Here is a 72,089-nt window from a genome sequence, read left to right on the forward strand (position 1 = left end):
AGAGGCCACCCCGGCCTTAGCCTGATCGGTAAGGTAAGTAACGGTGGAGTCGTCAATCTGGAACATAGCTTTGGTTGTAACTCAACACTATTTAATGGAATTCAATGGAAAACTATAATAGGAAAAGGCTAATTCATTTAAAACACTTTAAATTATTTACAAGAACCATTTGAGAACTATTTGCATTTAAACTCTCTCTCTCAGGGTCTATCCGGGAGAATCGTTGCTAAGTGGACAAACTTCCCACACTTGCTTCGCGAATTCAATTCAGACACAATTAGAGATGGAGAAAAGAGATTTGTGTGCTAATAATTACGCTCTAACAAAATTCATAATTTAAATCACTGGTTAGATTTATTTTAATATTTACATGGAGGAATGAGAATGGTTAAGGATTGAAGGGTTGGCACTTTACATCACCTGGTGGCGGCGACCAATCACTTTCGGACAGGAACACTTCTCGACCTCTGGGACGTTCGTTCTCTCGTCTGATGCTGGTCGACGTACTTGAGGTGACCCAGGATGGCTTCGGGAAGACACGGGTACACGATGTAACGGTGTGTATCACTTCGCGTCGGTGTAGGCCCTTAGGGTTTACACACAAGGTTGTCTCATTTCCGTCGATTGGATTAGCAGCACAAAGCGATCTGTAACAACTATTGGGCAACGGTTCACTTCAGCACGGTAACACAAGGCACTTGGTGCACCGCGAAGAAATGACAAGTGCACCGCAGCACATCAGGAAAGTCTTGCATATTTAAATTTAAATTCATTACACATTTCATAAAAAATAATTCGAGTTAATTGGAACTAATATTTCTGTGGCTTTGCTTAATACCAGAGAAGGAATCTATCGAAATCAGTTAACTAGGAATTCTACTGTTAACGTGCTTATGATTTTCATAGAAATTGAAATGACAAGAGTGCCTAAAAAGAATTGATCAAAAATATTTTTTTATTTATTTATTTATTCATTCATTTATTTATTTATTTATTTATTTATTTATTTATTTATTTATTATAATCCATCTGACTACATAGTCTTAATAAATAAAATCCTAAGATTCACACAACAAAAACAAGTTATAAAATAGAAGAACGACTTATCTTATTTTTAAAACGCACAAATGTCACTCCGAAGTCAAAAATGCTCTCTACCAACGTAAACGTTCGAACCATTGATGTCATCGGTTCATTAGAACCGTACGTAGTTTGGTGAAACCTGCACTGCAATGCCCAGTTCCGTAGAGATCGTTGTGGAGCACGAATATCTAGCATTGAAAACAAACGAGGGGAATCAATGTCATTCACCAGCAGTTTTAGCTACAAACATCGCTTGTTATATTTTCCGCATTTTCGCAAGGGTGTCCATGCTAAACAGTCTGCATCTATCTGGATATGCTGGAAGGTTAAGTGGATCACGCCAAGGTAAATGTCGTAGAGCCAATCGGATGAATCTACGCTGAACTCGTTCATGTCAATATATGAAAATAACTGAAAATAAACCTTCCAAGTGTCTTGCTAGATATATTTAACAAATTCAGTAAAAGTCTTGAAAAAACGTCCATCATAAAACCACACTAGTAGTAACACAGTAGTTTTCGAAGAACTTCACCGAGGTTCTTGAAAACAATATAGCACTAATTCGGCTCAAGATTTCATTCAGCATTTATAAAGATCTTGTCTGAAAGTTTCCAGAAACATTCTGAGAAAGAAATATTCCGAGTCGAATACCTATGTCACTTAAACATGCTCCGATAGTGAAGGAAAAACGTAAATAGTGGTGGAAAAAATAATGACGAGTGTATGCACCTTGGAATTGCTATGAAAAATATAACAGTTTTTTTACGAATTTGAAATTGTTTTTTTCTCTAACAATAATGAACATGTGCACCGTGGAGCGATTTATTTCCAAAAAGTTCACCGCGAGTTGAAATGTCTGAAAACCCCTGCTATAAGGAATATGGAAACCTTGATTTAAAACGCGAACCACTTTAAAGCTTGGATTTCTGTTACCCAAAAGAGGCCGAAACCTTCTCCAACATTGGCTTTTATAGCATCACATGACTAGGCATGATCCTCCTGGCTGGAACATTTCCCGGGAGCTATTTGTTTCGGTAGGGGAGATTAGGGAGACTTGATCCCTTTTTCTTAATTTGCCTGTAACTTTAAGAAAAACCACAAAACATGATCCATTTTTCGTACAGAATGGCAGGTAAACATCTATTGCAAGCTTATACACAACAGAAGGACTGACTGACTGACACGTTTTATCATTGAATATACTAGAATTCCGAATAAATAGAGGCTTCCAAATAGAATTTTATTTTTCACATGTATAATGTGTGTGTAATCCTCGAGGGATAAAGTCTCCCCATGTCACTGTTGTATCCACTAAGCTACATTAATTGAAATATTTATATAACAGCCTTATTTGGACAAATACGTTTGATAGTATGTTATTTACACTATGTACAGGGGATGGCCAAAATGTTTGGGATAGGCAACTTTTTTTTCTCTCACAAAAAAGTTCAACAAGCTATAACTTTTCATAGGACGCATCAAAAAATCTCAAATTTTGACTGTTTGTCAACCTATTATGTGTGCATCATTGGTACAAATTTGGGCTCGATTGAATAATATTTCGCAAAGTTAGAACCGTTCGGATAAAACGCTATTTTTCAGACATCTCATTTTTGAGGTGTCATATCTCGGAAACCAGTGAACCGAATTGAATGAAATTTTGAACGTACACTAACAATATGTAAATGCTTCACTAACTATTAAAACATAGGTACTTTTTTAACGTTGAAAAAAATTATGGATTGACACTTTTTGGATTTTTCTCGAAAAAATGTATTTTTTTACATCAATGTCAATACATTTTAGTGTTGATATCCTAAGATTTTCCTCTTCTGTTCTCAAGTTATCTCTAATCAGATATATTAGAGCCTATTTAGATTGAAGGAAGAACACATTTAGTAATTTTTGTGTGGTTTTGTAAATTTGACTTATTTTCCTCTATATGGATAAAAATTTCAACCCGGTATAACTTAATTTGCCGTAAGAAAATATTACATTTTATAACGTCGTATCAAGTATCAATATATTGTTGATAATCGTTAAAAAATTCATTCAATTTGGTTCATTGGTTTCCGAGATATGACAGTTCAAAAACTAGTTGTCTGAAAAATAGTGTTTTACCCGAATGGTTCTAACTTCGCGAAAAATCAATCGATCGAGCCCAAATTTGTACCAATGATACACACATAATAGGTTGACAAACAGTCAAAATTTGAGATTTTTTGATGCACTCTTTGAAAAGTTACAGCATGTTGAATTTTTTTGTGGGAGAAAAAAAGTTGCCTATCCCAAACATTTTGGCCATCCCCTGTACTTTGAAATTTTGACACGATTTGGTTCAATTTTCACAAAGTTATTGAGATTTTTCGGAATCGCCTAAAAGATTTCTGAAGGACTGAAAACAAACCATCAGCCATTAAAAAATAATGCAATACACAATTAAAATCAATTGTAGCCAAAACATTGTCGTCTGTCCAGATGTTGCTTTGAAAAAAATATGCTGTTTTTGATTCCGAGAAAATATGGGGGAACATGTCTCCCCAGGGATCAAGTCTCCTCAGTCTCCCCTACACGGAGAAATCAAACTACCTAATTTTTGGGTCGATTTTACTCAAAGCTGAGTATATCGAATAAACTAGTTACCCAAAATTAGGTTGTTTTCCCTCTTTCCCTCACCGATGTTGTCAAAAACAAACAGAGATGCATCTACCCAACGGGGGTCCTTGAGCCCAATAAGCCAATTTTGGGTAAATGCAGGTTTACTCAAATTTGGGTTGAATGAGGGGGGGGGGGGTCTTGGGTTGAATTTACCTACTCTTAAGTAAATGTTTTTGCTGGAGGTGAAGGCAATTTACCTAGTGTGAGTTTAATCGATTTACTCAAATTTGGCTTATTGGGCCGAACTATGGGATTGTGTCAAAAGAACTCAATTTTGGGTAGTTTGGTGGCTCCGTGTATAGTTGGTACCGTGCGCCATAATTGAAGTGCATTTATTTTGGAGGGAATAGATTTATTGATGGAATAACGACCGTTTGGATGGTAATTAGCAATTACAGGCGCGTTTTCGGTCATCGGGTTACTTATAAAACAACGGTTTTAATTATAGCCGACGTTTCGAGCGTTTATTCACTCATCTTCAGGGCAAACTACAATTTACATACAAAGTTTGAGTAGTCAAGTCATTTGTTACATAAAACATAAAATTACTCACATTAAAGGTTGTTTTTAGGTCAAGTGGGTTTGAACATGGACAATTTGAACGGCTGACAACATTACACTGAAATTATAATTACACATATAAATTTCGAACTTAATGACTTGATTCATTTTTAATTAACAAAACTTTGAACGGAGCACAAACTTACACAGCTTTCACCTATGCAAAATAGATTTAGGCGATATCAGGGGGAATGGGATTATTTGAATTCAAATTAATTTATTTTTATTGGATAGCTATTTTAAATTTTTCTTTGTAGGTGATTTTATTTATTCATGCAATTCAGTGTCATAATTTCTATTTTATACTATTCATTTCAGTATCATAATGGCCAACTTTTCCGTACCGGTTAATAATGCTACTGAAATGAGTTGCATAATGAAAAATAGTTGCATAATGTTCATAGTGCAACTCATTTGAGTTGCATTATAAACATTATGCAACTCAAATGAGTGGCATTATGAAAAAAATCATTGCATAAAATTTTGTATGGAACTCGTTGCAAAACTCGACTTTTTCAGCACTCTTCGTATTTATCCAACTCAGCCTCGTTGGATAAATGTACGACTCGTGCTGAAAAAATCAACTTTTTGCAACTCGTCACATAAATAACTATTACAAGGTAGATTAGGGTAGGTGATAGGAAAAAGTATATACATATTTAGAATTTGTGTAGTTTTATCTTATTATTAGAGCATAGTTATTTACACAATTTTTAGAAAAGTGAAACAAACAAAAAAAGGAAAAGAATACAGCAAAGAAAAGCAGGTATTGTGAGCTATTTTATAGGTAACATGGTCCTCACAAGTTCCTACCTCTTGTTTCCTCGGGTTAATCGATGACAAACACCGCCAGCTAAGAACTGTGTGCTCTGTAAGTAGTAAAGCATTGGCACTGTTGTCCTTCTGACTTTAGCTCAGGGGACTGCTATGGTCTTCTTGTTTTCTTACCCAGCATTAAAATTATGATGCTGTGTTGAAAGATAAGTTGTCAGCTTGAGCCCTACGCTTGAGCCGCTGTTATGCTGGCTACGAAAACATTGCATTTGTGGGATAGGGATGCCAATTCCTTGCTTTAGCTAGATTGAGGTGGTACGACCCGAGCCTCTGTTCAGCAAGAAGCGGCTCAAACAGTGGTCAGGGACTGAAGAGTGCTGCTCCAGCGGAAGCTGGAGGTGGCTGGTGGCAGCCCCACCAAGGTGGATAGAGGGCCTTAGGCCAACAACCTTCTGTTCCCGGAACCCAAAAACCGTTACAGAAACCGAAAATGAAAGATTACGAACAGATTCAACGGCAACGACTTTTAGCGCGAAACAACGGACAAGACTTGAAACTTGGCATGTACTAACTCTAGCCCAGCAGGGCAGGGTAAACTGGTACAACTAGCAAATGAGGCATGCAGTATGAAGCCTGAGATCCTAGGACTGAGCGAAGTCCGTTGGCCGAACTTTGGAGAGTATAGATTGGCGTCGGGTCAAATTCTGCTATACTCTGGCCTACGAGGTGAACACGCTCCTCGCCACCGTGGAGTTGGCGCTCATGAAGTGAGAACCTATTAATGAGAGGATAATTGTAGCCAGATTTAGAACACGGGTTCGAAGCCTTTCCATGATCCAATGTTACGCGCCAACCGATGCTGCCGAATTGCAAGACAAAGAGAACTTTTTCAGTCAACTGAAAGCTGTCGTGGACAAGATTCCGAAAGGTGATATCAAGATCCTCATGGGCTACTTCAACGTGAAGGTTCCCAAGTAACACAACTAGTATTATAAAAGTTTAAAATTCACGTTTCATACATAGTCGGTAGTTCATTTCTTGTATTATGAACTCATTATTGAACACTTATATAAGCAAAACAGCGCAAAAAATGGCGGCTTATAAAACATCTTACGGGTTATTTAAGATGTATCCTAATACACTAATAATACTCCAAGGATACATTCGAACCAACTCTCTAATATTGATTAGGTGAAAATGAGTTATTTGGCAGTTATAGAACTTGCATATAACACATATAACACAATTTCATGTAAGAGTTGAAATTAAGATATTTTCAAGTAATACAAATCTAGAAAAAGCTGTTATCGTGCGTATTATTTCAATTGTTGTAATTAAGCTATTTGAAAGTTATATAACTTGAAAGTGTCATATATGTACCATATTTCCAGTCTCATAGGAAATCTGACTGTATGCAAAGCGCGAAAGAACAAAAAAAAAACAAATAAATATAATTATTTTTTTCTGAATAAATTCAATAAGTTTCTTCAACATGAACTGCTTCTCGAGAGATGGAGTCCATGATGTCTGATTTTTTGGGTAATAAATTAAAAAAATGGGATAGACTCAGTAGTATAAGCGCTACTTTACTTGCGCTTCAAGATTTATGGTGAAACTTATAATTACACTCACTCATAATTCATGCGCCATTGTATTGAATTGAAAAACGTAACATTAATTAGCCATACGGTTCTGTTTTGCTGTTTTTTTTTTTTTTAAATCCAGACCAAAAAAGCCATATGGCAGATTGTTCATGAAGTTAACAGTGCTGTTCAAAAATACTGTTAATGCTATTGGAAATTTCAATCATAAATGAAACTGAACCCTTGAACCGGAATAGATTTAAAATGGGTCATAGTCAAGATTTATTAAACTATAAAGCGGTTTTGTTCAGCGATGAATGAAAATCAAGGAAAACAAAAGTGTCATTTCGTTTCATATTGTTGTTTATGTACTCATATTTTCATTCAGTACTGTAATTTGAATCATTTTTCTATTAAAATGAAGAGGAGCAGTACACGCAAATCTTTTGTTTTGATTTAGAACAAGCTCAAATTCCTTCAAAATAACATCTGGCGAACTACTCTACAACAAGAGCTTGTTATTGCACTTAAAATACGTTTAAATAACGTATTTTCAACATTCTCACTTGTTTGTTTGTTTTGTGATAATCATTACAACTTCAATACAACTATATTACAGCTACTTGGTTGATCTGTCATTCTGTCTCAAAATAAAATAATACAAATCAGGCCAAACATTTCAATAGGTCCTATCTGCATTTGAGAGGCTCTCTTTGTTCACTTTCTCTTTCAATTATTGCAATGTAATGGTACACTTTTCAACTATATTTGTAGTACAAATCAAAAGACGATTGTTTTGACCATCGTTCAATGCAAGGAGACAATGATAATACAAATAAACAGCTGAGATATGAACGAAAGAGAGGGAAACCAAAGAGAGCCTCTCTTCTGCAGATAGGACCTTTAGACATGTTTGGCCTGAAATGACGAGCCATTACTGGATGCTCATAGTTGTTTTGAATTCTGTAAAATGTTATGTGTACAGTTACAATTCACGATAACGCAGCCGATTAGCCCATGTTAGGAACAGCCCGTGAGCTTGGAGAATTGGCCAGCAGCCCGGAAACACAGCATATCAGATCGGGACGGAAATTTGGTGAACATAGTTGCTCGTGGACTGAAACGCCTAGCGCTCTGGCCGGATGCTTCCCAGATTTGTGTATGTGAACCCTGTTTGGACAGGGATGGCAATCACGGCCACTGACTGCTTTCAGAACAACTTGGTGAGGTGGATGCTAGCTTTTCCTGGGAGCTCAGCTGTTTAGCGAGTTTTTGATCTCATTGAAGCTTGATTGATACCCGGTTCGGCTTAAGATCAGTTTTTTATATCTTGCTGAATTAGTTAATTTGGTTAATTGATTAATTATTACTCAGGATTCATTATTTTCTGCAGGCAGAGTAACTGCAGTATGACAGCAGCATAGCTCATCAAGAAACTGCGAATTAAAACGTAAACATTGGTTACTTTCAATATGATGGTGATTGGTGTTGCATATATGTATATTTCACATATTTTTTCAAGCTTTACAGCCAAATATATTAATTTGCCAGAAGTCAGTAGCTAACATAAATTAAGCCTAAAAATAACACTTGTTGTTCTGCAATCCTCTTATAATACGTTTATAAAACATTTTTTGGATTTTTTTTATTACTAAAGATGTTTTCTGTGTTACTTGGGTTGGTTCCGACAACTCGGACTATGAGCACGTCATGGGACGCCATGGTCTCGGAGAAATGAGCGAAAACGGAGAGCTGTTTGCAGAGTTTTGTGGCAACAATGACATGGTGGTTGGGAGTCGCTCTTTCCTCATCGACCAGCGCACAAAGTGACGTGGGTTTCCCGCGATGGCGTCACGAAAAATCAAATCGACCACATCTTACTTACCTTACCGATCAGGCTTAGGCCGGGGTGGCCTCTGCTGTACATAGTAGGCGTCTCCATTCCACTCGGTCCATGGCTGTTTGTCTCCAGTTCCGCACTCTGCGTAGGGTCCGCAGATCGTCCTCCACTTGGTCGACCCACCTAGCTTGCTGCGCTCCACGTCTTCTTGTACCGGTCGAATGGTTCTCGAGAACCATTTTAGTCGGGTTGCTATCCAACATCCTGATGACGTGACCCGTCCACCGTAGCCTCCCGATTTCCGCGGTATGGACGATGGTTGGTTCTCTCAGCAGCTGATGCAGTTCGTGGTTATTCGCCTTCTCCAAGTCCCGTCTTCCATCTGCACTCCGCCGTAGATGGTGCGCAACACCTTCCGTTCGAAAACTCCAAGGGCGCCTCCAAGGGCCTCCAAGGGTCCTCTGCACGTAGGGTCCATGTTTCGTGCCCATAGAGGACGACCGGTCTAATCAGCGTTTTGTAGATAGTTAACTTCGTGTTACGACGAACTTTATTCGATTGTAGAGTTCTGCGGAGTCCAAAGTAAGCACGATTTCCTGCCACAATGCGCCTTTGAATTTCTCTGCTGGTGTCGGTGTCGGCGGTCACCAGTGAGCCCAAATACACGAATTCTTCAACCGCCTCGATTTTATCACCGTCGATATAAATTCGAGGTGGCGGGCGCGGAGACTCCTCCCTGGAGCCCTTTGCCATCATGTACTTTGTCTTCGACACATTAATGACTAATCCGATTCGCCTGGCGTACGTTTCCGCCATCGTCTCAAATATACAAGCTATAATATCAATATCATCAGCGAAACCAAGCAGCTGAACGGAATTCATGAAAATCGTACCACTCGTGTTTATCCCCGCTCTCCGAATTACACCCTATAAAGCAATGTTGAACAGCAAGCACGAAAGACCATCAATTTGCCGCAACCCTCTGCGAGATTCGAAGCGACTCGAGAGTGTCCCTGATACTCGAACTACGCACATCACTCGATCCATCGTCGCCTTGACCAATCGTATCAGTTTATCTGGGAATCCGTATTCGTGCATAATCTGCCATAGCTGTTCTCGATCGATTGTATCATACGCCGATTTGAAATCAATGAACAAGTGATGTGTGAGCACGTTGTATTCGTGGCATTTGACCACAACTGCATCAGCCGAAAATGGAGACGGAGCCTACTTGATGGGCGGAACAAACGTAGCGCCGACATTGCATCCGATCATCATCTCCAAATTGGCGAGATCCGACTGCGCATTGCGCATTGGAGAAAATCGGGTACCGGTTCAAGACGCCGCGGTGAAAAGGTCCTTCGTCGAGGAGCTAGAGAACCGTGCTGCGGATATTCCAGCAGGCGGAAGCGAAGAAGATCAATGGAGCGCCATCAAGAACGCGTTCATCGCCACCGGCGAGAATAATTTGGGTGAGCTACGCACCCGGAGAAAGCAGTGGATCACAGATGGTACCTGGAGGAAGATATAGGAGCGAAGAAACGCCAAAGCTGCGATATAGCGAGCGAAAACACGAGGAGCCAAAGCCGTAGCCCGACAGCGCTATTCGGCTCTCGAGAAGGAAGTGAAACGCTCATGTAGACAGGACAAAAGAGCATGGGCGGACTCCCTAGCCAACGAAGGCGAGAAACTCGCAAACACCGGCGACATCAGTCTCCTCAACATGGGACTGAGATGAATGCTACGATGCCCTGAAAGACACGTCTGGACCTGAGTTACGCGGACTCAACCCCTTTTTGTTTTCGAGCAAATCTTGAAATACGTTTCATGTGTTAAATTGCTTTAGTCGCATCTGTCATTCCAGTTTCTCTTTTTTCCGGATTTTATTCTCTACGCTCTCTCAAAAGAGGTAAACCTTGTTCAACTTTTCTGGTCCAAAATCATAAGATCACGAACTTGGGGCTTTGGAAACAGTGTGTACCTCAAGGATTATCGGCATTACTCTGAAACGAGGTGGATTTTTTTTCCAAACAATACATTTTATTAAAATATAATTATTTTTCAGTTCTCTGTTCTCAAAAAAAAAAAAATAGACAAATAAAATCATTTTTTGGGGTTGAAAACATACTTAGCCCTTAGAGAGGTTATAAGAAATCATTTCTGACCTTAACGTGGATAATTATGGCTATTTATAATCCCAAATGCATCCTTTAATATCAAAATTCACAATTTTATCGCTATTACCTACATAATACACAATTAAAACGTGTTAAAACTTTTTGAACTTGAAATGGACCCTGTTACTATAGTGTGATAGTGTTAATGAATTCGACGTGATATTGACCCTAAATAATGATATCGATTCACAAAATCAATAATTAAAAGCATGAATTTTCACGAAAAAGTGTTTTTATTTTCTTTGCTTCGAAGAAACAAGGCTAACGCAAAACATTAATTTGAGTGATTTTGTAGTTCATCTGGGGGTTAATAGTGGAAAAATTTTTTTTTTCAATTCTGTACGTTATATCGAAGCAAAATATACGTTATATCGAATTCGCTATATCGAGAACACGTTATATCCCTTTCGTGACTCCAGAACTCTCAGACTTTTTTCTTTGGCATTTGCTAATACTACTCCTTGTCTTTCGATTCCTAGCCTTGTCCACCTAGATAAATCGAAAATTAAAAATTTGCGACAGATAAAACTTTTTCATGTTTTACCATTTTTGCTCACTTTTTGTTTAACTTGTTTTGGTAAATTTTACACAGAACAAAAGTTTGTTTGCACACATGCAAGTATAAGTTATGGCTCAATCATCAAAATAATTTACATCAGGAAAACCAAAGACTAAACAGTTGAAAAAGTTACACAAAACAGTTGTTGCTCAACAGCACAATTGTGCTGGTTCGTCACGAAAGGGATATTGAAGAACACCTTTATACAAAAACATGCCGAACATGCTATTGTTCCTTCTACTCTATATTCGGTGATATGGGTCATTTTCTGTAAAGGACCCCTAAACATCAGGTTTTTATTGTTACTTAATTAAGAATTTTCAAATATTCTGAAATCCTTAAAAATGTATGGAAAAAATACAACAAATAAATCGTTTCTAAGGGGTCATTCACATATAATGGCTTATATCTTCAAAAATTGTGCAGATAGAACACAAGCTTGCTTGACAAGTTTTCTCATAATGACATCTTCTACAACTTTGCTCAAGACACAAACACGATATAAATAATGAATTTCACTCGCACTTCTAGGTGGATTAGTCACATTAGTGTTACTTCCAAAAAAAAGGACCTTGATATACAAATCATTTTTTTTTTTTCGTAGACACTACCTCTCAGAAATCGATTTTTCTGTTTTATTTGGGATGTTTTGCCAAGAGAAAGAAGGGTACTGCTTACCAGAACGTACAGGATAGTATGCGAACGTTTATAGTCAATTTTTGTATAAGCAAATAAAGACTACACATAATTGCTTCAATTGTCAAATGCTCTTATTTCCCTGCGGGAAACTAGCGATTCAAACTAGAAAAAGGCAGAAAAGGTCATCAAAACAGAGCAAGATCAGCAATAGTAAGTTGTACAGATAAGTCAAACTGGTTTTTACGGTTCCACCTCGTGTTCAACAATATAGACGTTGGCAAGGCCACTGACGGCTCACTATGTCAGCAACATATATAAAACTAGACAACCATCAAATACTCGCGCTTGTTATCATCTTACCACAAAAATGAAAAATAGTTCGGGAATAGGTCGAAAGAAGAGAACAGATTTTCTACTGGTTAGTTTAATTGACATGCCGGAAGAGAACCAACTATTTATGAGTGAAGATTCGCGCGCAACTCCGGAGTGGATCAACGCGGAATACTTCAAAACGGTACTGCAAAAGTGTAAAAACGATCTGACGATCGAAGTTCAGGCTGTGCGAGTGAGGTATGCTTTGCCAAAAGGAGAAAACTTTGCCAGTGTCATCTACAGGGCTCAGGTGGTGTATCGTAGATCGGGCGAACCGGTGATAACTTCTAGTTATATTCTCAAAGGCGTTGCGGAATCTCCTGTTGCTAGACAAAAGCTAGGCGAGTACGATGTCCACGGCAAAGAAATGGACGTCTATCAGTTGGTGATTCCTGAATTGATGCGGTTGATGAAATCCGTTGGCGAACTGTCGGAGCTCTACCCAGATGCACTGTGTGTGGATCGAAGTCACGAAATGATTATTCTAAACGATGTTCTACAGGAAGGATTTGTAATGGTAGACAGAACCAAAGGACTGGACGCAACGCATACCAAAATGTCGCTCAAAGCAATGGCCAAGCTGCATGCTGGTTCTTTGAAACTGGTTGAAAGATATCCAACAATCTTCGATCGCTACACTACAGGGATGATGAACCGCAAAACGGACGCATTCCACCTGTTCTTCCAGTCAACGTACGATGCACTGATGGATGAAATCTACTCGTGGAATCCGGAATGGCACTATTATGCGAATAAATTGGCGAAACTTCGTCCACATTACCTCGAACAGGGAATGACCGTATTTGATAATGATAGCGCGGATGATCTGCGGGTTTTTGTTCATGGTGACTTCTGGGTGAACAATCTTATGTTCAAATATGACGCTAGAGGCGTTCCAATCGATATGTTGGTTCTAGACTTTCAATATTGCTGCTACGGAAGTCCTGCAATCGATTTATGCTATTTCTTTTTTACTTCGTCCTGTGATGAGATACGTCAAAACAGCTTCGATGAATACATGCAGTACTATTACTACCAGTTGGCAAAATACGTCAAAAAGTTGAACTGCTCGATACGATTTCCTACGTTGCACCAGTTCCAACAGCAAATTATGAAGAAGATGTTTTACTGTAAGTAGTTTTTTTTGTTAATTTTATGTTAAACGTCATATTGATTGGTCAAAATTTCCACAGCGGTCCATTCTAGCATAGTGGCTCTTCCGTTGCATTTGAACGAGTTGGCTGAGGATGCTGATCTGGAAACTCTTCTGGCAGGAGACGAGCGATCGAGACGATTCAAGAGGGCCATTATGACTAACGTAAATTACCAAAAGATTATCAAGGGCCTGCTGCCGACTTTCGACCGGAAGGGTTTACTTGATAAGCTAGATTGATGATACCTTAACTATTTCGGTATATATTACTGAAACAGGATTATACTTTGAATTAAGCTTAGTTTAATTTAAACAAGTCAAGTCATCTGAACTAATTATATGTTATAAATAAAGCTGTATGATTAATTCAATACATAAAAAACTTAAATGAAATACTGTCTATTGCAATATCACTTTACAAATTTAAGTGATACGCCTATATATAGTATATATACTCCTACAAAGACGCATTTTACGCGCAGCTCGAACTCGAGTACGACCGCTGCCCAAGCCACGACGTCAAGATCATCATATGATATCTGAACGCTCAGGTAAGCCAGGAGTAGGAATCCACACCGACGATTGGAAAGTTCAGCGCCAACCAGCAGACGAACGAAAACGGCCTACGACTCATTGATCTCGCCGCCTCCAAAAATATGGCCATACGTAGCACCTTTTTTCAACACAGCCTCCCTTATCGTTAGACCTGAAGATCACAACAGCAGACGGAATCTCAAATCGACCCCGTTCTGATTGGCGGAAGGCACTTCTCCGGCATTATTGAAGTCAAGACCTGAGCTGCTAGTACACAGGGTCAAACATTTGTCCAAAAAGAAACCAATGCTCAAACATCTTGTTTGACTCGATCGAATTTTCATTAGTGTCAAACTGATGTTGTTTCTTGAGTTCTTTCCTTGTCAAATATTTGACCCTGTGTACTACTGGCCCTATAATGTACGGTACAGGCGACCGCCACGGTACAACCTAGAATGACTAAAACAACCGGATGTCACCTCAGCATACGCGCAGAATCTCGAGGCAGCGTTGCCAGACGAAGGCGAGTTCGATGAGGCCCCTATAGATGACTGTTGGAGTACAGTGAAAGCAACCATCGACGAGGCAGCCGAGAGCACCATCGGGTACGTGGAACGGAATCGACGGAACGAATGGTTCGACGAAGAGTGCAGAACGGTTTTGGAGGAGAAGAACACAGCGAGGGCGGTAATGCTGTAGCAAGGCACCCGACAGAATGTGGAGCGCTACGAGACAGAAGCGGAAGCAGCAAACCCGCCTCTTCCGGGAAAAAAATCGTCGCCTGGAAGAAACAGAGTTCGAGGAAATGGAAGTGCTGTTCACAAGAAATACGAAAGTTCTACAAGAAGTTCAACGCATCCCGCAAAGGCTTCATGCCGCGAGCCGAAATTGCAGGGATAAGAACGGCGGCCTCTTGACGGACGGACGTGCGGTGATCGAAAGGTGGAAGCAGCACTTCGATCAGTACCTGAATGGCGTGGAGAACGTAGGCACGGGAGACCACAGCAACGGAGGAGACGACGAAGCCAGTGCAGCGGAGGACGGAAATGAACCAACTCCCACGCTGAGGGAAGTTAAGGATGCCATTCATCACCTCAAAACCAACAAGCAGCTGGTAAAGATGGTATCGTGGCTGAACTCATCTATATGGGCCTAGACAAGTTGGCCACCTGTATGCACCGGCTGATAGTCACGATCTGGGAAACCGAACAGCTACCGGAGGAGTGGAAAGAAGGGGTAATCTGCCCCATTCACAAGAAAGGCGACCATTTCAAATGTGAGAACTTCCGAATGATCCCCATTTGGAATGCTGCCTACAAAGTGCTATCCCAGATCATCTTCCACCGTCTGCCACCTAAAACAAATTAATTCATGGAAAGTTATTAAGCCGGCTTCATCGATGGCCGGTCGACAACGGACCAGATCTTACTTGTAGAGAAAATCCTCCAGAAATGCCGTGAATACCAGGTCCCAACGCATCACCTGTTCATCGACTTTAAAGCGGCATACGAAAGTATCGACCGCGCAGAGCTATAGAAAATCATGGACAACAACGGCTTTCCTGGGAAGTTGACTAGACTAGACTAGACTAAAGAAACGATGGACGGTGTTCAAAACTGCGTAAGGGTTTCGGGTGAACTATCGGGTTTATTCGAATCTCGCAGAGGACTGCGACTAGGTGACGGACTCTCATATCTACTCTTCGACATCGCTCTAGAAGGTGTGATGCGACGAGTCGGGCCCAACAGCCGGGGAACTATTTTCACAAAATCCGGTCAATTTGTGTGCTTTGCGGACGACATGGACATTTTCGCCAGAATATTTGGAACGGTGGCAGAGCTGTCAAAAAAGATTCACCCACGCACTATTTTTTTTTTGAAAATTTCTTCATAATGTCTTCCATGACTAACTGGAGTTCTTTCAGTAATTACCCGAGCAGAGGAAAATATCAAAATAATAACAACGGAATCACAAAACCTGTTTTTATATCTCGGTTTGTTATTATTAACTTATTAAGTCATCACCGTTCCATAACATGTTCTGTTGAGCAATCTTATTTTGTTATGATCATGCTCTTGGTATATTTTCTTTAAATTACATTTCAATAACATGTTTTGTTGTAGCACAAGTTCAGTTATTATTGTGTCATTGAGACTGTACAAATATTTGATCATTAATATTACAACATAACTAGCTTTGCAATCAAAAGTACACCATTCGAGATTTTCGTTGTTCACAGCATTCCGTGAGGAACTGTAAGAGAAAATATTATTTTGTCATCAGTTCCTCTTCTTTCCACGATGGTCCAAATTTGATAAAAGCTGGCAGAAACTCAGTTTTCGAACATTTCTTTAATGGATTACAGTATATCGAGCATTCATCTATACTATCAGGAGCAATGATTAGCTTTCAAAGATGTTGGAAATATTGAATTTGTACTTAATTTTGTTAGAGCACTAAGTAGTTGCTGATGAAAAAAATCATGAATTTTTGTTAAAAACACAAACGAGTTCAACCACTTCAAAAGTATGTTAATATAATAAATTCAATTGCTTTCAAAAGCTTATTCGCAAGTTCTTGAGTATGTCTAACATCTGCAATGGGACAAGAGATCAAAATAACGCTTTTGGCTTCAAAATTTACATTATATGTCATTAGTACGAGAAATTCTTACACATTTACTTCAAATTGTCTTACGAATCGCTCCCCACTACTCCCCGCGGAGATATTCCGTTCAAATGCTTGTTCAAGTACGTAGAATTGATTAAAAAGATATGCAGCTGCCAAGAGCTGCCAAAACATTAACGCCATGATGATGTGTATATAGCCAAAATGTATGAAAAACAGCCATTTTGTTCGGATGTCGTTCAAAGAAACCGACAAATAATGAAATTGAGAGCTAAATAATGTTCCAATACATTCATATAGGCTATAACTATCAGACTACTATAGTTTGGAAATTTTTGCCAGGTATTTTCAAATCTGGACCACTGTGTGACATTACGTTTTAACTGTGACAGAGCCAACTTATCAGCCTTTTGTTTTATATAAGCACTTTGAAAAGTGTACCAGTTTCAGTTAGATATGAATACAAATATACAGAGTGTAATAGAGTGTTAGCCATTTTATGAAACATTCTGCATCAACTGGTGGAATTCAACGACAAACAACACATTTTCGACAAAAATGTAAAAAATAAATCATCAAGAAGAAGAACTACATTGATTATTTTTAGACATTTTATTTTTATTGATTTCACTGCATCGAGCCCACTTAAATTCACTTGGATAAATGTGTCAAACAATGGGGTAATAATGTAAATTAATCATATAAACAATGAACCACCTAATAAAGGGTTTCAAAACGTCGGTAGATTTTCATCTTAAGTTGTTTGGAAAATAAACGAAAACTATTGTTTCTCTCTGTTTTTGATAATAAATCGCTTGCGACAACAATAGCGCCCTAATTATGAATGAAACATTTAACAATAGATCCTATTGTTGCGTATTCCATTGAATTCATATGGGACTTTGGAGGAGTTCCTATCCGCAACAGAAAAAAAAACAAATTTTGTTTTCAGATGGTTATCAATAACTTATTAATATCAATATTTGTTATTGAAATAATTCAAAAATTCGCTGTTATTAAGTTGTTGTTGAAACTAACAAAACATGTTATTATACAGGTCTTCCAGAAACATTTTTTTGTTATAATTATTGTTATTTTGCCGCTTATGACAGACAAGTTTATAACAGGATATGTTATGTAAATAACATGAAAATAACTCTTTCCGTTACTTAGTTATTTTTCCAAAATAACACATTTTATTATGCTGTTGCTATTCCCTTCTGCTCGGGTAATCATCCTGTCCCGAGCAGAGGAGAATATCAAATTGATAACAACAGAATCACATAGCTTGTTTTTATATCATAATTTGTTATTGTTAACTTAGCAAAATATATCTTTTTATTAACACGTTTTGTTGGGCAATCTTTTAATAATATAACTTGTTGTAAAACAAGTTTAGTTATTATTCTACTATAGTTAGTTAGTTTTTATTTTTAACCAAAATTTAGAAAGAGGGAAAAGCCCCTTTGAGTGATTTCTTTTAATTATTCTACTCTAGAGAATGTACAAATATGTAATGAACAATAACACAACAATAACAAGTTCACAAATTAGCTGTTATTAAGTTTTAATTGATCTTACAAAACATGTTATTAAATTAGTCTTCCAGGAACAATTTTTTGTAATGATATTTGTTATTTTGCCGCTTACGAAAGACAAGTTTATAGCATAATATTTTATGCTAATAACATAAAAAAATACTGATTCCATTATTTAGTTATTAAGCCAAAATAACATATTTTATTATGATGTTGATATTTTCTTCTACTCAGGGTGTGTCTTTGCTTAGGTATTAGCAATCTTTGAATGTCTTGGACCTCTATTCTTCTAAAAATAAACCCTCAGTTGTATTGTTCCGAATACGACCTTGTTAGAATGTCCCTGAATACAGTTTCTATACTTATATATTGCATATACTCATCTCAGAGCATAATCGTATGGAAATGTCTATTGATGTATTTTCGGAAGGATCCTTGGAAGAATTCTTGAAAATATTCTCGCGAAAGTCTATATACTACAGTGATAGACATTCGTTTAGCCGAGGCTAAAAAATTTCAAAAAAGGGCCAGGAAACTCATACAAAAGATTTTATGATAAATCTTTTTTATCGTAGTGATAGTATATCTAGTACTGTTTTATAAAAATATGATACATCACACTTACATATACACTGAAACAAAAACGAGGGTAAAAACCCTTCAAATGTCATTTTTTGCCTAGACATTCGTTTAGCTGAATTGTACAATTTTTAGAATTCCATAATAAAAAACTATCAAATTTCGAAAAATATCCAACAAAGTCATTTTGTATGGTGATCTGCATTATAGATCGACTTGTAAATCATGAATTAGATCGTTTTTGGAAGTGTTGCCATATTAATTTTGCATGCATCTCATATACATATGTCATAATATTTTAAATGTTTCTCAATTGAGATTTGATGTAGTTATTTTTATCGGAAGTGTTTCAAAGGAATCTAATGAGAGTTTCATGACCAAAGCAGGTTGAAATTTTGCGAAAAACAACGTTTTTAACAGAAAAAAATAACACAAACCATCAAAAAATCACGTATTTAAATATTGTTTTGATGAAATATGATGGTTTCACTTGCATAAATCACAGCGTTTACTACTATTACGTCTTCTAATAGCTCCCAATATCTTCTAGACTGTATTCTGGCTGAATAATATACATTGGACGGCTCATATTTCGAGAAATGGCACCGACAGTATTCAAATTTCTAGCATGAACTACTTGTTTCATAATTTAGACATTCTTTTCAAATAAATCATGTGAAAAATGAATGTGGTTCACAACTAAGACTCATTTATAATATATTTCTTCAGATTGAATGAAATAAGCCAATAATTTAACCAAATCTTGCATTTTTGTATGAGCATCTGCTTTTGAATAAACAGGGTACACAAAATCTGACACTTCTTGCAGTTCTTTCACTTTGCAGTCTTCTAACTCATTTAGTAATGGTAGTATCAAACAGGTATACTCCACAGGCATTAGGGCACGTATTTATTTTAATGCAGAACTATTTATTTTAGCTTTCATCAATCCCATTTTAAAGTTTAACCAACCAAAAACCAATATACTTATTTTTTTTCATGACATTTTATGCAATAATTTGAACATTTCTGACAATAATTCTGTGCCATATTTTCAAAACTGCTAGTCTAGCTTACGTTTGAGTGTTTACAGAAATCAGTTTTCTTAAATAAATTTGTTTATCGTCGCTTCTCCTTATCGCGACATTTTTCTATAATATTTCTCTGAATTTCACAAATAAATAAACTTTCAAGGCCAAATATCTTGCTAACACGTCATAAACTAAATGCCTTGGAGTATATTCTCGAAATATATTTACGAAATTGCAAAAAATCTATTGAATACCAATTTTTCATTTATCTCGGCTAAACGAATGTCTAGGCAAAAAATGAAAATTGAAGGGTTTTTACCCTCGGTTTTGTTTCAGTGTATATGTAAGTTTAATGTATCACATTTTTTTAAAACTGTACTAGATATACTATTACTACGATAAAAAAGATTTATCATAAAATCTTTTGTATGAGTTTCCTGACACTTTTTTTGTTCTCGGCTAAACGAATGTCTATCACTGTATCACTGGAGGAATCTCTCGAGGTATCCCAGTAAGGGACTGTCCATCAACTACGCGGACTTTTATGAGGGAAGGGGGTGTCATGGCCGAAGTCTATGCTCCATGCAAATTTCGAAAATTTTGTATGGACAATAGTCTACGAGGGGGAGGGGTGGGAAGTTCTGAGATGGCTTAAAATGAGTCTACATAGTTTATGGACAGCGCCTAAGAAACCCTGGAGAAAATCTTGCATAATATTCTGGAGGAATTTCCAGGCAAAAGAATCCCTGGAGGACTTGTTGTAATAATTTCTGATATAATCTCTGAATATTTGTTTGAAAGATTCCCTGAAGGGCCTTCTAAAGGAACACCTTCAAAACATCCCTGGAAAAACACCTAGAGGAATCTGGGGAGGAGTTCACGAAAAAATCAATGGATAACTTCTTGAAGCGTTTCTTGAAGAAAAAAATATCAGGATATATTCCTGAAAGAATCACGGCACGAATTTCTGAAGGAATGCCTTTGTAGGAGCTGCAAGTGGTCCTCGCTGGAAGTGATCCTCGAAATCTTCAGGTAATCCATGAGAAATTATTAAGGGCATAGCTGGAAAAGATGATGGAAAAATTTCTCAAATCTGGAATTTTTAAAAGAAATCACCAGAGGATTCCCCGGAGCCTGGAAAAATTCTTTGAGATCCCAGGAATTCTTGGATGAATCCCAGGGGAAATTCGTGGATGAACTCCTGAAGTAATCGCTGGAAGAATTCCTGGAGAAATACCTAGAAAATTTTTTTGAGGAATTCCCTAAAAGAATCCTTGGAGGAATTCCAGGAGGAATTCCCGGAAGAATTTATGGAGGAATCCCTGAGGAATTTCTGCATGTAAACCTGGAGGAATTCTCGAAACGCCCTAAAGAAATTGCTGGAAGATTCGCGAGAGAAATTCCGCATCCCTGGAGTAAAGAGTAAATCTTTCGATAAATTCCTGGAGATTTTTTTAAAGGAATCCTTTGAGCAATTTCTACAGGGATCTCTGGAGACATTCTAAAAAACTATCCCCGAAGGAATCCCTGAAGCAAGAAGGAAATCTTGCAAATCCCTAATGAAGTTCCTGGATGAATTTCAGGAATAAATTCTTTAGGAACCCCTTGATAAATTTCTGGAGGAGTTCCTGGAAAATTCCTTAGAGAAATTTTTGGGAAGAGAAATTTCTAAAGGAATTTTTGGAGGGATCCCTGGAGAGATTTCTGAAGGAATACTTTAAAAAAATCCGTGGAAGAATACCTGAAACAATTCCTGGAGAATCTCTCGAGAAAATCCTGGTTAAACTTCTGGTTAAATTCCTGACGGAATCCTTTGACGAATTGGAAGAGGAGGGATTTCTGGAGATATCCCTAGAGGAATTCTTGGAGGAATTTTCTGGAAGAATTCCAGGAGGAATCCCTGAAGCAATTCTTAGAGGTATCTCTGGAAGAATCCTTGGAGGAGTTCCTGAAGTAATCCCTGAAGAAAATCCTGGAGCATTTCCTGAAGAAACTCCTGGAGGAATTCCTGAGGAAATTTCTGAGGTAATTTCTGGAGGAATTCTGGAAGGAACTCCCAGAGGAGTCTCTGGAGAAACTCCAGGATGAAATCTTGAAAGACCGCCTAGCGAAATCTCTAGCGGAATTTTTGGGGGAACTCCTAGAGGAACTCTTGGAGGAAGTTCTGGTAGAATGCCTGTAGGATTATCTAGAGGAATGTCCTGATGAAATACCGGAGGAACTCCTGGAGGAATCTCTGTAGGAGATCTTGGAGATCTTATTCCCTGGAAGAATTCTTGAGAGAGTTTCTGGAGAAATTCCGGGAGGAATTCCTGGGGACATTTATTGGAGAATTTACTGGGGTAATTTCTTGAAAAATTGCTGTAGGAATTTCTGGAGGAATTCCTGGAATAATTTCATGATAAACTCCTGGAGGGATTTCTGAAGGAATCCCTGGAGGAATTCTGGGGTAATTCCTCGATGAATTCTCTGAGAAATTATTGGGGGAGTAACTGAAGGAATTCCTAGAGGATTTCCAGGTGGAATGCCTGGAGGCAAGCCTAGAGAAATCCCTGGAGAAATTCATGTAGAAATCCCAATAGAAATTCCTGGCAGAACTCTTGGAGAAACTTCTGGAGGAATCCTTAGCACAATCTCTAAAGGATTCCCTAGAGGAATTCCTGGAGACATGTCTGTAGGAATTCCTGAAGGAATCTGAAGAGAAATTACTAAAAGAATCTCTATAGGAATTCCTGGAGGAATCCTGCATAAATTCTCGGAGGAATTCCTGGAAAAATCCCTGGAGAAATTTCGAGCGGAATCAGTAGAAATATCTCTAAAGGAATTTCTTGAAGATTCACTGGAGCAATTCTCAGGGGAATCCCTGGAGAAATTCTTTGGGCCCTGCAGATATTTCTGGAGGAATGCCTGTAGAAATTTCCGGAGGAATCTCTAGAAGTACTTGTGGAGGAATCTCTATTGGAATTCCTGGAGGGATTTTGAGATGATTCCCTGCAAGAATTCTCAGAGGAATTCCTGGAAGAATTCCTGAATTCGCGGAGGAATTCCTAGAGATATTCTTTAAGGAATCCAGGAAGAATTGATGAGGGAATCCCTGGAGAAATTTCTGAAGAATTCCTAAGAGGAGGAACTCAAGAAACCTCAGACGGAGTTCATGGAGAAATCCTGAAGGAATCCTAAGAAGAGTTCGCGAATGAACTCCTGTAGGCATCCCTATAGCAGTTGCTTAAGGAATCCCTGAAGGAATTCCTGGAGAATCTCCAAGAGGTATCCCGGAAGCAATTCCTAAGCGAACCCCGGAACAATTCCTGGAGAAAGTCCTGGAATAATTCCTGGTGGAGTTCTTGAAAAAGTTCCAGGTGGAAATCCTGAAGAAATCCCAAGAAGAGTTCCTAAGGGAATCCTTGAAGGAAAACCTTGGATTGGGATTACCTGTTTGGTGGATTTTTACACCCGGAACAGGTGGTCCGTAGTGCTATTTCAAGCCGGCAGCTACACGGGCAGACCTGTTGTCATACTGAGGAATTACATTTAAATACTCAAAACGTCAAAACTGAATGTTAAAGAGGATGTTGACCATCAAAAGAAAACGTAAAAAAAATACAATTCAAACAAGTCTTCTAACACTAATATATTATAAACTATTAGGGAATGTATCGTTTTGGCTTTTTTGTCAGAAATACGCGGAACAAACTTCCTTTCATTTGGTAAATCAATCCAATAATCCTTTGTACATCAACGATGGCATCTCAGCGCGAACAACTTCCAAGTATGATTCATTCCCGAAGCCAGGATTTTCACCACGACCTTTGCTCAGATCGTCGAATGTATTTTCGGTCAACTGAACATGTTTGAACTGCTCAAACACAACCACATGGAACACCTCTGCAAACAAATGAAATCAATTAGTGTTTGAAATGTATGGAACAAAACACTCGATTACCCAAGTACCCCTTCTTCAACAATTCCATGTGCAAATCAGCCAGCGTCGGAACACAGCCCAAGAACCCGAGCTTGTTCAAAATCAGGACAAAGTGTTGGTAATACTCGTAGATGATTTCCTTGCGGTAGGTTTTCTTCGTTTCGTGATCCACTACCAAATCCACCAAACTGATAACGTCGATGGCCGGCGATCCCCAGTGACAGCATTGGTAATCGATCAGCATCGAGTCCTTGATTCGGCCGTTCGGCGATTTCTTGTGCAGCAAGTTCTTCCAGTGCAAATCGGCATGGTTGAGAACGTTGTATCCGGAGTCTTTGGCGTTCGCTGTGTAAACCTGTTGGATCTTTTTCTGTGTAGTTCCTTTGAGATTTTGAAACTTTGCAGCAAACTTTTCGCAATCGGCCCATCCCTGGACAGCGTCACAGAAGGCATCAAAACTCTTGTAGAATATGGAGAAGGCGCCGCCATCTGCTTTTGTGAACATATCGATGCAGTTTTTCGATAGATCCATCGACTGGAAACATAAATAAGGTTTAGTAATTTATTTAATGGGATTACAACATTCTATCAGTTTACCGATTGGTTCAGAAAGTATGACGCCGCATGGAATTTCGCTACGTTTCTGATTGTGGGTAGTGCTTCCTCATAGCTGGTGATGAGCTCCCGGCCAGTGAGCCAAGCCTTTGGTGATACGTCTTCGAGGATAATAATCGTATGAGGTTTGTGAGACGCGTGGATCAATCTATTTAAATAAAGATATCGTTTGAGAAATTGTTTCAATCCTCCGAACTGTGTGCGTAAAATACACTCCCGATCAAATGTTAACAGTCTCGTGTAAGCATGGTACTCTTGACCGTTTGGTGCCGGAGGGATATTATATTATTCGAAGTCGTATGTTCCACGATACTCCCCGAGCACAAGGGAATAACAACAGCATAAGGAGCTGTGTTATTTGGGCAAAATAACTGAATAATAAAATCGATTATTTTTAAGTTATTACCATAATATATTGTGTTATAAACTTGTCTGTCATAAGCGGCAAAATAACAAATTCCATAACAAAAAAATGTTCCTGGAAAACCATTTCAATAACTTGTTTTGTTAGTTTCAATAACAACTTAATAACAGTGAATTCGGAAAATATTTCAATAACAAATTTTGATATTAATATGTTATTGATAATAATCGGAGAGCAGAATTTGCTATGATACCAAACTCGTTACTAAATAAGTTATAATACTTATTATAACAAGTGATAACAAGTTTCTGAAGGGATGTACACTTTAGCATAAAAGTGAAAGTGGTTCCAGTTTTAGCTGATTATTTGCTGTTCCCATTACACCTTAAATCACCCAGTGTGCATAATTCGATGGCTCAACAAGTGGATTAAACAATCAACCGAGAAATCGCCGCTACTTAATGCGAAATTGAGCGTTAAGTTATTATTTTTTTTGGCGCTATCCACGTTATTGTTCTACGATATAAGCCCTTCAGAATATTCATCAATCGCTGATCATCGCCATCCACCAACAAAAGCTATTGTGATGAGCCAAAACAAATCGACCAAAACAAATCAACCGATTACTCGGTCGGTTTCTACATCGTCTGTGTACGGCGATGGGAATAACAACAAGCGACCAAGAGATGATATGCAAATCGATGACGATCCTAACTGCGATTTGCTAAGCAAAATTCAGCAGATGTTCTCGATCTCGAACGCAAAAATTGAAGCTAAGATCGATGCAAGCAATGCCAAGCTAGAGGATAAGATCGTTGAAGTGGAGAACATGCTGTTCGCTTTAAAAGCCGAGTGTACGTCGAGCATCAGTAGTATTTCTTCGGCGGTAACGGAGGTTCGAGATGAGCTCATTTCGACTGTTCGACGATTGGATCGATTGGAGAAGGCTAGTGATCTCATTATCTCCGGCATTCCCTATGCGACGAATGAGAACCTGATGGATTCATTCTTCAAGTTCGCTGCGGTCCTTGGTTACAACGAAGTGGATCGACCCATAGTGGACCTGAAACGGTTGCAGAGATTTCCAATTCCAGTCGGAACAACCCCACCAATTGTCTGCCAGTTTGCAATGAAAAACGCGAGGGATTCATTCTACGGCCGCTATCTGCGAACGAGAAATTTGTCGCTACGTCATCTAGGTTTCGACAATGATCGGAGGGTTTTCTTTAACGAAAACCTTACTCAACATGATAGGGACATCAGAACAACTGCGATCAAATTAAAGAAAAACGGAGCTCTCAAGAACGTTTTTACTCGTGATGGGATCGTTTTTGTTCAGCGCTTAAATGGATCCAATGCTGAGCCGGTCGTAGACATCAAACAACTTGCTGTTCACAAATCTTCAAACCTTTCCAAATAGTTTTTCTCTTCCTTCCCTCAGTTCTCCATGTCTCCCATCATTTGCACTCCATGTATCCACCCACTCCTGAAAGTCATCATACTTTGAAGTAACCTTTATCCAAGAAGCTTGTCTTTTCCTTCATATGCAGTTTCCATGCTTCCATCCTCAAGTTATTCCCGTGAATCCTTCCAGTCCTGAAAGTCAAAGTCTATGCTGTCGTCCGAAACTGTTGCTGCTGCTGTTGGTGCAAGGTGCTGTTGCTGAACCGTTGCTGCTGCTGATTGGAGATGTTGCTGTTGCTATACGGAGGGTGTTGCTGCTGTTGGGAGGACTGAAACTATGTTTATTTTTTTTTTCTTGTACACTGCTGGTGGTGTTTACACTGTTAATCAATACCTTGGGATATATAAACAATCCATTTTGCTTTTAGAACTAAAACTGAACTTCAAGACTAAATGAAATATTGATGATTGTAGATTGTAGTTTTAATTTTTCTTTGTTCATTATTGCATGCGGGATGGTTTCTTTTGGCAGACTTTCTTCAAAGCTTAGTTTGATCACATTTTTTGACTATGGCTAATGTTCTAGATGTTAATGCTTCTCTGAGCACTGCGATTCCAAGAATTGTTCTAAATGCTGCGTTACAAAATGATCATTTGAATGTCGTTCACATCAACGTTCAGAGCCTTGTAGCTCGTAACTTCACGAAATTGGATGAGCTGCGAATGGTTTTTTGTAAAAGTAAAGTCGATGTAATATGTTTCACCGAAACATGGCTCAATAATACAATCAGTGATGTTATGATCGAAATTGACGGATATAACATTATTCGGAATGATCGGAATCGTCATGGTGGTGGTATTTGCATATATATAAGAAAGAATTTTGGTTATCGTGTCGTTGCAAAGTCACAATTTATCATTGACAATTACGGTGAAACTGAATATCTAGCAGTGGAAATCAAAAGTCGTAACGAAAAATTACTGCTAGGTGTTATTTATAACCCACCTACTGTTGATTGCTCTGAGACTATCAATGATTTACTGAAAAATTTCACTGTTCGATATGATAGTACTTTTTTCATTGGTGATTTTAATACCGATTTATTAAATTCTTCATTTCGTTCAAGGACCTTTAAAGAAACGCTCGAAAGTTTATCATATGTTTGTGTTAATGCTGAACCTACTTTTTTCCATCGAACAGGTTGTTCTCTACTAGATCTAATTCTAACTGATTCTCCAGAAATTGTCACGAAACAAGATCAGCTTTCCATGTCAGGGGTTTCTAACCATGACATGGTTTTTTGTTCAATACGCGTTTTTCAAGAAAATAGGAATTCTATTGTAACTTATCGCGATTATCTTAATTTTGACTCAACTCTGTTGCAGGAAGCATTTCTGAGTATTGATTGGAACTTTTTCTTCGCTCAAACTGATCCCAATGAATTGCTTCACTTTATGAATTACCATTTACTTCTTCTCCATGACAATCATATACCTATAAGACGCAAAAGAAATAATGCTAATCCATGGTTTAGTAATGCCATTTGCTGCGCGATTATCGATCGTGACTTCGCTTATAGAACTTGGAAACATTCCAAATCTGAAATTGATAGAAATACCTATAAACGGCTAAGGAATAGAGTGAATACTATGATATCTCAAGCTAAAATCGAATGTGACAGACTTAAATTTAATGCTGATTTGCCAAGTAAGCAACTATGGCGCAATATCAAAAAGTTAGGAGTTACTAAGGAATGTAGTTTTGCCAACGAAGATTTTGCTGCAAATGAAATAAATGACTATTTTACATCAAACTTTACCGTTGATCCTTCATCAGAGCCTGTGCCATCGACTGTGCAAGGCTTTAACTTCGTCCAAGTTGTGGAACACGACATTGTTAACTGTGTTTTTTCAATCAAATCAAATGCAGTGGGCATTGACAATATACCTATTCAATTTATCAAAATACTATTACCCTTGGCTTTGCCCATGTTTAAGCATCTCTTCAACTCTATAATCAAAACCTCAATATTTCCAAAACCCTGGAAAAGTGCGAAAATCATCCCAATCAAGAAAAAAGGTAATTGTTCTTCCATTAGTAATTTGCGTCCTATTAGTATCCTTAGCGCACTTTCTAAAGTTTTTGAAAAATTAATTAAAGCTCAAATTTCTAAGCATGTCATTGACAATAATTTGCTACACCCACTTCAATCTGGATTCAGAAGTAATTTTAGCACAAATACAGCTTTAATTAAGGTTCATGATGATCTGGCTCAGGCAATAGATAAAAGAGGTGTGGCCATACTTTTGCTAATAGATTTCGCCAAAGCATTCGATCGAGTGTCACATTGTAGATTAGTGAATAAACTAATAAATAATTTTAGTTTCTCTCAGTCTGCTGCTAATTTGATAACATCATATTTGAGTGATAGATGTCAAGCCGTGTTTTTCAATGTTTTATCTTCTTTTAGTTCGATTAAGTCAGGGGTTCCACAAGGATCTGTCCTGGGACCCTTATTATTCTCTCTTTTTATTAACGATCTTCCTAATTCCTTGCGTTATTGTTCAATTCATCTGTTTGCGGATGATGTACAAATTTATTTCACCGTTACTGGTGAATTCATTATAGATGATGTTGCTAGGAAAATTAATAATGACTTAAGAAGCATCTTTGCATGGTCCATAAATAACTTACTTGCTGTAAACACATCTAAAACTAAAGCTATTATGATATCGAGACTCAGAAACCCTCCTCAAACACCTGTGCTTGTTTTTGATGGACAAATAATTGAATTCTTTGAAAAAGTTGATAATCTTGGAATTGTTTTTACATCTAATTTATCTTGGGATGCCTTTGTTAATACTCAATGTGGAAAAATCTATGGTGCACTCAAAAGGTTACAAATGGTGAGCAGACATTTCGAAACTAGTATGAAAATCAAACTTTTCAAATCTCTTATTCTTCCTCATTTCATGTATGGCGAATTTGTTTATGGTAATGCTTCTGTGGCATCTTTAAACAAACTAAGAGTGGCACTCAACTCGTGCATTAGGTATGTTTTTAATTTATCTCGATATTCTAGTGTTTCACAGTTCCATAAAACATTGATAGGCTGTAACTTTGGCAACTTCCATGATTTCAGAATTTGTGTACAACTGTTCAAAATCATTAAGACTAAGGAACCACCGTATTTGTATAGTAATTTGCAATTCTTAAGGAATACTAGAACGCGTAGCTTGCTTATCCCTCAGCATTCAACGACGTATTATGGTAATTCAATGCTCATGAGAGGCATTTCTCTTTGGAACCGTTTGACACCTAATCTTAAAATGTCCATAAGTTTGAAAAGCTTTAAAGAGGGTTTGCTAGAGGAGCTTGAACGTATGCAATAAATGAATTTTATTATAGTCAGTTCAGAAACTTGAAATTAGATAATAAGTAATTTGTTAGTATGCTATATCCCACCAGTGTGTAACATTCAAATAAGGAGTTTTCCTTACGTTACATGAGTATATCAATAAATAAATAAATAAAATTGTTCGCTTTGTCTCACAAACCCGCCAATCACATGAGGTTCATCACCCTGACGTAAGAAATATTTTCAAATGATCAAAAAATACTATATTCAGCTTTTAATTCATTCTAAGAGATTTGAAGTCACAAGATAATCGAACTTTTGTAATTTCTATATTATCAAATACGAGGGCTTCGATTTCCCCCTGTAATTTATAAACTTTTATACTTTAATTCTTTTCAAAGCACGTGTGACCTTTGTTTTTTTTATCAGCATAGAAACTGAAGAATTTTTAGAATGCTCAACAGTTTTGCAGAATTTTTTTTGGGATATTGGAAATATTGTACAGATTATTACAATTTTTCTGGAAAGATTGTTTTAATTCTTCCGATTTTTCCCTGGATTCGAGAATTAAATTCTTATATTCTTCGAATATTCCTCCTAAAATCTACAAGAATTCCTTCAAAAATTTTGCTATAATTTCTCCTGAACTTCCTCTGATGATTCCTACAGGACTTTCACCAGAAATTTTTGCAATATTTTTTTCTAAAATTCCTCTATTTATTTCTCTTTAGGATTCCGTCAAAAACTCCTTTTATGTTTATCAAATGACTTTGTCATTAAATTCTTCTAAAAATTTGTCAGCTGATTTAATCATAAACTTTTCCATAAATGATTCCAAAAATCTTCCAGAAATTTCTCCGAGAGTTCTTTGACGGAATCTTTCATGGATTTTCAAAGACTCCTCTAGAAATTCCTCCAGAATCCTGCATAGAATCCCTTCAAGAGTTACTTCAGAATTTCCTGTGATCATTAGTCCTGAAGTTCATCTTAAGATTTTCTGAAAATTTGTTTGAGGATTTCACCATGAGTTTTTCTGAAGGATTCTCCAGGAGTTTTTCAAAAAGTTCTGTTAAGAATCCTAATAATTGCTCAGAAGAATTAACTTCGGAATTTCTAAGAAAATTGCGCCAGTAGTTCTCTTGAAGACTTCTCCAGGGATTTATCGAAAGATTCCTCCAGAATTTCCAAGTGCTTATCCGAAAATTATTTAAGGAATTCTTAAAAGGATTCGTTCAGGAATTTGCTTTTTAACTGTATAAAAATGGAACAACACAAAGGGACAGGTCATAATTGTCGAATTGTTGCTGTGATTTCAAAACTTGTTACTGTTGTGCTATTGTTAATAAGTTGATCAATAGTACAACAATAACTAAACTTGTGCTTCAACAAAACATGTTATTTTAATGTAATTTAGTTAATGTATATCAATAGCTTGATTATAACAAAATGAGATTGTATAACAAAATTTGTTATGGAAAAGCTATGCCTTGATAATTTAATAATAACAAAACAAGATATAAAAACAGGTTATGTGATTTCGTAGTTATTAACTTGCTATTCTCCTCTGCTCGGGTCGGTGTATCTTAAATCTTGATGGTAACACGATTAGATATGCTGAAGAAATGTGTTTACCAAGGTTGCGACCATTCATTTGCAAAGATTTACATTCATTTGCTATTATCTCAGTTCAGAAGCATGCTATCGAAAAACAATGTATGGATGAATTTAACCTTGTAGTTTTATCTGAAAGTTTGCCAAATAACATTGGGATCGCAAACGTATACCAAAGTCGTGAGCGAGCTGTGAAGGCAACTCCTCACGCGGTGAATGTAAATTTCATTCACGCTCCACAGTTATTAACTGAGAGCTTCCTCTGCCAATGACCATTTTACATGTGTAAAGCATTGTCCAGTTAGAATCCGGACGCAGATAATCACTTATATCTCAGAGGTGGAATAACAAACAGAAAAGGTGAAGCCCTCAAAACAAAGATCATTTACTGTAGTTTCATGGAAAAATATCATTAAAATTATTTAATTTAATTTTTAATACATTTTCTCATTTTTTCCGTGATTACTTCCTTAAAAATCTGCACAATGGTAGTAAATTTTAACATCAACCCTTTCGGCGGATTTGTTTCACAATCAGGCCATCTCTGTAGTGTCCTGAGACCCTATACCAATCTGATTAGGATTCCAAAGAAACTTTGCCAAATATTTCTCTTCTTGCAAAATTAAGGGCTATTCAGTGAATTCCAAAGAAGCGAAATTTGAGTGTTTTTTCGTTAATAAACACTATCCAACAGTGATGACACCCCTACCACATCTCAGGCTGTCGTGATACCTCACCAAATTAGCTCAAACCTCTACAGATCCCTTGTGTGCATTTTTGAAAAGCAGCACGCGATTCTTGAGGTTATCATCTTTGTACACATTTGGTGTCAAAATCGTGATGTGAGAAAACGATGTCCTGAGCTCGAACTTCCTGGCAAATCTTGGAATTTCAAGCAGATTTATCCATGAACATAAACTTCAATCTTCCTTGGGCACTTCCTCATGACATGGTTAACAACATCTGTGCACATCACACATAATGGTTATGGAGACATTAACATTTTTCGCGACTGTCGTACCTGACCACGCTTAATTTTCAGCGTGTTTGTGCAAGATTTTTTTCCTTCACTTGTCTTCAATCTGAAATAACTTTTCACTCGTAGCAAGAAAATCGATGAAATTTTCATCATCAATAGAGGACTTGTTTATGATCAGACTGCTGTAAAAAGAATATGATTATGATCATTGAGAGCGTCACAATAAATTATCCTTTGCGTCCGGATTCTAACTGGACAATGCTTTATATCGTGTGGCAGGCACGAAGATACTCTATGCCCAAGGAAGTCAAGGAAATTTCCTTTACGAAAAGATCCTGGACCGACCGGGAATCGAACCCGTCACCCTCAGCATGGTCATGCTGAATACCCGTGCGTTTACCGCCTCGACTATATGGGCCCTAACAGTCCAGTGTCTTCGCCTGAATATTCTTGTGTTCATTGCCGAACAGGGTCTCAGGGGGGTTTCGAGGAATTCAGCGAGTTTCCTCAAGGTGTTACAGGTGTTACATTTACTAACAAATCTTTTTAGTATTATTTTTCTACTAGTCATATTTAAAAAGATTTCATTCAATCAGTGCACCTATTAAATGAGAAGCGAATCCTTGCCAACTGAATAAATTGTCATTCAAATGACTAGCTGGGCACGAAACACGAAAAACCCTGCGGGCCACTGTTGGACCAACATCGCACAACTGTTGGGTCTACGTTGGGTTTGGTGGCCAAAATAAAAACAGGTCAATGATATGTTTTTGTCGGTTTTGACGTCATAAATGATGGTAAAAGCTTTAAACCTACAGCACCACAAATTATACTTCCTAAGTAGCTTGGGCTCAATCAAATGATATGTGTTTTAACTGAGGAAGCAGGGGGTGAGGAGGGGAATGCCTCAACACTGAACCACGCCCCTCCCCTTTCTTTCCCGTAAACCAACCTTGTACCTAATCTTAAGTACTCCAACTGTTCTGAACTCAATTAAATTCCATTTAGGTAACATTACCTAAATGGAGGGACCCAAATAGATTTCACCTAAATAGATTCTTCCTAAATGGAGGTTTGAGTGTATCGGGCTGCAAAACGGTGAGTCGATAAGGAGAGCGTCCAATATAGCTCTGGTCCTCACAAGTTCCTACCTCATGCTTCCACGGGTCAAGCGATGACAAAGACCGCCAGCTAAGAGTTGTGTGCTTAGCTGGTAGTGCAGCCTGGGCACTGTTGTCCTTCTGACTTCAGCTAGATTGAGGAGGTACGTCTCGAGCGTCTGTTCACCAAGGAGGTGCGGCTCAAACAGCGTCTGTTCTGGCATCCAGCGGCTGAGTAAGAAACGCTGCACCACGCCTAGCTAGATCCAAGGTGGTAGCCCCATCAGCGTGGTCGTCCCAGTGTTGGTTGGGACGCTAAACAGAACTGGCACGATGGCCCTCCGGCGAGACAGGAGTGTTGGCGTAGGCCCAATAAGCCTCCCGTAAAAATCCCCATTGCGAATAACATAGGAGAAAATACGACTCGATACAATCGGCAAAGACCCACGCGACGAAATAAGGACTACGATTGGAAACTTGGAACATGGAATTGCAAGTCACTAGGTTTCGCAGGATGTGACAGGATAATCTACGACGAACTACATCCCCGCAACTTCGACATCGTGGCGTTGCAGGAACTTTGTTGGACTGGACAGAAAGTGTGGAAAAGCGGGCATCGAGCGGCTACCTTCTACCAAAGCTGTGGCACCACCAATGAACTGAGAACAGGATTTATAGTGTTGGGCAAGATGCGACAACGTGTGATCGGGTGGCAGTCGATCAACGCAAGGATGTGCATGTTGAGAGTTAAGGGCCGTTTCTTCAACTACAGCATCATTAACGTCCACTGCCCACACGAAGGGAGACCCGGTGACGAGAAAGAAGCGTTCTACGCGCAGTTAGAGCAAACATACGATGGTTGCTCGCCACGTGACGTGAAAATCGTTGTCGGCGACATGAACGCGCAGGTAGGAAGGGAGGAAATGTACAGACCGGTAATCGGGCGCAACAGCCTGCACGCCGTATCGAATGATAACGGCCAGCGATGCGTAAACTTTGCAGCCTCCCGTGGTATGGTAGTCCGAAGCACCTTCTTCCCCCGTAAAGATATCCACAAAGCCACCTGGAGATCACCCGAGCAACAAACAGAAAACCAAATCGACCACGTTCTAATCGACGTTAAATTCTTCTCAGATATAACCAACGTCCGCACATACCGCAGTGCGAATATAGATTCCGATCACTACTTAGTCGCTGTATGCATGCGCTCAAAACTTTCGACAGTTATCACCACGCGTCGAAGTCGAACGCCGCGGCTCAACATCGAGCAACTTCGTAACGTAGAAGTGGCTCAAGACTACGCGCAGCAGTTAGCAGTGGCCCTACCAAGGGAAGAGCAGCTTGGCGCAGCTACACTTGAAGATGGCTGGAGGGACATCCGATCCGCCATTGGTAGTACCTCGGCTAGGCTTCGCGACTCCGAATCACAGAAACGACTGGTACGACGGCGAATGTGAACAGTTGAAAAACGAGAAGAATGCAGCATGGGCGAGAATGCTGCAACACCGTACGAGAGCGAATGAGGCACGTTACAAACAGGCGCGGAACAGGCAGAACTCAGTCTTCCGGATGAAGAAGCGCCAGCAGGAAGAACGAGATCGCGAAGCGATGGAAGAGCTGTACCGCGCTAAGGACACACGAAAGTTCTACGAGAAGCTGAACCGCTCGCGCAGAGGCTTTGTGCCACAAGCCGACATGTGCCGAGATAATCACGGGAATATTCTCACGAGCGAGCGTGAGGTGGTCGAGAGGTGGCGGCAGCATTACGATGAGCACCTCAATGGCGACGTTGCAAGTACCGAAGGTGGCGTGGTAACAGATCTAGGAGTATGTGCACAGGACGAAAGACTTCCGGCCCCTGACCTTCAAGAGATTGAGGAGGAGGTTGGCCGGTTGAAAAACAACAAGGCCGCTGGAGCAGATCAACTACCAAGCGAGCTTCTAAAATACGGTGGAGAAGCACTGGTGAGAGCACTACACTGGGTCATTACCAAGATTTGGGAGGAAGAAGTATTACCGGAGGAATGGATGGAAGGTATCGTGTGTCCCATCTACAAAAAGGGCGACAAGTTGGATTGCGGGAACTACCGCGCGATCACACTACTGAGCGCTGCCTACAAGATACTCTCTCAAATTTTATGCCGCCGTCTATCACCGATTGCAAGAGAGTTCGTGGGGCAATATCAGGCTGGATTTATGGGTGAACGCTACAACGGACCAGATGTTCGCCATCCGCCAGGTGTTGCAGAATGCCGCGAATACAACGTGCCCACACATCACTTGTTCATCGATTTCAAATCGGCGTATGATACAATCGATCGAGAACAGCTATGGCAGATTATGCACGAATACGGATTCCCGGATAAACTGATACGGTTGATCAAGGCGACGATGGATCGAGTGATGTGCGTAGTTCGAGTATCAGGGACACTCTCGAGTCCCTTCGAATCTCGCAGAGGGCTACGGCAAGGTGATGGTCTTTCGTGCTTGCTGTTCAACATTGCTTTGGAGGGTGTAATAAGAAGAGCGGGGATAAACACGAGTGGGACGATTTTCACGAAGTCCGTTCAGCTGCTTGGTTTCGCCGATGATATTGATATTATAGCTCGTAAATTTGAGACGATGGTGGAAACGTACATCCGACTAAAGAGTGAAGCCAGGCGAATCGGATTAGTCATTAATGTGTCGAAGACTAAGTACATGATGGCAAAGGGCTCCAGGGAGGAATCACCGCGCCCGCCACCCCGAATTCGTATCGACGGTGATGAAATCGAGGCGGTTGAAGAATTCGTGTACTTGGGCTCACTGGTGACCGCCAACAACGACACCAGCAGAGAAATTCAGAGGCGCATTGTGGCAGGAAATCGTGCTTACTTTGGACTCCCCAGAACTCTATAATCGAATAAAGTTCGCCGTAACATGAAGTTAACTATCTACAAAACGCTGATTAGACCGGTAGTCCTCTATGGGCACGAGACATGGACCCTACGTGCAGAGGACCAACGCGCCCTTGGAGTTTTCGAACGGAAGGTGTTGCGTACCATCTACGGCGGAGTGCAGATGGAAGACGGGACTTGGAGAAGGCGAATGAACCACGAGCTGCATCAGCTGCTAAGAGAACCAACCATCGTCCATACCGCGAAAATCGGGAGGCTACGGTGGGCGGGTCACGTCATCAGGATGTCGGATAGCAACCCGACTAAAATGGTTCTCGAGAGTCATCCGACCGGTACAAGAAGACGTGGAGCGCAGCGAGCTAGGTGGTTCGACCAAGTGGAGGACGATCTGCGGACCCTACGCAGAGTGCGGAACTGGAGACAAACAGCCATGGACCGAGTGGAATGGAGGCGGCTACTATGTACAGCAGAGGCCACCCCGGCCTTAGCCTGACCGGTAAGGTAAGGTAAGTGTATCGGCAAACCAGCTACACCCACATTGAAATAACTGCTTGGGACCAACAGGCATCTTCAGTGTGTGAGTATTGACGATCTTCTATTTTCAGGCGACAATGGCGCCTGCTACGTCAGGTTGCAGGTCATTGGTGAATTGGGAGCAGGGCTTGACTGAATGAATCAATGAACATGAATATACTATTATCGCTCCCCAAAACGTTCATGAAGGTTCAAACCTCACGCTCACGCTGCATCACATGCGAATATTGAATGCGAACTATACAGAACAGCAGCGAGTAACCCAAACGAAGAACGAAAGAGATCACATAAAGGAGTTGAAGATTGCCTCTCTCATGGTACAATGCTGCTGAGCGGCGCTCTTTTGCAGAGAAGGCAGGAAACGACGACGTCGAATATTCTGGTATAGATTAGTTTATTCCCCGAGGAGCAACAGGAGCGTTCTCGGACTTGTGGGGCATGGATACACCTGTCTCTGTTGTTGGTAGTCAGTGTGTGCGCCATCGATTCGTTCATTTTGCAACAAGCGATGGGGAGACGAACTGGTGAAATTCGCTTCAGCCAGCCCCGATGAGTGATGAATATTCACCTCTCGGACTGGTCATGAATATACTTAAGCAAGAGACACTTATCCGCCAAAGAATGTGAATATTATTTACTTGCTTATTTCGTTCTTCGTGGGGCACGCTATGTGCACACCAAAATTTTTGAAACGCTTCCAGCACGCCAAAAATCAGCAAAAGAAATTGCTGAATTTCAGCAACATTTTTGCTGAATTTCAGCATAACTTTGCTGATCAACTGTCAAAATTGCTGGATGGTTCAGCAAGTTGAAAAATAATTGCTGATACTCAGTAATTTGTATTGCTGAATGCAATCAGCACGCCAAAAATCAGCAAAGTTTGCTGATTACCAGCATAAATATTTTGCAGTGTGTGATGGTGCGCCACCGCGGACAGGCAACGAAAAACGTGCTTCACAGCAGCGTGAAAACAGCTTATTCTGTCGTTTTCGAATGAATCCAAGCTTTGATGGGGAGGGAAATAATGGAACCCATTGCCAATGGGTTGTCCCACTTTTAACAAAAACTGAGTAAGAAAACAAAGGAATTTTCGATTTCTGAGTAAGACCAACTAAGCCACTGAGTAGATTTTTTAAAAGATTTTTTGTGAAAGAAGCAAGCTTTGTTACCTTCAAAAAGGTCCCATTATTTTTGTAAATATCTACTTGTATATATTTTTTTTCTATTTTGTCTTTTTCCTAGTTAATTTCATTATTATTATTATTATTATTACTTATTATTGGCTTATATCTTAATCTTTGATAGAATCGGAGTTACATCCACAAAAAATGTTGGAAATTGAAGCGAAAAGAAAAATAATGAAATTAAGGAATGATCGAATTTTCCAAAACGCCCTGCCCATCCCTAAACCCTTTTGCATAACGCACCACCACCACCACGTTCGGCGCCAATGAGTTGTCGACGACGCCGACGCTGACGGCGAGACGATCGCCGAACGAGGCAACAAAACTGCTTCGCACCATGAAGCAGAGAGGAATAGGTGACCGACAATCGTCACTAAAGGTTGTGCGCGTTTTTAAACGTTTTTCTTCTCTTTTTTTGCACTATCCAGTGACCAGTTCAGAGGCCATCTTTGGATTCGCCTCAAAAAGTGCCCGCTTTTGATCCGTTCCCAGTGAGGACGAAGAAATTCTCGTTTCGCGTGTGAAGGCAAGTTTGTGAACTCCAGGAGCTGCTTTGCCGGTGTGTCTCGAACGCCCAAGGCCCGGCCGAAGAAAGCGTCGGTTATCGTACGGCGGCCATTGCGAAAACGATAAGTGTGGATTGTCACCACGTGAACATCTGAAGCTCCGCCGGTGTGCCACTTCCCGCTGGGTTGGCTCGGCCGAAGAAAAGTGAGCTGTTTCCCGTAATCATCTGTGGCTTCCCCTGTGAGCCACTGCGTCAACGCGGCCCGGTAAGCGAAAGTAGATTGTGTGTGAAGAAGCCCGCCGGTGTGCCATTCCGCTATTCTGGCCCGGTAGGCGAAGGTGTTTGACGGAAGGTGCTGTGTTCGACGGAAATCTGCCGGCGCGCCATTTCCCGTAAGTTTGGCCCGGTCCACAGAAAGTGAACTCCCCGACAACGTTGGAGGCTATTCGACGAAGCTCCGCCGGCGTGCCACACCATCATCTTGGCCCGGTAGTCCCCGTACGTCGCTGAGGATGGATGTTCGACTTGGGAAGGTCCGCAGGCATTCCCAACGTTAAACGGGCGGCCCCTTCATCAACCAGTAGGATGGTAAAACGGTATGTGCATGTTTCCTTTCCCATTCCAAAATAAGAAATTTCAATATGGAATAATTTTTGAATACAAAGAATGTTAATCTGAATAACTACCATAGTCGCCCATCATTTCTTCAAGCCAAGCCTTGCATTTTCTATCTTTAGCTCGTAGCTCCTCCTTGGACGTTTGTTTTATTGGGAAGTCGTTCCACTCACCCCCAATTTCCTCTCGGAGCCATTGTATCGACCCTGAGGCCCAGGATAAAGCCTGGGTGGCCACAATAGGGTGGCCCAACAAAAGTGAGTTCTAACAGCTTCAAACAACAGTTCTTGCTCACTTGTAATAAGGGCCTGTCCATAAACTACGTAGACTCTTAGGGGGGGACGCGGGCACTATAGGATATCAGGCGGACAAAAATCAGAAAAGTGACTTCCATTAATGCTTGTTCTGAAATTTTCTATCGATAATAAACATATAAACTAAGAGAAATCCAGAATTTCAACTTTCTAGCTGATGTAGTTACAAAGATATTGAGTATCAAAGTTGAGTAAAGCTAAAAAATGTAATTTTCGCAAAAAAAAAAACAACACATAATTTCAAAACGATATTTTCTAATTATTATCATCATTATCTATTGGTTTCAATACATCATTGGTAAGATAATGAAGCAAGCTTTCCAACAAACACGTGGTTTTGTGAAATAATTGAACCATTGTGTGAAAAAAAAAGATACAAGAAGAAGAAGAACTTGAAAAAGGCATGAGATTCAAATTTTGATAATCGGCATCTTTTTTTCCCAAACATTCTCAGGCTCAAAATCAGTTTATGGCCAAGCTTTAGGTCTACTCTGATGATTTTGTATGCGAAATGCTGCGGTAAATTGCGGTCTTGGAAGATTCAGCGTTTTTTACGCACGAGACCGCCCGGGTGCACCCATTGAGATTAAACGACGATTCTCAAACATTCTAAGCAAATTCCCTTGGAATTCATTTTTGAAAGTAACTACACAATGGTGTTGATCATTCTAAGCACAAAAAAAAAAACAAAATAAAAATGAAAAAAATGAAACAAATTCAAACTTTTTATATATTATCAGTTATTTGACCATATTGAAAATACGCCCTTTTCAAAACTTGGTCGTGATGTTTAAAAATGTTCATAAACAATATGTTTTAGTCGAACCAACTACAGAATACTAATAAATCCTCGAAAATATGACGAAAATATTTTTGTCCGCCTGCTTGTATGGGAATCCCCCATAGTGGGGGGGGGGGGGGGGGGGGGGGGGGGCGGTCAAAGTTTACGCTCCATGCAAATTTCGAAAATTTTGTATGAACCAAAGGCTACGAGGAGGGAGTGGGTCTGAGATGGCCGAAAAAAAGTCTACGTAGTTTATGGACAGCGCCTAAGCTTAAAATAATAAGATCAGGTGCGCTGGTCTTGATCATGATGAGATGGAAACCGTCAGTAGGTGCCAAAGTCGGCCATTGTGGCGGTCATGTTAGTTCTGTGCGAAGGCATTGCATTGGTTTCGAAAGCAGTCTCGCCCTTTTGAAATGTTGTTGCTGGATTATTTTTACACAAATTATGATTCCTGAGAGATGCATTTTCTGAGTTTTTTTAGTATTCCACATAGCCACATGGAAAAATGTATATAATTTTCTTATAAATTTCTCGTCTACCCCATTGATTGAATGAATAACAGCAATAATAACAAGACGTTCTACCGTGGGTGCAGTGATTTTGCTTGTTATGCAATAACGCCTATGAAACTCTTAGGAATGAGGTACGACATAATGCAAGCATACACTCCCGTTCAAAAGTTTGGGGTCACTCCCTAAAAACATGTCATTTTTTTAGGCCCATATCTCCGCCAATTTGCGTCCGATTTCAAAACCTTAGGTTTCATTCAAAAGATAATAAGTCAAAGAAACTTTGAACATGATTTAAAAGAAACTTTTTCAAAAAAAATTGTATGTAAACTTAATCCAAAATTGCCAAATTTTCCAAAAAATGAATATAAACTTACGGCAGTGTCGCTAAAAGTTGGGTCGACCAAATTTTAAGATGAGAGCGGTAATATGACCCATTTTCTATTAGCTTTCAACTGCTTTTTACAGAACTTAGCTAAAAAATCTAGAAAAAATGTTATTAAGTAAATCCTTTATGTCATCGATCAAAAGTTTGGGTTCACCCCTCAAAATGCTGTATCGGTCAAAAGTTTGGGGTCACTATCGTAAAACATGGAAAAGTGATTTGTTGATATCTTTGTCATCTTTCATTCAGTTTTAATTCTTTTTGGCTTATTTGAAACAAAATGAATGATACTTACTGCATAGACATTGAACCACACATATTTGTTGAAATTTACATACTAAAACTTAACGTAAAGTTGCCTCATTTTTTGAAGCGTGGTAAAATGTGCTAACTTTACATAACATTTTTATATACAAAAATCGTTAAATACGTTAAGTTGAAGACATCAAACGTAAATTTAGTTAATTATCTTTGAAATGAGCCAAAAATAATTAAAATTGAACTATAGATGACGAAGATATCATCAAATCACTTTTCCATGTTTTACGAAAGTGATCTCAAACTTTTGGCTGATACATCATATTGAGGGGTGACCCCAAACTTTTGGTCAATGGCATGTAGAGTTAATTTACTTAATAACTTTTTTCTGGATTTTTTAGCTAAATTCTGTAAAAAGCAGTTGAAAGCTAATAGAAAATGGGTTATACTACCGCTCTCATCTTAAAATTTGGTCGACCCATCTTCCAGCGGCACTGCCGTAAGTTTATATTCATTTTCCAGAAAATTTGGCAACTTTGGGTTAAGTTTACATACAAATTTTTTTGAAAAAGTTTCTTTTAAATCATGTTCAAAGTATCTTTGACTTATTATCTTTTGAATGAAACCTAGGGTTTTGAAATCGGACGCAAATTGGCGGAGATATGGGCCTAAAAAAATGACATGTTTTTGAGGGGGTGACCCCAAACTTTTGAACGGGAGTGTAGATAATTCAATTTGCATTTCATTTCTACTCATCATATCCCACTAAGATATTTGAAAATGAAAATGTATTCCAATGCCATAAGAAACATAAATAAGAAAAAATACATAGTATTTCTTTATCAATAGAACTTGTTAGAGCTCGTCATGAGAAAGCTTTATTTCGTTCTGCAGTGCTTTACACAATTAGGTATTAAGTTTACACCAGCTAATTTACTCAGTATGTATAATTTTAAAGAAATGAACCCCCGATTCACAAATATTTGGTTCAATTTATATATGGACAACTTGTAAAGTTGTCCGTATTTTAAATCAAACATGATCTACATGAAACATACAAAAAATGCTAGATTATAATATAGTCTTGTGCATGTTTTATACACTTTGATTTTAAGCCAAACATTTTCTGTACATCAAAGTATTAGCTCTACCACCTACCTGGGAACCTCCAAATGTTCTCCGACTTCCTTCAAAGCCTTGGACATCGCCGGAAGCACTTCGCTGTACATTCTCATTTCCGTTTCGAACAAACCGTTTCCTTCGAGCAGGTCTTTTTTGAAACCCTCAGCCTGCGCAGGGAGTTTCATAATCAGACTTATCGCTTGCTCTTTGTGGTATCGTGCTGACCGGTAGTGGACCGTCGTCCGGAACATAATGCTGGCGTAGTGGTCTCCAGCATTGGTTCCTGGCCGTAGTTTACATCCATGGCAGAGCGTTAGCGATTGGTCGTTTTGCGCCTTTCGGATGACCTCCAGAAGGAATTGGTTGTTCAACCAGCTTGGCGCCTGGAGTTCGTCTGCGTTGTGCTGACCCATGTTGCGACTGCAAAAGACTGACGAAACCGTTAGGCGATGGCCAATTTCTGTCCGAACAAGTGGTTCTCTTGACGTCTACGATGATTGATCGATTTATTTAGTTCACGTTGAGTAACAATACGTCGATAACGGGCATCGTCCTCAAGTGCGAGTGGAAAGATTTGACAAAATCAGAAGTGTGCTATCTATGGGTACACAAAACAGATTAGTCTCAAACCAAATGTAGGCCAATCTGAATGGGCGATCTTTTGACTGCAGGCTGAGGAGTATTCACTTATCAATTCATTTTTGTCAAAATTTGTTTATGATTATAAATCCCCATAATGCAAAATATCAAATTCCACAGAGACAATCGATTCACCTTCACCAGCCACTTGCCTAATTGGATTTATTTCCTGCGACGAGTAAAGCGAGAACGATGTGTTTGCAGAGAAAGTTCTCTTTGGACTGTGTCGTCGTTCTACTGTGCTACGTTGAAGTGGGATTTTTTTTTGTTCTATTTTGGGTAAATTGTTAAATGACACTTTTATGAATGAAATGGTCATTTAAATTGATAAAACTGCAATTCAGCGGAATGTGATTTTGCCTACAATTTTGGAAACCGTTGGAATTTGAAAGCGTTGGAATAAAATCTCGAATCAACAGTCAATCCGATGCATACTAGTCGAACTCAAAACAAAGGAATTTAAATACAACATCAGACATCTGAATCCGGTAAGAGTATGTGCAGGGTTGGAATGTTATGAAAAACAAAAAATCATGACATTTTTCATTTCCACCACTTTTGGTGTTAATTTCCGTTCGTTTATCGGACAAAATCGGGTTAAGATGAGCAATATTTTAGTACAAAGAACATGTGGCATTCTAAATTGCTCATATCCGAGTTTACGGAAAATTTAACCCAAGGATAGTATTATATTAAACATGTTGTAGTCGAGATGAAATACTTACTTGAATACTTCAAATGGACCCACCACGTTGTCTACCAGAGAAAATGTTCTTCGTCTTGCTGATATTGTTTGTGAGTTATAAGGTACCAGAAGGCCGGCTCCAGAGGCACGTTTTCATCCATTTGGGACATTTGGGCCATTGCCATGAAAAAACCTATTTCATCGTTTACCTGGGGGAAAGGAAGGGAGTAATGATTAAAGCCTGCGCACTTTAGAATCGGTACACCTTCAACCGGCTGCCGCTCAAAAACGGTGTCACTAGGAAAAAAGTGTTGTTAGAAGCAATTGAAGCTTATCTATTGTAGTTTGTAGGAAAAATATTAAATTTGCTATTTTTATATTTTTAGATGAACTATTGATCTGAATTCGTAAATAGTGCCAGTTTTTTCTGCACACATTGAGCAAAAACCAATCATTGTCAGATTCAAGATTTGTGTAGGAATATATAATTATCAAACCCACCAATTTCGCAGTATAGAATACTTCTTGGTATTATGATTGTTGATTAAAGGAGGTAAAATATTCCATGAGTGTTTTAAAATTTCCAATATAGCTATGGTAAGCCTTTGAAGGGGTTTATGGAAAATCAAAGACTTGCATAGATATTTAAGGTCAAAAAAGTTGTTTTCGCATAAGCTTTAGTTCGGAAAATACGCATACGGGAAGGATGCTATACGAATAGTATTGGTATACAAGAAACCAATGATTTGATGCAGAACAATATAAATAATCGTGGCTCGAAAGCTGTATGGACTATTGCTGACGCAATTCATTGGATGTGTTTTGATGGCGTGAAATATCTAACGATTTTTTAAATAAAACTGAATCTACTCAGAAGTTTTTTATTTATGATCATAGAATCACATCTATAGTTCCATAATCTTTAGTTAGTCTTGTGACTGTTAATTCCCGACTACTGTGAGGGAAAACTGCTAATAATTCCAAAAATAATCCAGGTTTCGATATGAATATAGTTGGGCCACTTGAATTGGAGAATTGTAGATCCAAAAAAACGATCTCAGAATATATTTTTTCATAAAAAAATAGTTTGAGTAAAATTATGTTTTGAATATAGCGTGAATGGACAATAAGGCTAAAAGTTTATTATGTTCTTGTGAACCATATTTGTTAAGAGTTAAATGTCGTAACTTGTTTTGAGCATATGTTTGATGAGTATAATTTTGTTTCTTCTTGAAATATCAGCCCGTAAACTGTAAAATTTAAAAACATTGACGATCATTGGTTTGTGCAGAATAAAATGGCATGAATTTCACAATCAGTCAATATTTTATCTTGATGAAATAAAAACTGATTTTTTCACATTTTTCCTACAAAATACAATAAATAAGCTTCTTTTGCTTCTTACAACATTTTTTTCTAAGTTAAACCGTTTTTGATCTGTAGCCGGTAGAAAGCGTACCGATTCTAAAGTGCGCAGGCTTAAGGATGGGAAGAGGGAAATAGGAAAAAATATCCTGCAAGAGGGTACTAACGCATAAGCGTACCGCAATGGGTTTAAACAGCGCCCTGAAAAGGGCACTGTGATAATGTATAAAGCGTAAAGAGTGCCTATAGCTCTTTACCACAGCAGGTTAAGAACAACAGAACGTCCTGAAGATTCAGGTTTTTGAATTCAGTTTCACTTGATAAGTGTTTACCGAGTACTTGGAAACGCAGTTGCGTAAAAACTGGACAGTTACATATCAAATGATACGAAGTTCCAGAATCGGATTCACAGCTAGCACATACAAATTTATTTATTTATTTGTTGTCATTAATCATATGTAGACCATTTGTTAAATTTATGTTCACTTAACCTAACATTATTTTTTTTAGTGACGAAATACATTCAATTGTCTCTTAAGCTTAGCTTTCAACATACCTAAGTCAATGGACTCACATTGTTCATCATATATTCTCATCATTTGATTTATAGGTCCAAACATGGTATAATTAGTACGATAGTGATTAATAGAAAAAATGCTGCGATTTCGTAATTGACGAGTAGGTGCAAAGAAATTCAATTTTGATAAAATTTCCTGTGAATCAACTCGGTTGAATACGATGTCATTTATAAATGAAATCATGGCGAATTTTCGACGTTCTTTTAATGTTTGGATATCTAACAGCTTGCACCGTGCTTCATAAGGTGGCAGAGGCTGCCCACTTCTCCAACCCAGTTTACGAAGAGCGAATAATAAAAACTGTTTTTGAACAGATTCTATTCGGCTGACGTGATTATCTGAAAATATCGACCATACTATACAACCATATTCTAGTATTGATCGAACATAGGAAATATATAATGTTTTTATTGTGTGTTGAAAAGCCAAAATAATGGCGCCGTCAATTCCATTGACAGAGATTTCAGAAATAAAGGTGGGATTCCGTCAGGTCCAGGTCCTTTAGAGGCATCTAAATTGTTGAGAGCGTTTGTAATTTCATGTACTTTAACTTGATCAACGCGTACGTCTCTTGAATATTCTGGAACGAATGAAAAGTATTCACGCTCTCGATCTTCTTCCGAAAAAGTGGTATAAACTTCTTGGAAAAACGTTGCAAAAAGTTTGCAGATTTTTTCCGAGTTGTCACCTGTTTTTTCGACAAGTTGCACTTCCGAAAGAAAATTGTCTGATTTTAGTTTGGTATTCACGAGATGATAAAAAATTTTTGGGCATGACTTTATTTTGACCTCCGTTTTTGTAATGTATTCTTCGAACGCAAAATTAATGGCCAGATTTAATTGATCGCAAATATTTAAATAGTATGATAAATTTTCATTGTTGCTATTTTTGTTATACATTTTTTGAGCTTTCTGCTTACGATTTTTTATTTTTTTTTTATTTCTTTATTGAACCATACAGGATGTTTTGAGTTGCCATGACGTTTTTTCTTTTTTAATGGTACTTCAGTCTGTATTATCTCAAACACTTTCTCGTAGAATATGTCAACTGCAACATCGATATTTTCTTCATTTCTTAATTGCGTTTGCCAATCAATGTCACTAAGTTTTTTCCTCAAGCTTTCATAGTTAGCAGAACGATAGTCAAAAACTTCTTCAAATTCACAATCATCAGGTCTGTTGTTGGCATATACGAATATAGAAAATTCAAGAGCTGTGTGAAAAACTTCATTTTTCCATAATGGGGTCAGTGATTCTGACACACAAAAATCTTCATCAATATTTGTCATTAATTAAATCTAAAAAACAATCAACACAAATGAACTGCAGCGTTTCGTTTTCACCAACAATTGGGAGCAAAATGCTCTCATTGTCAATATCTGCAATAAAGTCAAATGTCACGCTGATTAATATCGCCATAAATATGTGCTTTTACTTCCGGGGGTAAGCCACTAATAATATTTTCTGCAGTATTGAAAAACTTTTCATATGTTGATGTCCGGAGGAAAATAAACGGAAACAAAAATATGCGTTTCACCAGCAATGTAGACTTTAACTCACACATGCTCAAACTCTTTGTATTTTGTGGCTGGGATGATTTCAGCATTTATATTTGCAGAGACTACAATTAAAACTCCACCACCTGATTTTTTTTTCTCATATGCGATAATCACGGTCATCTCTAAAAACATTGTAAATGCTCCCAAAGATTTCCTCATTTCTGACTGTTTCATCCTAACTAGTTTTCGTGCCCAAAATGATTGAAAAAGAGCAACTCAAAATTTGTTTGTGAATTTTATTAATTTTTGTTGCACTCTTCATACGATTAAAGTTTTGGCAGTAAACCAAAACCTCTGTTCTGGAGTTTGATTTTGGGTGCTAATCAGGAATATGAGAGATTTAAACTATCGTTCTGTTCCCCCTGAAACTCAAAGTTTGTATTAATATTATTGTCACAGCTGTCTACGTGCATTCCGCCGTCGTCATAGTTTAAATTAGGGTGCCTGTACCTGATTTATTTCTATCATAATTTGAGCAAATTGTGAAGTTTGAATGATTGCAATCATCTTTTGTGATCGTGATCTGTTGTTCACGAATTCAATTCACGTCATTCTGCTCATGGAATGGGGTGAAACAGAACGCAGAGTCAAAACAAAACAACATAAAGAGTTACCATCAGTGCGTTTTCGATGTCCACAGGGTTACGAGAAGTTCAAATTAAAAATGAACCCCGTTGGTTTGCATGAGGTGTCGTTCAAACCAACGGGGGTAGACGGTACCGTATGAATTTTATGTCGAATTCGTTTATTCCCGACGATGCACTGCACCGGGGTAGCAATTGACACCGGAGAAACGAACGGTTTCGGTGCAATTTGTTGACAGCTTATGATGGTATTAGTAAGAGCGTGTGAGAGTGTCAATGAAAACAAAAGGATATCAAGAATAAACATAATCAATGTGTTCATGATTTCCGTTATGAATAAAATAATTTTTATTTTTTTTTTATTTTTTACTTTCTATATCCAATTTAACAATTTTAAAAGTTTTCAGTAATCCATTTGTACATGATAAACTTGTAATGATAAACGTTACTTGAAAATTGTAATCCAATGTTTCAACACTCCTACATTGTTTATCTTCTTCAAATTCTCGTAATATCATAATTTTTCAATTAAAAGCATCCTACAAACAGTTACGTCAGTAATATTTTAGTCCAATTTGAATTAATAGATTGTTTTTCTATTCTGGGCTTATCAAAACTTTCGCCACAATTTTTCATAATGAATAGATCACCATGCGACAGAAAATTCTAATGATTAAAATCATTAAAAGTAATCCATATATTTGCGATAATCAAAAAAAAATAGTGATGGGAAAAATATACGTTGAATCAACTCTTTGAAATTTCACGTTACCGATAAATTTTGAAGATTCCTCAGAAGTTGAAAGACGTGATAATCCTCGATCAAGTTTAAATAATTTTCAAACGCACAGATTTGCTGTTTGGAAATTGAAACATCTCAAAATAATAAACCAATATCCAAGAAAACTGTTTACCTAATGCCGAAGAGAAAATCATCATTTCTACCAAAACAAAACCACGATACAAGTTCAGCGATATGCATGTATTGGTAAATCTGGCTTTGTATCTGCTACACCGCGCTCAATTTGGATGTAGCATTTTCTTGCACCGGTGCCAATCGGGTGGCAAATGAGAACAGTACCTGCGAATAAACGAACGGTTTTGGTGCAAGTTTGCTACACCCGGTGGCAAAGCGGTGCAGGCGGTGCAAATAAATGAATTCGACATTTATGTCGAATTCGTTTATTCCTGACGGTGCACTGCACCGGTGTAGCAATTGACACCGGAAAAACGAACGGTTTCGGTGCAATTTGTTGACAGCTTATGATGGTATTAGTAAGAGCGCGTGAGAGCGTCAATGAAAACAATAAAGGATATAAAAAAAAACATAATCGATGCTTTTATGTTTTCCGTGATGAACAACATTATTTATATTTATTTTTATTTTTTTACTTTCTATATAGAATTTAACAATTTTAAAAGTTTCCTGTAATCCACTTGTACATGATAAACTTGTAAGGAAAATGTTACTTGAAAATTGTTATCCAATGTTTTAACACTCCTACATTATTTATCTTCTTCAAATTCTCGTAATATCATAATTTTTCAATTAGAAGCAACTTTTTAGAATTTAACAATTTTCGTTACCCAATAAAAAAGGATGCTAACATACAATTGTAAACGATCTACGTGCACAAATTCAACACAAAACAATTAAAGGCAGTTCAATAGAAAACGTTTAGCTACAACGTAAAAAGGAAAATAAAGAAATGCTTTTTAAAACATAACGTTATTGAAACGCAACTCATATTAAAAACGCTTTAACCATCCCTTAGTGACATTTGTTTGACTTTCAATGTAATTCAAAAATTCAATATTTGTTGTAAAAGAAAAAAAAATGGAATTTACGGTTTTTGAAACTGGTTGTACCTACAAAATGTTACTTCAGTAATATTTCAGTTTAATTTGAATTAATAGATTTTTATTCTATTCTGGGCTTATCAAAACTTTATTACGTCATTTTTTCATAATTAATAGAATACCATGCGACAGAAAATTCTGATGATTAAAAACATTAAAAGTAATCCACATATTTGCGACTAGGGGCAAGACAGATACAGCGAGAGTAACTCTGTTATCGAAGTGTTGCTCAGAATTCCTCTGGATAGCTCTGGATCACTCTGGTTTTCCCGAAGTGTTGCCTGATACTATCGCAAAACCAAAACAATGTTGCCCGATAGTTCACTGTTCGAGCACTTTTAGGGGTGTCTTTCGACACATTTCTTCGAACGAGTTGCTCTTGTTTGCACAGTGTCTTGCCCCTAGATTTACGATAATAAAAAAAAAGTAGTGATGAGAAAAATATACGTTGAATCAACTCTTTGAAAGTTCATGTTATCGATAAATTTTGAAGATTCCTCAGAAGTTGAAAGACGTGATAATCATCGATCAAGTTTAAATAATTTTTAAACGCACAGATTTTCCGTTTGGAAATTAAAACATCTCAAAATAAACGAATATCCAAGAAAACTGTTTACCTAATGCCGAAGATAAAATCATCATTCCTACCCAAACAAAACCACGATACAAGTTCAACGATATGCATGTATTGGTAAACCTAGCTTTGTACCTGCTACACCGCGCTCAAACTGGGTGTAGCCTTTTCTTGCACCGGTGCCAATCGGGTGTCAAAACAGAACAGTACCTGCGAATAAACGAACGGTTTCGGTGCAAGTTTGCTACACCCGGTGGCAAAGCGGTGCAGGCGGTGCAAATAAACGAATTCGACATTAGTCATAAAGTATTGTAACCTGCATGTTACAATCAATCCGTTTTGTCTATTTTCGTGTCTGCGTGTACTCTGAGTATTTTGTATAGTCCTTTGTTGATACTCAGAGTAATGTTTTTGTTTTGATTGGGCAACATGCACCACCACTGTCGTGATGTACAGTACAATTCATTTTAATTCGTTAATTTCCTGTATGATTTTATTTGGTGTTAGGTTTTTTGATTTTAATATGTTAGGAAATGAATTATAGTAGGTTTAGATAGATTTTCAAATGAAGTTTGGTCCCATTCTCCACCCGTTGCAAAGAAAGCGGCGCAACATAACATCATAACAAGTCGAGCACGGTGGTAGGAGGTGGCAGGAAGGTGGTGTGCGATATTATTGACGGAAGATGACATTTTGAAAACCAGATCGTTTTGTACTGCGAAAGTGTCCGGACGTGTACTTTCTACTCCGTTCATCTGTGGGCACCGTTTAGAGGTTTGGGAGTTGGAAATACCGGGAGTGAAAAGTGCCACGAAATTCCCCGGAAAGTGTCGACCCGCGGTCCAAGAACGTTTGTGCTGTGCAGTGACAGTGTCAGGGTGTTGGGTCACCGCCATTGAGAGGCTAAGCGAAAAGGATTTTTCGCCTCTCGCGGCTAATCGCTAAGGACCCCAGCAACTACCCGCCGTCTTTACTGTGGGGGCTCAGCCAATAGAGTCCCTCGCCCCCATAGTTAAACGTCAAGAATGACGAAGCTAGGTGATACAAAGGGGCGTACCACCTAAGGGAAGAAATTGCGATTTCTGTCGGTACTATCCACGGCGAGTGGGTAGTACGGTGAATAACACCAGCGTCGCTAGGGGGGTCCGACAAAGGAGTTTATCTCCTCCCCCTAGCTAAAAGTCAAGGACCGTCGCTTCGGCGGCGAATCAGGCCAACCCGAAGGAAGCAGAAGAACAAGAAGAAGTCCAGTGAGTGAAGAAAGAAGTGGATGAAGGAGCCCTGCATCTCGTGCTGGAGTCGTGCAGCGACGAACGCCACCACCGTACATCACTACCAGCAGCAAGGGCCCAACATGTGTCATCGAGCGTCGACCAAGGACGTAGCAAGGGAGGAGATTCAGGTCAGACGTAGAATAGAAGTTTTAAATTGAAATATTTATTTCCTTTTCCCGAATTTCACCCATCCGAAATCCTAAGTTTAGTGGAAGTACCCTGCTCCGAGTCGCCCTGCCGGGCTATAGCAGGTAAGAGCTAGAAACTAATTCTTACAGTATGGATGCCATAAGAATACTTATGAAAATCGATCATGCTTATTATGACCTATCAACATAAGATAAACTTATGAAAAGATCAGAATGATCGTGAAATGATGCAGACTGGAAACGACCCGCTTAAGAATATCGGTTGCTAAACAAGTATAAAAGCCAAACTGTGAGTCGATTCCGCGTCATAAATCGACCTTATGAAATTCATTCTAGCCGTTATGAATTGTTTAAAGGCCTTTTCATAAGTTAGACCTTATGATAATCTTAGATTTATTTGTCTAAGTGTATGATTTTGTGTAAACAACTTTAACACTCAGGCTCAATTGATTTATTACCTTAATGAAATGCGAATCATGTATAGTAAAACAATTACTGCAAAAGTTTGAAAATTCCATGATTAATGAACGAACAAAACAAAAATTTGACTCAAAATTTGTCTGTACCATGCCGATTTTGAACTATTGCAAAGTGAATTTCAATTAAACAAAAATCTTCCATAGTTTGATTCATTCCAAACAACAGCATCGCGGAACATCTCATACGTAAATATTTAATAGCGATACCGGTCACTGCTTTGTATACAAACATGACCCCTAACTTATCTTTTAACCATACAGTCAGGTTTTTTTTTACGCGGGGGATACGTACCGCGTAAAAATAAAACTCAGTTCAAAATTCGAAAAACCGCGTAAAAAAAGTCTCACCATTTCTCGACGAATCATGCAAAAATAAGACGATGAAATTTTTTTTTGTATGGAGTTTTCATTTACGCGGCCGCGTAAATGAAAACCGCGTAAAAAAAGACCTGACTGTACTTGAACACATGCACACATTCGTCCAAATTAGTGATAAACGTTTCCACTCGACACAGACAGTAGGTTAGTGTGTTTGCTCCCGCATCGTATCGTGTCTCTATTTCATCACATGGCGAAGTCATTCACACTATACCCGCAGCGGAGCCCGTCAGCACTATTTAGAACACAAAGTGCCATCCACCGAATCGCAAGCAAACGTTGTTCATCATGGCCGAGTACGACGCTGACGAGCTACAGGCGCCCGCATGGTTGAACGATCAATTTTTCGAAAATGCTGTGCGAAGTTTTGCCAACGATCCATCGATCGAGATCGTTGGTGGTTGCGAGCTGCGACCTGCAACCAAAGGTGGAGACCATTACGCCAGTATTATGTTCCGTACAACCGTGCGGTATCGTTCCGGTCGTCGCAGTCAATCCGAAGAGCAAACATTGGATCTGGTGATTAAGGCCTTACCAACTGCGGACGGTTTCAAGCGGGATCTCACCAAAGACAGCGGGCTGTTTGAGACAGAAATCAAAATGTATAGTGAGGTGCTACCGGCTATGACGAAGCTGTTAAAAGACATTGGCGAACATCTGGAAGTTCCGAGGTAAGTGAAATTTTAGTCATTGCACTGCATTGACATGATTAGGAAGTCAGTCTTATCACAAATAAAAAAAAACTATGTTGCTCAATTTTGTTTGAATTTTCATACGGTTTTATTGCAGCAATACGTAAAACCTACATATATGCAATTTTATAACGGTCAATGCCATTAGAGTAACACAATTCCTAGATTAATACCTAGGATGTTATCTTGATTTTATAACGGTTTTAAATTAGTTGAGATCATATTTTGAGCTTAATAATCGTTTATAAGCCTTAACCACCCGGGACGATTCTTTCTGACTTCAAATGGCTCGTTCTCCGAAACTAGGGCACCAAATTGCATTTGGTTTGAAGTATCATCAATGGGAAGAGTTTATCTTACTGCGGGGTGGATCTAAGTGTGGCTGTGTGGCATGATCCATATTTAATATTACCATAGCATCATAATTTCGACTGGAAAACAGCATGTTATTGTCGTTGTTAGTTACAGATTAATTCCTCTAGGATTTTTGGAGTAATCCGTGGAGGAATTCCTGGAGGAATCCCTAGAGGATATTTTGGAGCCATTCAGGCAGAAATTCTTAGAGGATTTTCCGGTGGAATCCTTGAAGAAATTCCTGAAAGTATTTCTGGAGGAAATCTTGAAGTAACATTTGGAGGATCTTTGTACCGACTTTTCGAACCCCCTAAACAGAATACCCTCTTCGAATGAGTGTAATCAGTTTCGTACTTTTTAATTCCATCCTATTTCGCTTTTCCCTTGACCGATACGCGTATTTCGACTACCACTTGTAATCTTCCTCAGTGTCATGGATAACTGACACTGAGGAAGATTACAAGTGGTAGTCGAAATACGCGTATCTGCCGAAGGATAAGCAAAATAGGGCGGAATTAAAAGGTACTGGTGGAAAACCTGGAGGATGTTGTGAGTGATTTCTGCAGACATTCATGGGTGAATCCTAGAAGGAATTCCTGGCGAAATTCCTGGAAAAAAAGCTTGGAGGAATCCATTGAGGAGACCTTGTAAGAGGAAATCTGGGAGAATTAATAGATAATTTTCTGGAGAAATACCTGGAAGAATCCCTGGAGAAATTCCTACGGGAGGAATTCCTGGAGGAATTTATTCAGGAATCTCCGGATAAATATTTGGGGCTTTCTGGAGGAATTCTTGGAGGAATGTTTGGAGAAACTCTTCGAGGAATTTCTGAAGGAAGAAGGAATTTGTGAAGGAATTTCTGAAGAAATTGATTGATGAATCCTTGGAGGAATTCATGAAGAAATTTCTGGAGAAATTCCTTAAAGAAATCCTGGAGAAATTTCTCGAGAAATTCCTGGAAGAGGTCCGGTAGAAGCTCCTTCACGATTTTCTGGGGGAATCGCTAAGGAAATTCCTAGAGGTAATTTTGGAGGAATTCGTGAAGGAATTTATCCAGGAATACCTCCCAGCAATTCCTCCAAAACCTCTTTCAGGAATTTATCAAGGAATTCCTTTATAAACTCATCCAAAAGTTTCTTCAAAAATTCCTTCAGAAATACTACCAGGAACTCCTCCAGAGATTCCTCCAGAATTTTTTCTAAACAATTTCGTTTGGTAATTTCTTCGGGACCCTCCATCAACCCCTCCGAAAATTCCTTCAGAGGCTTTCTGGAGGAATTCTGGCAGAAGTTTAGAGAGGATGTTTTGGAGGAATACCTGAAGGAATTCCTGGAGAAATTTCTGGAGGATTTTCTGAAGGAACTTTTGAAGGGGTTCATCCAGAAAATTTTCTAATAAAAAATCGTCTAGAAATTCCTTCGGAACCCTCCATAAACCCGTAATTTATCCAGGAATTTCTCCAGTGATTCTTCCACGTATTTCTCCAGAAAATCCTCTAGGAATTTCTGACAGAACTCCTCCCAGATTTCCTCTAGAGATTCCTTCTGGAATTCCTCCACGGATTTCTCCAGGAAACCCTAAAGACTTTTCTCCCGAAACTCATTCAGGAATTCCTTCAGGCATTCCTCGAAACATTCCAACAGGGTTTCCTCAATGGATTCCTCCAGGATTTTTTCAAAGAATTTCTTGAGGAATTCCCAAAATTCTTCGAGAAGTTCCTCCAGACATTTCTCCAGAAATTCATCAAAGAATCAGAATTTCCTCCAGGAATCCCCTCAAGGATTCCACCGGAAAATCCTATAGGAATTTCTGCCTGAATGTCTCCAAAATATCCTCAAGAAATTCCTCCAGGAATTCCTCCACGGATTTCTTCAAAAATCCTACTCTTCCAGGAATTCCTCGAGTAATTCCAGCAGGGATTCCTTCATGTATTCCTCCAAGAATATCTCCAGATATTTCTTCAGAAATTCCTCCGTTGATTCATCCATGAATTTTCCAGAAATTTCTCAGAAAAATCCCACAGAAAATCTTCCAGGAATTTCTTCAGAAATTCCTCAAGAAAATATAAAATTTTTTTTCAGAAATTCCTCAAAGAATGCCTCCAGGAATTCCTCCAGATAATTTTCCAGAAAACGCTATAGAAATTTCTACCCAAATTCCTTTAGGATTTCGTCTACGGATTACTCCAAAAAATCCTCTCGGAAGTCATCCAGGAAACTCTTTTGGAATTTTTTGAGAAATTCCTCTAGGCATTCCTCCTGGAATTTCCCCAGGATTTTTTTCAGGAATTTCTTCAGGAATTCCTCCATGGATTCATCCATGAACATGTTCTGAAATTTCTCATCAATTCCTCCAGAAATTCATCCAGATGGGTTTCTTTTAGAATCGAAAAATGGCCATTTCTATCGGAGATCAAAGTTCCCAGAACATGTGCTGCCCTGCAGAAAAGGGGAGGGTCATAGGAGGATCCCCGCCGAATCATTGTAGGGAGATACACTCTTTCCCTTGATGATACTTCAAACCAAATGCAATTTGGTACCCTAGTTTCGGAGAACGAGCCATATGAAGTCAGAAAGAATCGTCCCGGGTGGTTACGGCTTAAACATAATATGTTACTAGGGTTGAGGAAGCACCTCTCAAGAATGTTGACACTCTTCTTCTTAGCCAGTAAACTTAAATCATTCAGTGGAAAGAACATTATATAATTATTGTTTTAGACTGATATATGCTGCAAGCGATCCGAATGCTGTGATAGTACTTGAAGATATTTCACCCCACGGTTGGCTGACTGGACGTGAATGCATTAAAAGTTTTGATGAGGCTCTTTACACTGTGAGAAACATAGCAATGCTTCACGCATCATCCTTGTATCTTCATGAAACGGTAAGTTCTGCGAGTAGCAGGATATATTCAGATCCTTAAGCTTCTTTGAGCATTAAGTCTCAAACTAGTATGATGTGGAGTCTTAATCTCCACATTGATTTGTTAAGATGCTTATAGCAAGTACTTAAAACTAGATACTTTAGAAGTTGCTCTAACTAAGTTTCTTAGAGCAACTTCTAAAGTATCTAGTTTTAAGTAATTGCTATAAGCAACTCAATGTGGAGATTAAGACTCCACACCATACTTGTTTGAGACTTAATTGAATAGTTCAACGAGGAAAGAAGAGAAAACTCAAATAACAATATATAGAGTTGCATTTTCAAACGTTATTTTCACTTCTCCGTCTTTTCCAGACCATGAACCTGTCAAGTTTCAATGCCAGCAATTTCATAACCACCGGACCTGTCTTGGCCATCTTCAGCAGAGGGTTTGACGATCTGCGCAGAGGGATCGAGAAGTGGCCTGGATGTGAACTGTACGTCCAAAAGCTGAAGAAACTTCACGAAACCTTTCAGGAACGGTGGCAACGAGTGTATGCAGTGAACTCTCCATCATCATCATCGGGAGGCTACAACGTGCTCAATCATGCCGACTTTCAGTGGAAAAATTTGATGCACAAGAAGGACTCGGAAGGCCGTATCGTTGATTCCATGCTGATCGACTACCAGTGCTGCCATTGGGGATCACCAGCCCTCGACGTGTTATCGCTGATCGATCTCATCGTGGATAAGGATACGAAGATGACTCGTCGGGATGAAATCATCTACCAGTACTACCAACAGTTTGCGTTGGTTCTAAGGAAGGCTGGATTCCAAGGCAAAATTCCAAGTCTAGTTGATTTGCAGGTAGAACTGCTGCGGAAAGGATTCCATGGTAAGGATTTCATTGCAATCAGGAAGGATTTACAGTAGTTAATTGTTACCTACGCCTTTATTTCAACAGAACTCGTGCAAGCATCGGTGGAATCATTCAAGTACGTTGAGCTGACAGAATCTACTTTCGATGAGTTCAACGCTGGAGAGATGGGCATTCATTCGTGCTTCCAGGACAAAGAATTTCAGCGTGTTATTTGTGCTGAGCTAGAATCGTTGCTGCATCGAGGATTGTTGGATGAATAAATGTCGAAATGTTTACAGTATCAAAAAACGGACGAGTATTAAGAGAGTTCATTTGCATAGAGAATTCCTCGTGAAAAATCATATTTCGTACAACTGTAAGGAGATGAAAATGTTTTATTCTTTGTCTACCATAAGCTCAATGTGTGACTGTTACTAACACTGCTCGACCCTGAAGCGTCAGTGAGGAGGTGTTTTCTTCATGATATGTAAAATCAGTCGATTTCAGTATTGGGTTTTCGTTCAGTATACCTGGCATTTGGACTTCAAAACGGTAAGAGCGGCTCAAACAGCGTCTGTTTTGGCATCCAGCGACTGAGAATGCTGTATCGCGTCAGCTATACATAAGGCAGCATCCATATATTACGTAACGCTATAATCGACATATTTTGAACTTCTTTGGGGACCCTTCTGCTACCACAAACTTTCACCATTACGTCGCAACTTACTTCAGGATGACTACGATGGCGGCCTTTAGCTTTCGTCGGCCGGATCTCTGACACCTTTAGAGTGGCGATGGCGATTACGGCGGGACTAACAGGTACATAAAAAAAGTGGAAGGGGGGGGGGGGGTAGGAGTGGCTTTCATCATAGCGGTGTTCTGCTGTCCTTCTCCGCAATTCTCCCGTTGTCCCCGTTGATCCTCCTTTGGCATTAGGGTAATTTTTTATCCAAACCGTACACTACGTCAGCAAGCTGCTTCCAAGGTGATGCAAAAGGATAGAATCTATCTGATATCAGAAGGCCGGCTCCAGAGGCACGTTATCCTCCATTTGGGACATTTGTGCCATCGTCAAAATAATAGCCTATTTCATCATCTACCTGAGGGAAAAGGTAGGAAATCAGGATAAGGATGGGGATAAGGACAAGTAGGGAAATAGGAAAAGTACCCTGGAAAAGGGTACTAACGCATAAGCGTACCACAATGGGTTCAAACAGCGCCCCGAAAAAGGAACTGTAATAACGCATAAAGCGAAAGAGAGCCTGTAGCTCTTTACCCCAGCGGGCTAAGAACAACAGAATATATTGAATGTTCAGGTCTCTGAAGTCAGTTTCAATTAATAAGTGTTTATAAAGCACGTGACTATCACGCCGAGGATCTGGGATCGAATCCCACTCTCGACAAACTCGCAAAATGTAAGTTCTTCCTTCGGAAGGGAAGTAAGGCGTGGGTCCCGAGATGAACTAGCCAAGGGCTAAAAATCTCGTTAATACAGATAATAAAAACCTGGATTGATCCACCTAGTGGTGATAGTGCCTTTCTCGTCGAATATGTACTAATGACGTTTCTTTTGACGTGAGCTGAAATGTTCCTGAATCATGATAATACTTTACTTAGAATTTTATCAGAGCCATCATTGAATTGACTTTAAACTTATTGATGGCACATATTCCGATGTTATGTTCAACGTATAGGCAAAGCTGAAAAATATCAGACCTCTCAGTTGACAGCTTGACCTCCTTCACTATCACTGGAGGCCGATCAACACCAAGACGATACAACTTTTTCACAAACACAGATACCTTAACGATTTTCGACAAAGTATTTTCTACACACTTCTACACACGCTATATTTTATTATCATTGGCTATAAGATGCATGTAAAATTTGACAAAAACATGCAAGTAACTGAAATTTTTCATACAGAACCCACTCAACTTTCAACCACATTACAGTGCGTGAGGGAGCAACCAGTCGCACAAAAATTTTACGCAGTCGTTTTAGACGCGAAAGAGAATTGAAAAAGTTTGTTCGGAGTTATTACGATTAATTTTTGATCGACCCATCCTTCTGCATTATTACACCTCAGGAATCTGAAATGGTGTGATTGGATGAGATCGTCTTAGTTTTGTCAAGATTTCTATCGCTTGCTTTAATTTTTCTCACTTTTGAATTCCGACGAAGCACCCAACGCTAGTTTTGGAATACTACCGGTAGTTTCTTATGTGGTCTGAGACTATTTTCTTGCTTACCGTTCATCAGGTTATCGGATAATCCGCGATTTGACGTGTCACATGCATGGGTTTGGTTCGCTTTTATATTTGGCCACTTCCAGCGGAACACTCGGAACCGGTTTTGGAACACCATCGGTTGTCCCAAATATGGTCTGAAACTATTTTCTTGCTAATCGTTCATCAGGTTACCTAAGGAGCCGCGATTTGATGTGTCACATGCATGTGTTTGGTTCACTTAAATATTTGGCGGTGGAGCGGGCCTGGTTTGATGGTTAGAACACAAGACTATCATGCCAAGGGCCTGGGATCGAATCCAACTCCCGACATATTTACAAAACGTAGGGAAGGGAAGGGTCCCGAGGGCTTCGAGTTAAAAAATCTCGTTGATAAAGACAAAAAAAATAATATTTGGCCACTTCCGGAGGGAACCCGGAACCGGTTCCGGAACACCACCGGTTGTCTCAAATATGGTCTAAAACTATTTTTTACTAACCATTCATCAGGTCGCTTAAGGAACCACGATTTAAAGTGTCGCATGCATGGGTTCGGTTCACTTTTATATTTGGCCACATCTGGTGGGACAGACGGAACCGGTTCCGGAACACTACCGGTAGAATCTTAGGTTGTCTGAGACTATTTTCTTGCTAATCATTCATCAAGTTATTGAAAAAGCCACGACTTGATGTGTCGCATGCCTGGGTTTGCTTCACTGTTATATTTGGCCACTTCCGGTGGGACCTCCGGAACCAGTTTTGGAGTTTCTTATGTGATCTGAGACCATTTTCTTGCTAACCGTTCATCAGGTTATCGCAAAGGGCGGGATTTGACGTGTCGCTTGCATGGGTTTGTTTCATTTTTATATTTGTCCACTTCCGGCGGGACGCCCGGAACCGGTTCAGGAACACTACCGGTTCAGATGTGATCTGAGACTATTTTCCTGTTAACCGTTCATCAGGTTATTGAAAAAGCTGCGATTTGATGAGTCGCATGTATGGGTTTGGTTCACTTTTATATTTGGCCACTTCTGGTGGGACCTTCGGAACCGGTTCCGGAACATTACCGGTTCAGATATGGTCTGAGACTATTTTCTTGCTTACCGTTCATCATATTATCGAAAATGCCGTGGTTTGATGTGTCGCATGCGTGGGTTTGTTGCATTTTCATCTAGCCCCTTCCTGGGGTACCGATCCGGAACGCCTAAATGGCCATAATTCCGGAACGGCTGGACCGATCCGAACCATTTTCAATAGCAAACAATGGGACCAGATTCCGCGTCGAATGAACCGTCGGTCATTAAAATCGGTTGAGATTTACTGCCGAAAAGTGACGTGAGTTCGTTTGTACACATACACACACACATACACACACACATACACACACACAGACATCACCTCAGTTCGCCGAGCTGAGTTGATTGGTATATATGACTCGAATCTCCGGGCCTCCTATCAAAAAGTCATTTTTGGAGTGAACATATAGCCTTTCCAGTACACTTAGTGTACGAGAAAGGCAAAAAAAAATAGTGTTTACCGAATACTCGGAAACGCATTTGCGCAAAAACTGGACAGTTACATAGGGAACGTCCATAAATTACGTCACGCAAAAATTGCCCATTTTCAACCCCCCCCCCTCCCCCTTATGTCACACTTTTTGTATGAGACCTCTAAAATTTTTGTATGGGTCGTCACACTTCGCTAAACCCCCCCTCCCCCCTCAAAGCGTGACGTAATTTATGGACGTTCCCATATCAAATGATACGAAGTTCCATAATCGAATTCACAGCTATCACATGCAAATGAATCAGCATGCTGAATATTCGCCATGTGATAGCTGAGTCGGCAGAGTCCAGTCAATGCTTTGACCAGAATGCTGCAATTCTGTTTTGACAGATTTGTAAGATACTTCGCCACCCTTGGAGATGGCTCAGTACAATACAATTTGGTTTAACGATATGACTCCAAACTCTTCCAGTATTATCTGTGTTGAGTAGCAGTCCAGGTGCGAACCTGAAGCTTTACCCAACACTTCGATATCGGAATAGCTGGCTCAGGGCCAATGAAGTCATGTGATGCTCCAGTGCGAGCTTACTCATAAGCCAATTCATTTCCAATGATGGGAGAATGGCCAGGCACCCATACAAGGTGAACAGCGTTTGCTGAATTCAGCTCCTCGATTTGAGTTCAACAAGCGATAACTATCTTCAACCTGGAGTTGGCCGAAGCAAGTGCTTTAATAGCAGCCTGGCTATCTGAACAGAAGTATATTAGCTAAAATCCGACGGTTCGGATCTGTATTTTTAAAAAAAGACTAAACGATGTTAACGATTTGAAAGATTGAATAAGACTGATTTTATTGTTCAATTTCATAGTCCTAACTGCCCTGCCTTAGACCCTAAATGTGCTAACCTAGCACCTAGCGACGATGGTGCGCTGGTCGCGTTGTCCAGGCTAGCTGCATTCCTTCGGTGTCCGGTGTCGTCTGGCAGCGATGGTGCTGACAGATCAATTTGTGTGCATGTGCACGGTGTATCCAGGGAAGACTCGTGGCTAACTCCGTCTGCATTGAAAGACCTGTGGTTAACTGCTCCCCCTATAAGTTTTGCTCGTCCCGAGCAATTTCCGGACTTGATGGTTTGGTGATATTTGACCATGCTGATACCCAGGATTGCGGCGATGAGGATGATGACGGTGCTAAGTGATGCAATTCCAAGTTGGTGTTTGAATTGCAATTCTTCCATGTGTTGCCTATTGCGAAAGTTGAGTTCTTGCAACTCTGAAATATTGATATGACGATCAATTTGTAGTGGCTTAATTTTGATCGCTTGCAATGGCAAAATTGTAGGATGTTGGAATTGGAGCTCAAAATTCTCAAACAGCTCGTTATTAACGTACAAAGAACAATTGTGGAATATTACCAAATGTATTCCGGTCAACGTTCTATCTCGGATACCGCAGGTACTGTTGATGGTTACATCTTGATGAACGGTTATCACCAATATCGTTCCTGGCGATATCAACCTTGTTTCTGTTGCCGTGGGTTTTTCTGCTAAGTGGCATTTTCCGTGTTGTTCTCTTAAGAGTGGAGCTTCGCAAGGATCTTTACTGATGTCTATCAGTTCTTTCCTCTCGCATATGGTCACATGGTTGTTTTCCTGGCATTGTGATGTAAGGGCCAGGGTTTCCTGTTTGTTCATGAAGGCTGTACGGTGGGCGATCTTGACTGTTCGGTTGAACATGGGTAGAGGTTCGATGATAACCTTTCTGTAGGATGTTGGAAGAAGCCGGGGAATGTTCACGCTGATGATAAGTGCTGAACCTCGATAAAAGACGGTGGTGGACAGATAATTGATGGCGTCGGCTAGGTCACTGATATCTAAACCCTGATTCTGAATCTCCTGTGCTATAAAATCTATCTCACTCGTGGTCAAAATAAGTTTACTTATGATATTGAGTTTGGCAAGCATTACTGAATATTCTATGGATTTTAATGTTTCTAGAAAACTATCTAATTGGAAAATTATAAATATTTTTTGACTTTCAGAAATTACAAAATTATCAGTATTCACAATTTGTTTCAGAACATTCTGGTTGTTATTAATTTCATCATTAATTAAATTCAATCTATTTTCAAATTTTGAGTTGATTTTAATCTGTCTATTGTTTTGGTCAATCAATTTGTTTTCTGATTTTCTTATTTCTTCGAATTTGGAGTTAATGAGTTTCATATCTTCAGAGTCTAAATTTCCCGTGACAAATTTTATTGTGCTTCCTAAAATGTTGATTGCACGTTTGTTTCTTTTTGGTTTGGAATGAAGTGTGTTCAAAATATATTTGATTTCTCTAAGTTTAGACTGAATGATTTTCGAAAAATCGCTTGATGTATTAACGAGTTGCCCAACTGCGTTTTCTAATATGGAGAAGGAAAGCTCGAATTTGGAAAAATCTATTACATGAAGTAGTCTATTGTATCCTACAATAATCTTTCCATCCCCCCTATCAAGAATCAACGCTCCTGCGTTGTTTGTGATATCGTGTATTTGGATTGAGGAGAACGAGTACATTGGGATTAGGAGGAGTATTAGGACTGAGGGTAGGTACATGTCGTCGTATTAGTTGAAAATCGTTGGTCCTTTTTGAAAAAAGAAAAGAAAAGCAAAAAGATTTTATTAGTTTTGTCCCTAATCTAAATTGTTAGTATGTTTGTTTGAGGTATTAAAAGGGTAATGGGAGAAAATAATAAAAAATACTAATGGTCATTCTCATCGTGTTTTAGCTGATTTTGAATGTCATCCATTAGTTTAACCAATGAACACGTGGCATCTCCTCTTATACCGCTTCGGACGGCTGCAGCCGAAGCAAGTACAAACAGTTGATCTGCGATTATCAACCGCGCTGATGCTGCCTCTTTTGATTGGAGGGGAAGATTTTTGAATCGTGCTAGTTGCGAGTAGCATAATCCAAAGATCATCTCGTCCCTGCGTCTCTTGTCCATGCTGAAATGATAAAAAGTTATTATATCCGCTTAATGTTATCCTTATGTATCTCCCTGCCACTATCGTCAACAAGGACTCTTCCTTTGTTCTCGGCTACTGTGATAGGGTTATACTTAGGTTTGGTCTTTTTTCTAATGCCCTGAACTTTATTAAACGCAACTTTATCGACAACAAGATCTGGAGCAACATCTCTACCTCGATTGTGGAATTCGAGTGCCTGCTTCTTCGACCTTTCGTTCTCCAGTATAATCTCATCATAAAGTTGGTCTCTTTTTTCAATTATTTTTTCGATTTGCATCGGCCTTTCCTGGTTATCTTTCAAACCATAGAAAGCCTCTCTAGGTTTCAGCTTGATAGCAGAATGTATAGCATTGTTGTACTGTGTACATGCAATACTTAAAACCTCTTTGGTGCTTAAGTCTCCAAAAGTTGGCTTAATGCATCTAAAAATTTCGCTTATCGTAGAGTGAAATCGTTCAACCAAACCATTGCTTTGGCTGTGGTTCGGTGGTACGAAAAATATTTGAACACCAAGATCATGTAAAAGTCCACGTACTTCTATGGATCTTAGCGCTGGTTCGTTGTCACATACGATTTGACGAGGTGTTCCAAATATTTTAAAATATTTGATCAAACCTTTTTTCAAGTCTAGAATGTTTCTGGATTTAATATGGATCAACGTACCATATCTTGAAAATTTATCAATAGCAGAAAGGAAACATATCTTCTCCGCAATAAAAACGTCAATGTGGACTATGTCCAGAGGTCTCTCTGAAGATGGAGTAGACCCTAATATTATTTTGTAAGGATGTCGGTCGTACTTATTTTTGTGACATGTATCACATAGTTTTATGAACTCCCTTACCTTAAATTTCATTCTGGGGAAGAAAAATCTTCTCAGAATCTCTTGATGGTTTTCCCATATACCTCTGTGAGATGTATTATGGGTTTGCTCTAGAATTAGATTCTGTTCCTCGATGCTTCTTAGATCAATTAATAATTTTTCTGAAAAAAATACCTTAAACGCCTTGGCTCTGCTGAAATGATTTTTGTATGTAATTTGAATCAAATTCATCAGAGTCTCAGGACAGTAAATACAATTTGTTCTTTTGAGGTCCATATAATCTTTGAAGATTTTAAAAATTATTGGTACCCCAAAAACTAATCTTGTGATGGTCCTTCGGTAGACCTTTGGGAAGATTTCTTCGTAGTTGTCCGTTGAATCTGGACCAATTTTAAGAACGATTTGGTTACAAAATTCATTTACAGATTTCTCGGTGCATTTGATAAGATCAGAATTGTCTGTATCGGCGGAATGCACAGTGTCTCCGTCAGATTCAGATTCTGTATCACTATCATTGCTATTAGGTTCATTGTTACTAGAATTATTAGAAGCGTTGTCGTCTGAGGGATTGTCCTCATTCACGTTGAGCTCGTTACGAACTCTAGACAAACTGTCTGCGACTATGTTCTGCTTACCAGGACGGTATCGAATTTCATAGTCAAATTCGCTGAGAGAAAGACGCCAATGAACGAGTCTATTATTGGTGTCTTTTAAATTTAATCCATAAGTAAGGGGCTTATGATCTGTGTACAGAACAAATTTTCTTCCGTACAAATATGGACGGAAGTACTTGCACGCCCATACAACGGCTAATAGCTCTTTGTCAATAGCCGAGTATTTTTCTTCATTTTTATTTAAAGTACGAGAAGCAAATGCAACGGGTTTATCGCTTCCTATTGTACCTTGAGATAAGACGGCTCCTATTGCATAATTTGAAGCGTCTGTGGTAAGAATAAAAGGTCTATTCAGATCAGGATATTGAAGTATATTGCTGCTTGACAAGATACCTTTACATCGATTGAATGCGTCAACAAATTCCTTGGAATGTGAAATTTGTTCACCTTTCCTTAAAGCATTCGTGAGAGGTTTTGCAATTTTAGCGAAATCTCTAATGAACTTCCGATAGTATCCTATGATACCAAGAAATCCTCTCAATTCCTTCTCATTGGTGGGCAAAGGCCAATCATTAATTATCTGAATTTTATCAGGATTTGGTTTAACACCATCTGAAGTTACAATATGGCCCAAGAAGGCAACTTCCTTTTGAAGGAATTCACTCTTGTCCAACTGTATTTTCAGGTTGTGTTTTTCCAGAGTCTTGAAAATTTTACCCAAATTGTCAATATGTTCAGTTAGGCTTGTCGAGAACACAATAATGTCGTCCATGTATACAAGACATATGACGCCTATATGTTCACGCAAGACGTTGTCCATTACGCGCTGAAAGGTTGAAGGCGCGTTCTTCAATCCAAAAGGCATTCTTAAAAACTCGTAGTGTCCATTTTCGACACTAAATGCAGTTTTAGGAATGTCCTTCTCTTCGACTTCCACCTGGTGAAAACCAGACGCAAGATCTAGAGTCGTAAAATACATGCATCGGCCCAGTTTATCCAAGATGTCTGTAATGTTAGGAATGGGATAACGATCATCTATCGTTTTCTCATTCAACTTGCGATAGTCTATTACTAATCGCCATTTCCTTGTTCCTGAGGCGTCCAACTTTTTAGGGACAATCCACACGGGCGATGTCCAAGGACTATTAGAGGGTCTTATAATGCCTTGATTTAGAAGATCTGAAATCTGTCGCTGTACCTCTTCTCTGTGACAGAAGGGGTATCGATACGATTTTGTATGAATGGGTAGTTCATCTTTTGTTTTTATTGAATGCTTTATAGCGTTCGTAAACGAAAGCTGTTTACCTTTTATGAAAAATACGTCATTATATCGTGCAATGATGTTTACAAGTTTTTGTTTTTCTTCACCATTGAGATGGTCGAGCCTGAGTTGATCAAATAGCTCTTTCTTTATAATTGGTGGGTGCTCGTCTGGAGTACCGCTCTCAAAGTTATTAATTTCCATTTGTAGAACATCAGTGGTTAGATTTATTCTGCAAGGTTCAGAAGAGTAGTTAGTCACAAATACCTGGACGTATCCATTTTCTGCTTTGTACAATCCAGAATGAATAATACAACATGAATTTATAGTTACATCATTTTCCAAGAAAAAATCACCATTTTCATCAGTTGTCAGATCCACTGGTTTGGTCTCGTGAGCATTTAAATATACCGATTTTACTTCGGGATATTTACGCTTCATGGGAACTTCGCCTGAAGGGAATCTGAGAGTGTTTGATGATGTGATTATATCAGCTTTCAAATTTTTCAACGTCTCATAACCTATGAGGCCGTCGAAGAACGGATGAAAATCAAAAATTAAAAATGTTTGTTTTAAAGTATTGGGAACTCCTGGGAAAGGATTGAATTCCACAAATCTATCAATTGTGTGAATTCCGCTAACGTTCCTCACAGTGGTGGGTTCCGTAACTCTGCAATTTTCGAAATTGACATGCTTTCGAGACAAGTAATTTCTGTTGCTTCCAGAGTCCACTAAAAATTTAAGTTCACCTTTATTGGTCATCACCGTTATGTACGGTATAAAGTTATTATTAGTTATGTAGCATGCTTCCACTCGCCTGCCACATGAAAATTTAGATCGTCGACCTCAGATGTAGCGTTTACGGAGGAAACTGATGCGTTATTTTGTAAATCGGGTTGTTCTTGGGGTTGTTGTTGTAGTTGTTGCTGAGATTGTTCTGGTGTGCTATAATATTCTGGTTCTCCATAATACGGTTCAAATGTTTCGTTGATTGGTTGTTCATAATATTGTTCAGCATACTCATCATAATCTTCGAGGTGGAAATTTGGTCTATAGAAGCTTGTTCGTGCTCTGTTCATGGGTTGCATATTAGGAGATTTTGAATTTTCTGGTTTTCTCATATGAGACTGGCTGGATTGGGGTTGCGAGAATGGTGGTCTTGGGTATTGATTCTGTTGGTTGTTTTTGAAATTTGGCACGAAGCTGGAGGTTGGTTTTGCATATTGTGAAGAGTGAGTTTGTGGAATGAAACTCCTAGGATTTAAAGAATTTTGAAACTGTGGTCTTGGCTGCATTGTGAATGGTTGCACCGGTCCCATATTACGGATAAATGGTTGTGGAGGAGTTCTATACATGACTCTTTGATTATTAGGTGGAGGTTGTCTCTGGTGTGGTATATTTGGTGTTTGCAATTTGAATGGATTTTTGACGTAATTGTAATTGCGTTCTTCTAAACAAAGTCTCAAAGCTTCCTTGAGAGTACTCGGCTGTTGTGCTCGAATTATTGGTCCGAGAGGGCTATTCAAACCTGCTACAAAAACTTTTAACCCTATCTCTTGGTAGTATTTTTGTTTAGCAAGCTTCACATTAATATCCTTCTCGTTCAGGTTTAACTGGTTCACTAATAAGGAAATTATATGGCTCACACTTTCATATAATGCTTCTACCGTGGTTGTTTGTGATAATTGGAAGAGGTCTCTAGTGAGGGAAACCTCATCTCTTTTGTCACTGTAATGCGATATTAAATTTGTTTTTATATCGTCCCAATCGAGGGATGTGCCATACAGTTCGAGAACTGTGTCGGCGTCTCCTGTAATTTTTGAACGAATGGATTGCATCCAGACGTCAAACATAGGTGAGTTTTGGGCCCGTCTTAAAAGGGGCATAATATTATCCACACATTTGAGAAATTGATTCAGTTTAATAGGATTCCCATCAAACGGAATCAAGTCCCTCAACGTCGACGGCGTTTGGAGGCTTTTTAACACATCCTCTTCTGTCGTCGTCGTTCTGTTGTTGTTGCCTGCTGGTGTGCTCGCAGCTAGTGCTGAGTTTGCACCCAGGCGGCTTAGTTGAATGGAGATGCGGGACATCTCTCTCTCTAACGAGGCAATTTGCTCGTCGCGGTCAGCTCTGGCACCCGTTTCCGTATTTTGGTTGGGTTCCGCCGCACAGCTGATGCGAGGGGCACGCCCTTCGTTACGCGTATGCTCTTCTTCGATAGCATTTAATCGTTGATTTCTAGTTTCAGGCATTTTCTGCTGTTTTTATTTATATTTTTTCACTTGATCACTTCTTATTAAATATTCTTATAACTACCTTACCTTAGTTAGTCCGTTCGATCGATTTGATGTGGTCTACAACCTGCAACGATGTACGCTCGCCAGGGCCTGATGGCGAAAACACATGCACTTCACTCACGGACGGGAGAAAAAGAAGGTTCGCGGGTTTGGTTAAGATTATTGTCGCAAATCACACGATGTTCACTCGCGGATGGTACGGTACCGGACAAAAACACTTAACACGAATCCACTAAGACTGCGCCAGCTAAAATCCGACGGTTCGGATCTGTATTTTTAAAAAAAGACTAAACGATGTTAACGATTTGAAAGATTGAATAAGACTGATTTTATTGTTCAATTTCATAGTCCTAACTGCCCTGCCTTAGACCCTAAATGTGCTAACCTAGCACCTAGCGACGATGGTGCGCTGGTCGCGTTGTCCAGGCTAGCTGCATTCCTTCGGTGTCCGGTGTCGTCTGGCAGCGATGGTGCTGACAGATCAATTTGTGTGCATGTGCACGGTGTATCCAGGGAAGACTCGTGGCTAACTCCGTCTGCATTGAAAGACCTGTGGTTAACTTATTACTTTGCCCATTACGTGCTGCTGAAGTGCTGATTGCACTCCGCTCATAAGAGCAAAGATTTCGGCCTGAAAAACGGTGCCGTGTCTACCAAGTGAGTAAGACTGATACAGCCTCAGCTCACGAGAATAAACGCCAGCATCTGCTCGACCTTCGAGAAGGGAGCCATCAGTGTGAAACTGCTTTTTGACCCCGGGAGAATCTTGACGGTCCAGAAGGGAACGTCGCTAAGCCCCAAGCAGCTGGTCTGAGCCGCGGCCGCTTCCGGGGTGGGCACAGAAGGCCTCTTATGCTCCCGGGTCCCAGGGCGTTGTTAGCGTGGGAGAGATTTCGGATGTGGGTGGTCCTAACCAAACAAAAAAGAAATATTTAACTACATACCGAATTCTTCTGATATATTCCAGGAGGGATGAACACTATCGGGTGGCAGGGTAGCTCTTCGTAGGCCCACCCGAAGGGGGGGGGGGGGCTTTGCAGTCCTGATATGGCCTTGTTTGACGGTGGTGATGCCATGAAGATATGGAGATCTGTATCCACCGGCCGGTGGTGTTGAAACACTTCGTTGTTTGGTCTTCGAGGAATCTGCCCCTAAGAGGGGTTACGGGCTTGTAGTTGACGTAAGGTCTGGTTGATAGACGCGTAGCGGTTGTGAATATAGCACTGAGGTGGCTAGCTCGGAATCCGCCAGGGATCGATTGATCAACTGGGTGGATTCCGGATTGTCGATCATTATAGTTCGATCGAACGGCGGTACCGTTGGCAGAGGAACACGAGAGATGACGGGGAGTGATGCAATTATCCATCCGAGACTTCGGCATTACGGCAGCCGTTGACTTGACTTCAGTTAGCCCCCAGGGGAGGGGGGGACTTTCGCTGGCTGAATTCCTACGCGTGACAGCCTGGATGGTCTTCTGATTACCCAGCTAATTATCGAAATCTCACGATACTTTTTCCGCGTGTCACTATGTCATCTTCGGCCGATAGCCGGAGATCCACTGCCTATTGTTACGGTACCGATTGTTTTTTCTCCTCCTTTCCTTATTCGGCGTTTCTGCGTATCCGCCGTTTGGAACGCAGCTAGTGGAGAGTAGCCTACACCACTCCGATATGTTTTTATTTTGCAGTCGGTATGTCGACACAACATTTTAAATTGAATGTTTATAATGACAATTAAGATCCTACGACCCACATATGGACATAAAGTAAACTACAGTTACCGTACGGTAACAAGTGTAACATACGATGCCGTCTGAAATACTTCTCTCCAGATATCCAGATGTCCACTCTTCCCGGGAAGGGAATTTCGTGAAAAATGTCCTATATGGGAAATTACAAGCAATTGTAAGATCACTTGGAGCAAGGACAATTTTATCCCAATTCACCAAAAGTGGAAACAATGAGGTGTGTGTTGATGTGCGGTTCACAGGAGTTTCCTCTAGTAGACCGAGTACCCGTAGACGGTAAGTGCAAGAAAGTGCTTCTTATTTGAGATGAATGTGTAGTGGAGCAACGTCTAAGAGAACTTCGAGCGCTGCCGTAGGAGTTGAAGAGAACGCTCGCTCCAGACATCGCCATTAAGCACATCCTTTGGAGATGGCCTAATTTTGATTGGACCATTCTCATTTCGCCCTCTTGCCACCACACAAGACATCCATAAACCAATATTGGCCGAACAAGTTGGTTTATGGATGGTTTATGGTTTATGGATGGAACAGTTGTGTAGATCCATTTGATATACTTGGGTTTTAGACCCCAAGTTGAGCCAAAGGTTCGCCGGCATTGCCCGAAGGCCATACAAGCTTTCTTGATTCTGAAATCAATGTGAGGTGTCCAGGAAAGCTTGGAATCAAGAATGACTCCAACGTACTTTACCTGTTCAGTAACATTGATTTCAGAATCAAAGAGACGCAAAGGTCGAACGCCGCAAAAATACGTGCGCGATTATCCAGCGTCAATATTCAACGCTAGTCAGCCAAAGGGGTTGCTGCACAGTACCACCAGAAGCTGGACGAGAGGATGATGGGTTTATTCATGAAGCAGTGATAACAACAGCGCAAGAGGTGATAGGTACCGCTCAGCGACGCCAACGTAATGGTTGGTTCGACGAGGAGTGTCAACGAATGCCGAACGAAAATAATGCCAGCAGAGGTCGAATGCCGGTGGCCGATACCCGTCTCAAGATTGCACCATTGCCCGCCATTTGCAATAATCTGTTGAATGGTAGCAGTGAAGGAGCACCCAGGAACAGAGTTAGGGTAAACATGTATAATATGCCCCCCCTAAGCAGAAATGGCAATATATCTAAAATTGGCGCCTTATTTCATCTATTGTCCACTGCAAATCGTTACCTCTGGAGGGGCGGTTATAGAAGCTTTGAAACGTTTTCCGAAAACGTTCCAAAACTTACCTTATCAAAACAAACGGGGCAATACGCCCCATCGAAAGAAACACGTCCAGCGCCGTGATAAAACTGTACCAGGGGATAATTCTACCACATGCTTATCCTAGGAGGGCCTTTTAACAAGTGTTTAACTGCATAAAAGTTGCAAAATAACATAAGCGAACAGAACTAGCTTCGTTTACAATGAAGCCAGCTTGCAAGAGGTAAAATATTACGCCAAAAGCCTCGATTTCAAACTTTTTCATATTTTTATTGCTTTTCTATACCAACCAACTAACGGACCAGCTTGATGGCAATTAATCATCAATTTTTAAG

General features: G+C 39.4%; 3 protein-coding genes across 3 annotated transcripts; 2 read left to right on the forward strand and 1 right to left on the reverse strand.

Moving 5' to 3' along the window:
* The first annotated feature begins 10,576 nt into the window (after nucleotides 1–10,576).
* On the forward strand, nucleotides 10,577–23,179 carry LOC109422703 (uncharacterized). The gene is made up of 2 exons (XM_019697565.3): nucleotides 10,577–13,376; nucleotides 13,440–23,179. The coding sequence occupies exons 1-2, from the start codon at nucleotides 12,242–12,244 to the stop codon at nucleotides 13,637–13,639; spliced, it is 1,335 nt and encodes a 444-aa protein (XP_019553110.2). The 5' UTR covers nucleotides 10,577–12,241; the 3' UTR covers nucleotides 13,640–23,179.
* A 146-nt stretch (nucleotides 23,180–23,325) lies between these two features.
* LOC109422704 (uncharacterized) lies at nucleotides 23,326–42,961 on the reverse strand. Its single transcript, XM_019697566.3, has 4 exons — nucleotides 42,213–42,961; nucleotides 24,229–24,394; nucleotides 23,653–24,166; nucleotides 23,326–23,594 (listed from the first exon to the last, which is right to left on the reverse strand). The coding sequence occupies exons 1-4, from the start codon at nucleotides 42,587–42,589 to the stop codon at nucleotides 23,422–23,424; spliced, it is 1,230 nt and encodes a 409-aa protein (XP_019553111.2). The 5' UTR covers nucleotides 42,590–42,961; the 3' UTR covers nucleotides 23,326–23,421.
* Nucleotides 42,962–50,761: 7,800 nt separating this feature from the next.
* LOC109422705 (uncharacterized) lies at nucleotides 50,762–57,378 on the forward strand. Its single transcript, XM_029872029.2, has 5 exons — nucleotides 50,762–51,544; nucleotides 52,437–52,970; nucleotides 56,063–56,228; nucleotides 56,582–57,101; nucleotides 57,171–57,378. Exons 2-5 carry the CDS (start codon nucleotides 52,588–52,590, stop codon nucleotides 57,344–57,346), a joined length of 1,245 nt encoding a protein of 414 aa, XP_029727889.1. The 5' UTR covers nucleotides 50,762–51,544; nucleotides 52,437–52,587; the 3' UTR covers nucleotides 57,347–57,378.
* Nucleotides 57,379–72,089: the final 14,711 nt, after the last annotated feature.

This window comes from Aedes albopictus, chromosome 3, assembly GCF_035046485.1.
Source record: "Aedes albopictus strain Foshan chromosome 3, AalbF5, whole genome shotgun sequence".
Taxonomy (NCBI): Eukaryota; Metazoa; Arthropoda; class Insecta; order Diptera; family Culicidae; genus Aedes; species Aedes albopictus.

Coding starts and splice junctions, on each gene's coding strand:
- LOC109422703 (XM_019697565.3), top strand. CDS start 12,242: ATGAAAAATAGTTCGGGAATAGGTCGAAAGAAGAGAACAGATTTTCTA. Junction 13,377..13,439: donor TATGAAGAAGATGTTTTACT/GTAAGTAGTTTT, acceptor AAATTTCCACAG/CGGTCCATTCTAGCATAGTG.
- LOC109422704 (XM_019697566.3), bottom strand. CDS start 42,589: ATGGGTCAGCACAACGCAGACGAACTCCAGGCGCCAAGCTGGTTGAAC. Junction 24,395..42,212: donor GAACATTTGGAGGTTCCCAG/GTAGGTGGTAGA, acceptor TTATTTAAATAG/ATTGATCCACGCGTCTCACA. Junction 24,167..24,228: donor CATACTTTCTGAACCAATCG/GTAAACTGATAG, acceptor TTATGTTTCCAG/TCGATGGATCTATCGAAAAA.
- LOC109422705 (XM_029872029.2), top strand. CDS start 52,588: ATGGCCGAGTACGACGCTGACGAGCTACAGGCGCCCGCATGGTTGAAC. Junction 52,971..56,062: donor GAACATCTGGAAGTTCCGAG/GTAAGTGAAATT, acceptor TTATTGTTTTAG/ACTGATATATGCTGCAAGCG. Junction 56,229..56,581: donor CCTTGTATCTTCATGAAACG/GTAAGTTCTGCG, acceptor CGTCTTTTCCAG/ACCATGAACCTGTCAAGTTT.